We start from the raw sequence: 72089 nt of genomic DNA, 5'->3' as shown, positions 1-72089 counted from the left end.
ATTTATATGTTTCGTAGCACAGAAGGCATTCTGTCTACGAAAAAAGGTCTGTTACATCTGGCGCCCCATAATGTTGTGGTAATTGGTCAGTGACACACACTCTTGCACCCAAAGAACGGTAAAGGGAGATTTGCAACTGTATTAGCCGCTAGGCTTAGTAAGCAGGCAAACCAGCTGCTAGGACTTATAATAACTTCCAACTCACTGAACTACTAAGCGCATGTGCGCAAGGCAATCTACTACAGTCCTTGGCCTTTCTAACAAGTTGACTTCTCCAAGACGCGACAGGAGCTACATCCCACTGTCCATCAACGGTGCCCCAGTGGAGAGTGTGAGCAGTAGAGGTGTGAATTTTCACTGGTCTCACGATTCGATTCAATTACGATTCAAAGGGTAGCGATTCGATTACAAAAAGATTCTCGATGCATCTTGTCCTCCATGTTTTTTTTTTTATTAATACAAGAATACAAGCCCTCAGATTTGAACTGTTTTTAGTTTTCAACTTTTTAACAGCTGTTTTCAAAAATCATATCAAGTCATACAACATAAAAATCTTTTTCAAGTAAAATTACCACAAGGTATATGTAAAAAGTAAACGAAACATTTTTGTTTTTAGTGCATTGTAAATTAGCGGTTATGGTTATTTGTTTTTCAGTTGAATTATATTTAAAGTTCAAGAAAATCCTGTTTAAAAGACAAGTTTTTTTTTCAACCTTTTCACACGTATGTTCACACCGGTGTGGTTTGCCGTTTCGCGCGTATGCTAAACCGGTGCAATTAGAACACTAGATTGGAAAAATTCTAGCTAATTTTAGCTTTGAGGAAACAGCGATTTAACATTAAAAAATAGCAAATGCTAACTGAAAACTATGAGAAGCTTAATAACGCTAAAAATCAGCAAGAGTTTCCTCTAGTCATTACAATATTAATAATTCATTGATTACATTTTTCCTAAACATGAAATATAGTTAAATGTGCAGGGCAAACATGGTGAAAAAGGTTTAAGCCCTATAACAATATAACGATCAGGAATTATTTGTTTAAGACAGGTATAGCAGAGAACGGGAGAGTTTGCTCTGTAGGTAAGTTTTAATCCTCAGTTTTGTGATAGAAATAAAGACCCGCCCCCTGATTTACTGAGGTATTTGCAAACCAGGTAGATTTAAAAATATTTTTTATGTGTGCGCCTAAGTTAAAACATGCTTTCACTGGGTGTTATACTGTGATTAAATAAGCTGTTTTTCCTTTAAATCGGGCGCAAGGAGCTAATATAATAATTAGAATAAACCCATCCTTCATTTTTGCGCTCTCTGGCTGACACTCCTTGAAATACACATTCATCAGTTCTACGGCTCAAGTTGATCCCGGGGAAATTCACGCATATAAGTAATAAATATATATTTTTATATATTTTTATAGTTCTTAGAACCGCACTGGTTTTAGCATACGCGCTACACGGCTAATCACACCGGTGTGACTGTACGCGCGAAAGGGTTAATTACAATTTTTAAGATTCAATTATTTTCTTTTTATGCATTGATGCAGAATCTTTCACTTTCGCATCGCGTTGCATTGTAAAAATTATTATTTTCCCCAGCTCTAGTGAGCAGCTTCCGATACCTCGCCGTACTCATCATCGAGGACCTGACATGGACCGCTCACACTACCACCCTGGTGAAAAAGGTATGACAGCGCCTCTATCACCTCAGACTGTTAAAGAAATTCAGAATGCCAAAATAGATTTTAAAAACCTTCTACTCTGGTGCCATTGAGAGCATTCTGGCAGGATGCATCACTGCCTGTGTAATGGGTGGTCTCTTGCGTTGTGTTTTAATGTGATGTTACGTGGGTCGGCGAGCGAGCGAGTTTCGAACTGAGGTTCTTACTGCTCGCTGCCAACCCCTTAAAGCCAGCGTCGTTGCCAGTTGAGCTAAAGGCAAATTGCCGTTAGCCTGTCGGCGACAACGCTACTTAACCAGGTCTCAGGGGGAGTGACATAGCCGCTGCAACCACTCGGCTACCTGCTACCCGCTACCTAAGGCTTTACGCAGGACTCACACGAGCTAACCACTTCAGCTCTGCTACACCTGCTATGGGAACTGCTCTTCACAGGACCGTAAGGCCCTGCAGAGGGTGGTGTGACTAGCTGAGCGCACCACAGGGACTGTTCTAACTCCCCTCCAGGACTTGTATACCAGGTGGTGGAAGCACCAGAGCAGGTAGGATTATGAAGGACCCCCATGACCCAAACCAAGGACTCTTTCAGTGGCTGTGGTAAGGCAGACGCCTCCGCAACCTCAACGCCAATACTGAGAGGCTCCATAGGAGCTTCTTCCCCCGGCCATCACCATCCTGCAGTGTGGTATACTTCTGACCTAGCTGTCTATGTAGCTTTTACTCCTATCTAGCTTTTTTCTTCTCTTTACAGTATATCTTCCTTAGTTATGTTCTTTAAATTATTATTTTTTCTCTATTGTGAGTTTTGCACAGTCTGCCCTGCTGTGGACCATCATTTCACTGCTTAGTGTACATTGTACCTTGGCTTGTGACAAATAAAACTTTGAACTTTGAGCTTTGGCCTATAGATGTCAGTTCTCAAGTAAATGTAACAGGTAATGTAAACTTTAATAGGTCATCATATGATATGCAAGAATGTTTGCCATTAGAAGAACCCAAATGATTTTTGCCATCTCAGGTCAGTGAAAGTTGACCTGAGTCTAGGTGTCAGGGTCAATGAATGATGAGTACACAATGAATGTTGTGTAATTTTCATACAGGTTGCTAATTGACAAATCCAAAACAATCCTGCAAAGTTTCATGATGATAGGTCATAGTTAAGTCAGTTTAAGTGCTGCTGAAATTTGATTGGTTGATGGGTGCCATGTTGTTTGAGCTATCAACTTGTCCTTATAGAATTTAGTAGGACTTTTGACCAAGACACAGAATGCAAAATCTGAACGTGATCTGGCAAATGCTTTAGGAGTTATGACCATTTGTTTGCTATAGTGCCACCTATGGACAGATTTACACCAAATTAGGTAGGCTTGACTCTAGTAGCCTGTCGATGAGGGATCCCAAGTTTGGTGATGATTGGACATTCAGGAGTTATATCTCATTATATCAATAGAGGCCACGCACACCAAATTCATTGGCTTACTGTGGCCACACCTTTTAACATAGCAACTTTCTTTATATAATATTTAAAGATATTGGCCTGAAGAAGCTGTGTACCAAATTTTGTGCACATTGGACAAACCGTCTAGGAGGAGATAGATTTTAAAGGTTTTACAAAAAAAATCAAAATAGCAGAAAATCCAATATGGCGCATCAGTTTGGTCCAAGAGGCTTTTTTGTTCATCTGGAACCAGGGAATCAGGGGAAAATTTTGATTCTATCCCAAACGGTTCAAGAGTTATAGCCCAAAACATGTTTCTATAGTGCCACCATCTGGCCAATCAGGGTAATTTTTTACCTGAGTAGTGGGTGACCATAGGAACCTATCTACCAACTTTGATAGTTCTATCATCAGAGGTTTCCCAAACGTCTCCTGGCATACCCCTTGTCCTGCATGTTTTAGATCTCTCTGCTCCAACACAGCTGATTTAAATGATCAGTTTGTTATTAAGCAGCTTCAGGAGTTCATAACGAGTTGATCATTTGAATCAGCTGTGCTGGAGCAGGGAGGGATCTAAAACATGCAGGATAAGGGGTATGCCAGGAGAGGTTTGGGAAACATTGTAATAGGGTTCCAGCACTACGTACTTGGACCCCTAAAAAGAAGAATCAAACTATCGGATAACAATCGCATCACAATCCCACTCAAAAGAAGAATAAAACTATCAGATAACAATAGTGTGCTTGTGATACGAAGCACATACTAAAAAGACGAAGAATAAAACTATCGGATAACAATAGTGTGTTTGCTTCACAATCACACTAATTACTATAACAGTTACAGACTTTTATCCCTTTGTCTTAAGATTTTACGTTCATAGATTAGGAATCTACAAACCACCACTTCAATTTATCATTTCAGTCTTAGTTTTTCAGTCTTTTTTCTATTTAAACCAGTTTTCCTTGAAACTAAAGGGACTGTCATTTCCCAGCACATTTTATACTCAAAATGCACTTAAATGATCAAAAGGAGTGAAAGTGGAAAGATATGTATAAAACTGAAAACCCATGACTTACCTGCAGTTTAATACCATTAGACAGCTACTTGTCTCAATTAAATGCCAACTGTGTAATGAGATGGGCTGCAACTGACAATGCAATCAGAATATAGCACTTTGGAGAACACCAACAAAATTATCCAGCTCATTTGTCTCTGTCAAACACACATACACATGCACACACACAAGCACGCACACACACACAAGCACGCACACACACACACACACAGCTACCTCCTGAGGCATTCTCACCAGGTTCTAGAGGTTTCAGCTGGGCACAATCCCCATGGGGAACCAGTCACTGCCACACATTCAAAGTCAATGACAAATGACTAATTAACACAATTTACATTTGGGGAATGCATATTAGCCAGATTGGCAGGCTATGGGAATATGGGTGATCAATGCAGGAGGACAAACTGCTTTGTACTTATATACATTCCTTCAGAAATGGCTCACTCATAAACAATAGAGAGGAAAGACTTTCTGTCCTCTCCAGTGCAGTGTCATCTCTGAATTAATACACAATATTAGAGTAACATGCCCTCTGGGACAGCCTCTCTGTTTATTCTCTGCTTTCACTGTGATTGACTGCAAACATTTACTACTTCCTCTTTGTCTATAATTACAATGCTATATTCTTCTGAAAGGAGGACGGGCTGGGCAGAATTAAGTCCCGTTGGCAATCTTCTACTATTAAAGTGCTATGATGCCCAGATAATTTCGGATGTATGTTTGTTTAACCACTTTACATGGATTCCATTGTATTTTTTGGCAGAGATAAATGACACCAATTGAAACACAAAAAAATCCTGCAGGGACTGAAAGTGTAAATGATTGGATGGGCCTTCCTTTCTTTCTTGATTGTTTTCTCAATTCACTACACCATCTAAACTGTCAATGAGTTGTAAGTGAGGAGGTGGAAGGAGGCACAATTGTGGTGGCTGAGAAAAGCGGTGCTCTTAAAGAACACTGCAGGCCTCAAAAAAAGGGAAAGAAAATGAAAGTTGGATTGAAATGAGATTGAAAAATTTTTGTTTGTGAGACCATGTACTACACAACAGCAAAACAAACACTAATGGTTAATAGTTACAGAGACCTCTCTCACCATTATACACCCATGCAATTTCACTGGGCTTTCTGGGAGGTAATTCGTATGTCATATTGAACAGTATGGGATGGATCATAGACTGGTTGTTTTCCACCAGAGCATAACAAACATATGTTCCTTGATTATAGCATCCCCACAGATTATGTAATGGTTTTTAAATTAGCATAATTGGCATCTCTGAACGTTGCATAACTTGATTAGCTGGACAACTGGTTTTCATAGGATGTCATATCTGATGTATTATGAAGTTATTTTTGTGTCTTTTTAACGCAAGCATAAAAGACAGTTTTGAGAGCAAATTTCTCACACTGCAATCAAAAATCAAGTTTGTCTTTTTTGAGTCACAAAAAGTTTTGATTGCAAATCAGTCCTCTTTGGCTGCAAGTCAAAAAGTTTTGCTTGCGAGTCAAAAAGTTTTGCTTGCAGGTCAAAAAGTTTTGCGAGTCAAACAGTTTTACGAGTCTAAAAATTTTGCTTGCAAGTTGAACTGGACGCAATGGGCGGGATCTACACTGATGGATGAGAGAAGTGTTGGTGGGTTTGACTTGGATTGACAGCATGGCTACACTCATAGATATAGAAACACAGTTACCTCATTGGCAGCTGCTGTATCTCGCCGCTGTGCGTCTGCATGGTCACCATATTGGAGCAGTCAAGATCCACTAGTAAACAAATATAATGTGTATTGAGAGATGCAGATTTCTCTACAAAATCAACTGTAACTCCCTTAATTCTGAACATATTTTCATGAAATTTGGTTTGTTATAAACGTGAGATATTGAACACAATACTGGTTACTTATTGGAATTAAATTCAGTTATTGGGGGCGGATCTAATCAGCTCTATGCCAAAACATTAACCTTCTGAATAGCCACAACTTCCTCTGGGACATGCAGGCTCCAATCAATGAATAGGGAGCATCAAGTGTAAATTATGTAGAATTTCAGTGTAACCCCTTTTCCATGGGTGCTTGTCACCCAGCCCAATAAAATTAGGCACTACCTATGACTGAGGCTACCTTAATGGCTACCAGTTACTGAGAGTTACAATATATAATATAGCTGCAAGCAGCAATGAGGGGGCCAAACAGCTCAGCAGGCCAGAGTTGCCATGGCAATGTGATGTTATTACGTCACACATAGCTATAAGCATTCACAAGCAGTTTCATGTGAAATATAAATCCCAACTTATAAACAGTTATCAGCTAAAATACTTTTTTGATAATTACAGCGCCCCCTATAGGCAAAATACCAACAAATTTCTTGTGCATCCCCCCAATGAGGTCCCAAGTCCATGTACCAAGTTTGTTTTTGATACATGAAAACATTGCAGACATATAAGCTCACTTCCTGTTTGGCGGCTTCGCTGCTGATTTCGATTGGCTGTGTTGGGTGAAAAATCCATTCAATAACTTTTGTGAGGATTGGTCTGAAGCAGTGGCAGCTGGTGAGCTGGAAACAGGGGAGGCTGAAACATTACCTTTAAATCTATCATTACTTTCAACCTGTTCCCCTTTATCTTCCTTGATTAACAGTAAAACAAATAATTCACAGAATAATTGACACCAATCGCGTAAATGGAGTAAATGCTTATGCTCGCAAAACAGCGCAGATTGTCCGTAGTTTGTGTGCTTGCGAAATGCTACAACGTGAGATTGTTTAATTAACAAGGATGGCATTTATCGATTTAAATTACGTTAATTGCTCATGGCACATCACAGCTTTTGTGAGGTCTGTGTTCTAAACATTATTGTTCATTGCACTCAACCTAACCTAAAAGTTTATTCTCAGTAATTTAAATCGATCTAAAAAAAATCGAACTAAATTTAGCTCCATTTTGTAATTTGAATTTTGTAACACAAAAAAGCTATAATGTGTTTCATTTAAGAGAAAGCTTTGGGATTACTTGCCACTTAATTGTTCAAATTGCCATCCACTGACGAACTCCAAGAAGAACGTCCGGTACTTCAACGCTACCTTGCAAAGCGGCCGGGAGGAATACCGTCAGGTGGTCGCATTTTCGGTCGACAAGTGGCCGGCGTTCATGCAGGCTTCTCTTACAAAGTGCACTGTGAAGCTGACCAACGTGAGAAAAACTGTCAGTAAGTACACTCGCTGACGAAGAGCTTGTTGTGAAATGGATGTTTATTATTATTTTATTTAGAAGTGGCGAGTGGTGACTCAGAAAATAACACTTTGCTTGTGTTTCTACCCAGGTATCTGCGACCCAGCCGGCTTCGACGTCATGTTTTCAAACACCAGCGGCTTGGAGGTTATGGAGAACCTGCCGTTCTTCTGGAGAGAGCCCAGCAACATTGCTCGCATCTGGATCGCAGACGTTTTGGCCCTTGGCCCAAAACAACAAGTGAGTTGATGGGGTGTGACAATGTGCAGAGCCTACATTACCTAACGTAAATGGGCGCCTGACAAGAGATCCGACGACTCCCGCGAGACGACGACGGTCGGCGGATGTGTCAGCAGCGTTTAGAGCATCCAGAAACAGCGTTGCCAGGAGATGTCACGCGAACCAGGACAACTTTTCGAAGTGCTCCTTGACCCACCGATGCGAGGGCTGCAAAATGCTGCAGAGGCCGTCCTCCTTCATCCTCTCCAACAGCGGCATGCTGCTGCTGAGCAGCGAAGGAGAGGAGCACTCTGTGAGCTTCACCAACTCTGCCGTTTACGCGTACCTGGCGGACCACCTGGGCGGCTCCGCCAGTGACACGGAGGCCATCGAGGATCACCTCATCAGCGCCGGTGAAATCGAAGTGTGAGTTTTCTCTCTGTTGTGCATTTGGCAGACGAAGTTGGTGTTAAAGGTGAGGACGCAGAGGGTGTGGTAGAAGCGTCAGCAGTGCTTTCAGCCATGCCCGGTGGGCAAGAGATGCTCCACAGGGCCCTGCTGGACAAACTGCTGCGGCCGAGAATCCTCAGGGGCTCCCTGAGCACAATCTATCAGCTGACGATCAGCTGGGACTGGAACTTTTGTTCACTGAGAACGCCTAAATGCCAACTGGACCTTCTGTTATTGTGTGTGTGGTTTTTTTTTCTATTTTGATTTTTAATGTTAGGCTACTTTACACTTGATCTCTGTCAACTTCTGGTATACTTGGCCATGGCAGCTGATGGTAAGACACGGGCAAACTTGATGCCCATCTTCCACCATCAGCTGGCATCAGTGTTTGAAATTGTCTTTGTTAATTCAGGGTTTCAGTTCGGTGTGATCGATTGGTAGGCTGTGTCTTTGCATAGGTTTGTCACCTGGCCTGTGAAGATCAGGGTTGTTTACTGAAACTGTTTTGGTATAACATGTTTTGCTTTTGGCAATTTGGCCTTGTAATATTGTTCTTTCGCACTTGCTGTTAGTGATTAAGTATTTAAAGTGTTTCTTGTTTTCGAGTTCTTGTCAAAGTCCACACTCTGTGTTGAGGTAATGTTGCCTTACATTCGATGTTACACTTGATCTCTGCTAACCTCTGGGATGTTTAGCCATGGCAGCTGACGGTGGGACACAGGCAAACTTGATGCGCATCTTCCACCGTCTGCTGCCATCAGTATTTGACATTTCGCCTTTGTTAAGTTCAGCTGCGCCACCCTGAGCCTGAGTTTACTGTGTTTGTTTGCGTAGTTTGTCACCTGGCCTGTGAAGATCAGTATTTTGTTGAAATTGTTTTGATGTAACGGGGTTTGCCTTTAGCAAATTGTCATGGTAATTTTGTTCTGACACACTTGCTGTTAGTGTCTACATATTTAAAGTGTGGTTGTTTTTTTGCATTTTTATGTTCTTTTTCTGTGCGTGCATTCTCGAATACAGTCCAGGCTTTGAGTTAATCTTGTATCCCTGGTGTCGTTCTGTCTTGGTATTATGGGGGGGGGGGCGGCGGGGGACTGGTAAGCGGTCATTAGTTTGGGTTTTCACAGATAGATTCCCACGGCTTTATTGGTATGATTGCACTTCTCAGTGAAGGTTCATTCATATGTTGTCTTTAAAGTAGACCTGGGCTGGTGCTATCGTTGCTATCTTGATCATTTCGCATCGGAAGAATAAACTTGGAAGGGAAGCAGAGCTGTACAAAACGCTTTCATGTAGGCTATAGGCCTGTGGCCATGCAACACTTTGCCAGACTGAAACGCAGGCAAGATGAAGATGAAGTGGGCACAAATGAATAAATAGGGCCTAAATAAATACATAGATAGATAGATAGATAACCAACGTGACCATGACTATGGGCTTAAATTCACGGAGTTTTAGAGGGCTTGGTTTTGAAAGGGTAAATAGAAGTAAAAAGACCAAACAAATTGTGTTGTCTTTTATTTACGCTTTTGTTTTATGGAGGCTAGTAGGCTTGTTCTCTAGCCTAATGTAGTTTTGAAGGAGGAAGAAATGAAATGCCCAGTAGGCTACTTAGATTAGTACTTAGATTGCCCAGTAGGTGGCGATACAGATTTGAGTTGTGGTTCGACTGGCATGTTTGTTTGAACCCTAGGCTGCAGAGAGTCCTATAGACTGTCATGATTTGCCAGAATTTTGTCTTACATGTCAATATTGTTTGTGAATGATATCAATGATAATGATGAATGATAAAATTTAAATAAAAGTGATAGAGCAAAGAAGAGTGTTAGTTAAGGCTAGGGCTGGCTGCATGCACACTGTCTTTGCTATTGTAACCTATAATTTAGGTAGATCTACCCTGACAAAAATAACTGCAGTTATTGGACAAAACACAGTAGTTATAGCCTACTGCAGTACAATGCAGTACAATATTTTTGTGTCCAAAATATTGCATTTCCTATGAATTGCATATAATCCCTCCAAAACTATAGCATTGATACATTGATAAATTGTGGGTTTACACTACTGCAGTAGCCCAGATATTTTTGTAAGGGTATTATCAGACTGTTGGATGATGCCAATGTAATTGCATTGGTAAACCATAGCCTATGGCTTAGGCTACAGGTGTACCACACAGGATTGTCAGTGTTATAATATATTAAGTTTATGTAGCTCTCTATAACTGATAGTGTAATCAAAAGATTTATGTATTAAGACAGGATCTTACTTTTGTACATTATTTATAATGCATTACAGATGTAAAGTTCAATACAGGGAAGAAAAATTGCCAAAGGTTTATTGTAGCAGGCTTTGAGGTGTAGGCCTTATATCAATACAAATTGCCGTCACTTATTTTTTGCCTCTTGGGTGTAAGTGGATGTAAGTGGATTTAACGTGTGAAAGTGTTTGGAAATATTTTCCTAGAAGGGAAATGACGTAAACAGAGATGAAGTCCTGGACTGTAAGGACATTATTATGACGAGTTTCTTTATTGCCGACTGGTCTCCAAGACATCACCTTCCTTCCGTCTTCCTTTTTACCTGATTGCCACTTTGAGGTAAGACGTGTTTCCTTGCAGGTCTCGAGAAAATGAATTGATATGTCTGGCCTGGTTAATGAACTCATCGTAAAGTTGAAATGTCACGTTATGAAGTAGGCCTAACCTAAACTCAAAGGACACAGTGAAGGAAGTAGGGGTCTGGATTAAAGGTAAATTCGTAATTCATATTATTAGCAGATTGGAGCAGGTAGTGTAAGATGGTAACTGTTTGTCAGGTGAAGTTGTAGACTACTAATACGATACAATATTTCATGTCATGGAAATGTCTGTAGCCTACCTCTCGGTTGACTGTAAACAATTACACAGCAACTGAACAGACGTCTGTATCTCATATATAACAGTCTCTTGAATAATACCATAAATTACAGTAATGGTTAGGTTTGGGATATTGTTTGATTTTCATCACCGTTATGAAAGCGAGCTCATGTTGGCTTGCTTTTATCAATGGAAATGACGGCACGTTTGATTTAACAAGTTGTTGAGATGTCTCATGGGGATGCATTTCATTCCATTCACTAGTGGTTGAATACAAGGTCGATTGTGGTGTTGTGTGCATTCTGGTTTCTGTGTGAACTGATTTCCTTGCGCGTGCATGTGCTGTGTTCACCACAGCAGCAGCAAGCAGACATTCACAAACATATTAGGCTATTGTCAATGTGTGGTTCAATATCCAGTCTTTTCAGATGAACTCAAAATAAAGTTTGGTTGCTGGCGTAATTGGGACCATACTGGGAAAATAAATGGTGAGAGCGCACGAGCCTGAGATGTCTGTGTTTTGCTATTCAAGGATTGAATGATGTGAGTTTGCAAAACTGACTATTTTTATGTCTTTGTGAACATTACAAGCAATTTCTTACTTTCTGAATTTTGAAAGCCTGTGGAAGGGAGCATTAAACTTTAGAAAATCATAGGCCTATTAGTAGTAGTACTAGTAGTAGGACAAGGTGCAGAGTTGTAAGATCAATGCAACCATTTGTGTTAGAAACCCTAAGACAAAATGTTGCCTGGGTGAGATGACAGGTCTGTTTTATTATTGCAGGATCAAATCCTGTTGAATGATATGCAAAATATATTTTTACATGTCTTTTGTCCAAGTGGCTGTAGTGTGAAGTGCTCATGATGTAGATATGAAATGCAACTCAAAGTCCCCCTATATGTTTGTGAATGTCTGAAAACTGGTGCTGCTGTGGTGAGCACAACGTGCACACAGAGGAAAACCAGTTGGCGTAGAGAACTGGAAGGCACACAGCAACGGCATTCATTGAGTTAACGTTATCAGTCTTGCTTGATGCCACTTCATTAAAGTTACTGTTTCTTGTCTTGATAACATTAGCAAAGAAATGATTAGCAGACATAATCAATGTTGTGAATCCTTTTTGGCTTTCAAAACCCAAATGGTATGCTCATATGACCACTTAACTTTTTACACTATACCATATTCACTAATTTGATCCTAGTTTTGGATCAAACTGTCAAGACACGTTTGTGGTAGCGAAGCAGTGAACTTGCGTCAGCACAGTTTTGCTTCAGTCTTTTTTTTTCCGAATGCCACTGCGATGCTCTCTTTCCGTGCTATGTTGCTTTTCAAAATGGGTCTGTCATACCTAATGAAGTTAGCAGTGCTCTACCATTTGATATAGACTACAACAGCAACGACCATCCACGTGTTTGCAATAACACAGTCAGAGAAATGAGATTGTAGATCTAACAATTACTGTAAGTGTGGTCATGTGTGATCATGATGAATTCAGAGCTATCAGAATAGTTTTGAGAGGAGGGTCAGTCAATCAGGACAATACTTCAAAATTTCAATATTGTGTCATTAATGTTAAGGAGGCTACTGACTGTTCAAATAATTCAAGGTGAAATTAAAAGCTAGCCATAGGGGAGAATGAGTTAGGCTCACTGATAAGGTCTCAATTGGTGGCACACATCCTAAACTTGCATTTTGTGCATTAGTTTTATTCCAGTCTCATGCCTTTTGCAGTAGGTCGGCAAACTAAATGGAATGTAGCAGTATATGCATACAACGGAGTTTCCATTTCAACAGGCCTAGTAGTACATGTTACATGTAACAGTCCTCCTTTTAATGGTATTTTTTACCATTCTTGTAAGTGTATGCCAATGTCAGGTAAATGTAAGAATACAGTGGAACATGAGTTGTAGATTAATTATGGCTATAAAGATAGAAGAAGAAAGAACATTTAAGAACATATGATGACGAGAACAGGCCATTCGGCCCAACTAAGCTCGCCATTTCTTAATTAAAGAGTATCCAAAACTGCATCAAGTCTAGACTTGAACACAGCAAGGGTCTCTGCCTCAACTACATGACCTGGCAACCTATTCCATGTATTGATAACTCTTTGTGTAAAATAATATTTCCTTACATCAGTGCGGAACTTACTCTTAACTAGTTTCCATTTATGTCCTCTTGTTTTACAGACTGAACTCACCCTAAAGAATCTATTATAGTTAACCTTATTGATTCCTTTTATAAATTTAAATACCTCAATTAAATCACCCCTAAGCCTCCTCTCGCTTAATCTAAATAGGTTAAGTAACTTGAGTCTTTCCTCATAGCATTTATATTTCATGCCAGGAACTTTATTTAGTTGCCCTTCTTTGAACCTTTTCTAACTTCTTTTCGATCTCCTTTTCTATCTTTTTTATAGTGCGGTGCCCAGAACTGCACACAGTATTCCAGGTGCGGTCTGACTAAGGCATTGTATAATTTCAATATAACCTCTTTAGATTTATACTCAATACTTTTGGCTATATATCCCAGCATCCTGTTGGCCTTTTTTACTGCTACAGCACACTGCCTAGATCCTGTTAAGCTTGGGTCAACCATTACTCCCAAGTCCTTTTCAAATTGAGCACATTCTAGTTTTTTTCCACCCATGAAGAAGTCCTGTTTAAGGTTCTTATTTCCTACATGCAAGATTTTACATTTATCTAAATTGAAAGTCATCTGCCAGGTATCTGCCCACTTTTGGATGCTGTTTAGGTCTTCCTGTATTACTTTAGTTGATTCTATACTGTTGGCTAGACCCCCTAGTTTTGTGTCATCTGCAAATTTTACTATTTTACTTCTAACCTCTGCATCAAGATCATTTATGTATATAAGCAATAGCAAAGGCCCCAACACCGATCCCTGCGGGACTCCACTTCATACAGGACCCTGCTCCGATACAATTCCTCCCACAGTTACAGTCTGCTTTCTATTAGACAGCCAACTTCAAACCCACTCGGTGATGGCTCCTGTAATTCCCGCAGATGTCATTTTCAATATGAGTCTCTCATGTGGAACTTTGTCAAATGCCTTTTGAAAGTCCAAATAGATAATATCATAAGCCTGGTTTGAGTCCAGACATGCTGTAGCTTCCTCAAAGAAGTCCAGGAGGTTTCAATTCAATTCAATTCAATTCATTTTTATTTGTATAGCGCTTTTTACAACACAAGTTGTCACAAAGCAGCTTTACATTGTTCCCAGGCCTGAGACCCCCTGAGAGCAAGCCAACAAGGCAACAGTGGCAAGGAAAAACTCCCTATCAGGAAGAAACCTTGAGCAGAACCGGGCTCATGGGGGGGCCCATCTGCTTCTGGCCGGCACTGGGCAGATAGAGTTAGACACAAAATTATGCAATGTATATTTGTTATTGACAAACAATAGCAGTTAACAGTAGAGTGATTATAAGAATGTCTCCTAGGATGTCCGGGTCTTGGAATGCAGTTGGCTTTGATGGGCAGGGCAGCGAGGTAGCAGGACTGGAAAACGAGATGAGACGCTTGGGCTACAGCTCCGGACAGGAGCCCGGAGCAGGGAATAGGAAGCAAACAGAAAACAGTGGTTAGTGGATGATAAGAATGGCAGGGATGTAGAACAGAGAGGCAGGAGAGGAGGGGCAGAGAAAAAGGTGTGCAACAAGGAAAGACCCCGGCAGGCTAACATTATAGCAGCATACCTAGGGGACGGGAGGCAAGGGACCGGCATAGTCATGAGGGCGACCCTAAGACAGTCAACACCAGATCACGGCGCAGGGTCCATGAGAGCAATGACCACTTAGTCCACCAGAGACTCTATGATCCACGCCAGCACCAGGCCATGTCCCTCAGCTGAAGGATTTACTATATAGATATGTTTTGAGCCTAGACTTAAAGGTGGAGAGAGAGTCTGTTCCCCGAATCTCAGAGGGTAAACTGTTCCACAGGAGAGGGGCTTGATAGGAAAAGGCTCTACCGCCTACAGTAGTTTTGCCCACTCTTGGAATGGTGAGAAGCCCGGCATTTTGGGAGCGAAGGGCTCTCTGCGGAAGATATGGATGAAGAAGGTCCTTAAGATAGGGGGGGGCAAGCCCATTTAAAGCCTTAAATGTGAGTAAGAGTATTTTAAAAATGATCCGGTATTTAATAGGTAGCCAATGGAGAGAGGCCAGAACTGGGGTGATGTGCTCAAAGCATTTAGTTTTAGTTAAGATTCGAGCAGCTGCATTTTGCACCAGCTGAAGGGGTTTTAATGAGACGTTTGCACATCCTGACAAGAGGGCATTACAGTAGTCTAATCTGGATGTTACAAAGGCATGGATTAGTTTTTCAGCGTCGTTAATTGATACGATTTTCCTGATTTTAGCAATATTTCTCAGATGGAAGAAGGCAGTCCTAGAGGTGTTAGTTATGTGAGTTTCAAAGGAGAGCTCGGGATCAATAACAACACCAAGGTCTTTGATGGCTGCACTCGGGGCAAGGGAGACACCATCAAGGTCCAATGTAAAATGAGTGAGTTTGCTCCTGATTGAATTTTGGCCTATGACCAATATTTCGGTTTTGTCCGGGTTGAGGAGGAGAAAGTTTTGGGCCATCCAGTTCTTTACATCTGTTAGGCAGGCCTCCATGTTTGAAATATTCAGAGGGACATCGGGTTTGACTGATATGTATAACTGAGTGTCATCCGCGTAACAGTGGAAATTAATGTCATGTTTACGGATGATATTGCCAAGAGGCAACATGTATAACGAGAAGAGCAGAGGTCCAAGCACAGATCCTGTGCTTGGACCTTGGACCACAGATATATGTAGGGCGGCAGTGTAGCATAGTGGTTAAGGAGCAAGACTCGTAACCGAAAGGTTGCCGGTTCAATCCCCGCTGGGATGCTGCTGCTGTACCCTTGGGCAAGGTACTTAACCCACAATTGCCTCAGTAAATATCCAGCTGTATAAATGGATAGCATTGTAAAGAACTGTAACCTATGTAAGTCGCTTTGGATAAAAGCGTCTGCTAAATAAATAAATGTAAATGTATACCATATTTTACTCTGGAACGAGCGGAGGATTCGTTGTTGATGGAGACAAACTGATATCGTTCTGATAGATAAGATCTAAACCAAGATAGGGCATGTCCACTTATGCCAACCAGGTTTTCGAGGCGGTCAAGGAGGATACAATGATCGATGGTATCAAAGGCTGCACTTAGGTCTAGTAGCACAAGAAGAGAGAGAAGAGTAGAAGGTCGTTGAGCACTTTCAGGAGAGCGGTTTCCGTACTGTGGTGAGGTCTAAATCCGGACTGGAAAACTTCCAAAATGTTGTTAGAGTGTAAAAAGGCACAGAGTTGCTTTGATACCGCTTTTTCCAGAATTTTTGAGAGGAATGGAAGGTTCGAGATGGGCCTATGGTTTGACAGGTCATTGGGATCAAGATTAGGCTTTTTCAGAATAGGCTTGATAACTGCTACTTTGAAGGGCTGAGGTACGTGTCCAGACATAAGAGAGGCATTGATAAGATTTAATAGTGGTGTGCTAATTGCAGGCAATAGCTGTTTTAGGAAGCCAGTTGGTATGGGGTCAAGTTGGCTGGTAGAGTTATTAGGTGAATTGAGAAGAGAAGAAAAGTCGCCAAATTCAATGGGTATAAAAGAGTCAAAGCGCGAGGCGGGCCTAATAGACATGTCTACATAATCTGGAACGGGACTGGCCAGGCAGGAACCAGAAGTTGATGAGAATTTTTGTATTGTGTCTCTTATCTTTAAGATTTTACTGTCAAAGAAGTTCATGAAGTCACTGCTACTATAAATTGCTGGTATGGTAGGGTTAACTGATGCAGGACTCTTGGTTAATCTGGCGATAGTGCTAAACAGGTACCTAGGATTGTCCTTGTTTCTCTCAATAAGAGTAGAGAAATATTTGGATCTGGTAGCTGTGAGGGCATGCTTGTAATTTAGGAGACTTTCCTTCCACGCCAGGAGAAAAACCTGTAGTTTGGTGGAGCGCCATTTTCTTTCGAGTTTTCGTGTGGCTTGTTTGAGGGCACGAGTATGGTCGTTATACCAAGGTGCTAGCTTCTTGTCTGTGATTTTCTCCCTTTTGAGGGGAGCAATGGCATCTAGAGTTTTACGCAAAGTAGAGTCGATTCTGTCCGCGAGTAGATTAATTTCAGTTGAGCTGGGGGGATTCAGTTGAGAGGAGATTTCGTTGTGCAGGTAGTATGATGTAGGGAGCTCGTCGATAAAGGCATTTGCTGTAAGAGAGCAAAACGTGCGCCTGGAAGAAAATCTAGGCTCCGAGTATGTGAAGCACGTTAGTGGTAAATTGAAAGAGATGAGATAGTGGTCGGATAACACAGGATTGTGTGGCATGATTTCCACCTGGTTAATGTCTGCTCCATATGTGAGGACCAAATCGAGAGTATGGTTGCGGTAATGTGTGGGTTTGTCCATAGCTTGATAGAGTCCAATGGATTCGATGATGGACAAAAATGCTGTTCTGAACGGGTCATGTTCATTATCCATATGGACATTTAAGTCGCCTACTATTACAGCTTTTTCTATATTGACAACCAGGTCAGATAGAAAATTGGCAAATTCCGATAAGAAAACACTGTAAGGGCCAGGTGGCCTGTAAACTATAACAAGGGTAAATAGCTGAAATGCAGTCTTGTCAGGATGTGCAAAGCTAAGTACTAATAGTTCAAATGAATGGAAGTTATAGCCAGGTTTAAGGGTGGCACAGAGTTTGGAGCTGTGTACAGCAGCAACGCCGCCACCTCTACCAGTAGGTCGAGGGACCTGGTGATTACAATAACTGGGAGGAGTTGATTCGTTGAGAGCAACAAAGTCATTAGGTTTAAGCCATGTTTCAGTCAGGCATAAGATATCAAGTTGGTGATCAGTAATCAATTCGTTTATTAATAAAGCTTTAGGTTGTAGCGATCTGATATTTATTAACCCAATCTTAAGGACCATTTGTCTACAGGTAGTACTTTCAGGTTTGGCAGACTTAATTTTTATCAAATTATCAGCACAAATGCCCCTACTGGATGTTTTTAAGAAGTTTGGGACGGAGGGTCGTGGAACAGACACTGTCTCTATGGGATTTTTAAGTGGTGGTTCCAGGGAAATTTTTTTCTTTCCATCCTTATTTTTTATACCTCTTATTTCATCCTTAACTATCCTTTTTTGACCATAATATTGAAAAAAAACGTTTAGAGTTGCTCTTTGCATCTAGTGCAATTTGTCTTTCATAACACCTTTTGGCTTCCCTTATTTTTTTCTTAACTTGAGCTCGCATATTACTGTATTCAATCTTATTACTATCTGAGCTCTCCAACTTATATTTTCTAAATAATTTCCTTTTTTGTTTCAAACTGTTCCGCAGTGACTTATTCATCCACTGTGGATGCTTCTTTTTCAGTTTTCCTTTCCTCACTTGCGGAATGAATTTACGCTGTACATCCAGAATAATCGTTTTAAATATGCACCACATTTCTTTGACAGTTTTACCACCTAGAAGAGGTACCCAGTTTATATTGCTTGTATAATCACGCATCTTAATAAAGTCAGCTTGCCTAAAGTTGAATACTCTAGCATTGGAGAATGCAGACTTAACTTGCCAAAAAACTTCAAATGTAATTGAACTATGGTCACTTGTACTGAGTGGTCCCCCTACCTCAATACTGCCGATTCTATCAGGATTATTACACAGAACCAGATCTAGGATTGTGTTCTCTCTCGTGGGTTGAGTAACAGACTGTATCAAAAAACAGTCATTTACAACATCCAAAAACTCTTCCTCACATTTACCTTGACCTGACACAGCTTCCCAATTAATTGAAGGGTAATTGAAGTCCCCCATTACTATTGTCTCACCCTCCTGACATGCAAGTTTAATGTTATCAAAGAGAGTACTACTGAGGCTGGTGGCATATAGCATACTCCAACATTCAGGCCTTTTTCATTTTCCCCCAATATCTTAATCCATAAGTCTTCACAAACACCAAGGGGCTCCATTCCTGGTATTTCCTGAGTATTAAGATTATCCTTTACATAGAGAGCTACGCCTCCTCCTCTTCTATTGATTCTATCTTTTCTTAGCAGCTTGTATCCCTCTACGTTGTACTCATCCCCATCCCCTGGACCAAGCCACGTCTCTGTAATCCCAACAACATCAAAGTTACTATTACTCATAACGGTTTCCAGATCGAGAATTTTATTTTTTATGCTTCTAGCATTTAAACAAAGAAAGTTCAGGGTACCATGTGTGCCTCTCCTGCCCTCTACCCCCGCCCCCAACTGCCCAGAACCACCTCTATTACAGTGCTGTTCTGACTGATTTACAAGCATCGTTTCCTCTCTACGATAATAAGATATTTAGCCATGGTGTGTTCTATTCCGGCAGTCTGTCTATCCCTACCCATCTGACTGTATAAACTCCCTGCCCCCCCAGACCCTAGTTTAAATAACCCTCTGCTACCCTAAGCATACGTTGGCCCAGTGCAGCCGTACCCCTCCGGTTCAGGTGCAACCCGTCCCGCTTGTACAGGTCACCCCTGTTCCAAAAGGAGTCCCAGTGCCCCATAAACCTGTACCCCTCTTTCCTACACCAGGTTTGTAACCACGTGTTAAACCTCCATATAAAGGCTTGCCACTCTTTGCTTGCACGTGGTACTGGTAGAATTCCAGAGAAGACTACCGTGGAGGTTCTGCTCCTAATCTTCCCCGCTAGCTCAATAAATTTTTCTTGCAGAACCCCGAACCTACCCTTTCCTATGTCATTGGTTCCAACATGGACCATGACCACCGGATCCTCCCCCGCTCTGGCCAGGAGCTTGTCCGCGCTCTCCAGGAGGTCTCCAACCTGGGCACCAGGCAGGCAACAGACCATGCGAGACTCCTTGTCGCGCGAACACACTATGCTATCTACCCCTCTAATGACTGAATCCCCCACTATCACCAACTCCCTTTTCTTGGAGGATGAGGCCACCTGGGTGCCCTGGGGCTCTTCAGTCCTCCCACTCTCAGGATCCTGGGTCAACTCATCCTGCAGTGGCGCGAAACGGTTGGTAACCGCAATCTCTGGAGATACTGCCCCTCTTGGAATTTTGTGCCCCTTTCTACGTTTACGCCCTACTGTAACCCAGCTCTCTCGCCCTATCTGGTCTGTATCTTCCCCCCTACCCGGCTTGGGTGAGCACACTATCTCTCTATAGGGCGTACTAATCAGTTCCTGGAACTCTAACAATTCAGGATTACTGTGGAGTCCAGCTAGTTGGGCCTCGAGATCAAGAATCTTGTTCTCCAAGTGCTCAACAAGTCGGCAACGGTCGCAGATGAACTCATTCTGGAGGTCTCCCTCCAGAAATCCGATCATCCGGCAACTCTCGCACAGTTTTGGCCACATTTTTTCCCCTAACTGTAAACGCTTTCCCTAAATAAGGATTTACTGCCGAGACAGAATTACCAAAAAAAAGTGCTAAAAGCACCGAGGTGGCTCAGAACAGTCAGAAGGCAGAAATCAAGCGCAAGAAATGCCACTTAGCCTAATACAATAAAACTACGTTTACAGTTCAGCAAACGCGCAGACGCGCTAACACTACCAGAATCAGAATATCCTAAAATCTGACGCTGAAAAATAGTAGAAAAAGTTAAAAAAGTGAACCAGCTAGTTAGCTAAACTACCCGAATAGCTAGCTAAAGTGTGCTGCTTAATTATTTAGAGATTTGCTCCTGAGAGGGTGAAAAACCACAAAAAACCTCTCGTCGGCTAGAGCCGAATTAGCTGCGACGGAGGAAAAAAAGTGGAAAATTCCCTCTCTGTCCCCTAATGGCACCAAAAGATTCAACTTTAAGAGCAGATCAGACCTACCTTATGTAATAGCTAGGTAAATAGCACCAATTTTCATTTTTATCCGATTGAATGTAATAGCACAGAAACCACTCCACAAACACAACACCAACAAACACAGCACAACACAGCAGGAACTCGTCCAAGCTAGAGCAGTCGAGCAAGAGCAAGAGATACATATCACCTCTTCTGGCTTGACCTTGTCTTAAAAGATTTCATTCTTTTCCAGATATTGCAGTTGTGAACAGTCCTTGGAAAGGTAAGCATGGACGTTATTGATGAAGGTGGTGTGACCTACCCTTGCATATGAAAGTAAATAAGCAAGGTTGAGAGGTGTGGAAGCAAGAGTTGTTGCTGTAGATATACAGAAACCAATTTTCAGCAATGTTGGCTGTTTGGCATTGTGGTCAAGGTTTCAGACCTGTGTTCAAAGCTATGTGGGGTGATGGCTCTCTGCACTTGTCACATATGGTGCCAGAGTAATTGGTCACTAATAATAACTTTATTTGTCCACAATTACTATGATTAAGTGTAATTTTGGGGGGAAACGTGCAGTGTTCAACACATTTTAGATGTTGGTCTTGATTCTCATTCAGTCAGAGGATTGCAGTATTTTTTTACAGTACACTTATAAATATTATGCATCTTAAATTTGTTAATTTATTTGATTTAAATGAAAGCATGTCTAAGTTAAGAAGTTACTAAAATGTTTATGATCTAAATATGTGCATCATCAAAATATGTATATTTAGAACCGTGGAAGTGATTTGTGTAGCTGCACTGGAATTAAGGATTTTCTGATTTGACTTTATTAAGGATTAATTAAGGATTTTCTGATGTGTTTTCTGTGTCTTGCAGATGCTGCGCCTCAGTAAGAGGTCCCTGGCACCAAGAGAAGACTGGCTGACTTGGGATTCACTTTAAAGGACCAGGGCTCCTCTGAGGTTGGGTGTCCTTTAAATGTTGCTCCCAAGATTGTATTACTTTTCCCAGCATGCTTATATATGGTGTACAGCTTAAAGAAACTTTATGGTGTAAATATGTGCAGTGCTATCTTCAGAATATGTATGTATATGAGAGCAGATGAACTGATCACAGTGTAACTGTATGAGAATTAAAGAAATGTGGCTTGTTAGACTTGACAGTTTCTGATGTATGTTCTGTGTGTATTCCAGACACCACGTCCCAGTAAGAGGTCCCTGGTGGCTGAGAAGAGACAGGCTAGCCTGGGGTCCTCTGATGAGGTTGAGCATCCTCACTTTATTTATTCAGAAGTATTAGTATTGTGATTTCATTGGAAAACATTTAATGTTGAACACATTTTAAATGTTGGTCTCAATTGTTATTCAGTCAGAGGATTACAGTATTTTTACAGTATGGTTATGAATGTTCTGCAGTTTAAATCTGATTTAAATAAAATGGAATGAAAAGAGCATGTTCATGTTAAATTGTTCTTAAAGAATGTTTATGATCTAAACCTTTGCATTGCCATCTTAAAAATATGCCTGTATATTATAACTAATTAAATGATTAGTTTAACTGTATGAAAATTCTGTGTTGCAGATGCCACCTCCCAATAAAAGGTCTGTGGTGGCTGAGGAGAAACAAGTCGACCAGGAGTCCACTGCAGAAAACCAGGATTCTTCTGACAAGATTGGGTGTCCTGATGAAGAAAAAACTCAACCACATTCTGAAAACAAACAAAACTTGCCAACAAACTTGCCAACAAACCTACCAACATACCTGCCAACAAACCTGCCTACAAACCTGCCTACAAACTTTCCAACAAACCTGCCAACAAACTTGCCTACAAACTTGCCAACACGCGTTTACAGATGTGTTTAATAACTTGGATCAACCAACAACCAAACAACCACACTCTCTACTCTCTCCTTCTGAACTAAACTGTCATGACTCTCCTGGAAACCTTATGTCATACTGTGTGAGTGAGCAAACTGTTATTAATGATTGTTCCTCTTTGACTCAACCTGTTCACTTTCCAGAGAGATCTGTGCTGATGGGATCTTTTGATCAAAGTCATTCACAGTTTGGAAATGTGCGCAACAAGCAGTGTGGTGCCATCAGTCTGACTGCTGTTTTGAAGTGCAAGACTAAGAGTGTGTTAAGTTGGGATCCTCAAGATCTCGATGATATTTTAATTAAAGGGACTTGCCTGTATAGGTCATTGAGAAACCAGGGTAAAATAAAAGACCATGTCCAAGGCAGGGGTTACATTGCTGTGTCTGAATTGCCAAGGCAACACAGAGTGTGTGACTTCTCAATAAACTTTGCTGATTCCTTCACTGGTTTTATTTGTCTCGATGATTATGATCATGGCTTACGTGATGTTGCCATGCCATTTGATATAGCATTACAACATAGTTTGCTGAGTAATGATGCCTGCCTGTTAACCATTTGTGCAAATACATGTGCCATTGTGAAGGACGGGTCATGGTTTGCGGTGATTGATTCACATGGTAATAGAAATGTTAACCAGAAATGACAGCAGACAAGTTTTGTTGCTTATTTTAACTCTGTTGAATCTCTGTACAGCTACGCTTTTGACTTAGCACAATCGTTTGGGGTAAGAACACCACGGTTTGAGATAACTGGAGTTAATGCAGTCATAACTGATTCTCACGCTGACTTGTGTGGAATGCTGAATGAAACCAGTAGGCCTACATCCTCCGCCTGTGTGGTAAACGCAACAACCTCTACCAGCAGTCGCCTTCTTTACAGCGATGTTGTGGTAAGCCAAAGGTGTATGATCTGCAAACAGTTGTAAGTACGCCTAGCAAACAAAGCACAGTCACAAGTCATGCTGGCGACGGTACAAAAGTTAATCATGCAGACGTCTTGTTCTAACATAACCTGCAGACCATTCTATAGTGACATTCTAAAATGTGAACCCAAAGTGAATGAGGATATATTAAGAAATGGCAAACAGCTTGACAGTCCCTGAACTACTCCGATCCTAAATCGAAACCTCACCGCAGCAAATTGCATTATGAAGTCATAGCCAAGACGACAGACCTGACAATAAGTGACAAACAACCGAAATGCATAACAGGTGTCAGGAGTGACACTATGCCCAAATAGTTCGCCCTCCTAGGGATCCGCCCGCCACAAGAATGCCAGGACAAGGTGAGTAGGATAGCAACTCTTTATTCTTTTTTTAAAAAAAAAAAAAAAACAAATTTAAACAACACAATTCATAAAATCTGAGACGCCGCTATCCCTCTCCCAGCGAAGCCCTTCCCCCTATCCTTCTATCCACCCCTGTCTGCCCTCCCCGGCTACAAACAGGCAGGAACGCTACCCAACCGCACACACCAAAAAAAAAAAAAGGGAGAAAAAAAAAAGGATTCCCCACACACACACACACTTAGCCTCACTGCAAACACCCGTGATCTGGCGTCCCCGCCCACCTGGACGCCGGGAGAGAGAGGACTACTCAATTTCACCACCGAGGGGGAAGTGCTGCCGCTGCGGGGGAGGCTCCTCACACGCACGCACGCACACCACACAAGACGCACATACGAAAACGAAAGTATAAGGGGGACGTAGCTCAGCCCACGCCACACTGCCGGGCTTCGCCTACATCCCAAAAAAACAAAAAAAGAAATTAAATAAACTCCAGACAAGGCCCCCGCGTCACTCCTGCGGGGGCTGGCGGCTCCGGCGGCGACCCACGTCTTCTCCCCGGTAGTAACTCCACCGGCTCCGCGGGATCGCACTGAGGGAGACACAGAACAGCAGCCGGTCAGCCCTCCCTCTCCACCCCGTGCTGGTGACCCACGCACTCTCTCGAGGTTCCGCGGTGCCACCTTCCTTCCAGCTAGGGGATCCACCTCCCCAGCACGCACTTCCACGGGGTGGGGGTTCTCTTCGACCCCGGCTGCGTCCGGAACCAAGCGATGTTTTCCCCGCTCCCTCAGGGATTCACCGCTGGAGCCCCTTCGGTCGCCGCTCTTCTGAACTGCCTAAGACGCACAAACACACTCGCACATCCAGCACACCAAAGCAAAAAACCGAAAGAAATTAAACAAAGCAAACTCAAAACCCGCTCTGGGTCGCGACTCCCAGAGCTCAAAGAAAAAAAACAGCAAACCAAAATAACAAACCCTAAACTCAGCCGTGCCGGCACGTTCAAAAAGAAAAAAAAAAAGAAATCACAAAAACCTAGCTTCACGCTAAAACCCCGTGTGGCAACCTCCGTCAGCGTCTCTGGCGTGCTACTCCCACTCACCTGCCTAAATAGTCCCGGCGAAATCGCTTACAGACAGGCAACAGGTGCGGAGCACACACCAGGCAGCGAACACCGTCAATTGCCAATTATTCAATCCCGAGCCCCCTCGCTCTCCCAGGGAGTGCAGCGCGATCATGTCAGGAGGAACTCCTGACACAGACACTAGTCAGATAACTCATACACAGAGTGAGGCAACAGACGATGTCATTATTAGTGATGTAACAGTTGAGCAACAACATTTTAAACCTTTAACAAGTCAGAAACAGGAGGCTTTGTGTGCATGTCTTCAACTTTGTAATGAAAGCCTTAGGCCTACTGCTACCAGAGCAACACACGTTTATGGCATGGGGTGTCCCTGTAAGATAAAGAATATAAAGCCAGATGGGAACTGTTTCTATCGCAGTCTTTCCTTTAGCATATGTCAAAATGAAGAGAATCATTTGAAAATTAGGCTGTTGTGAAACACCTTCAAAAGAACAGCTCAAAGTTTGAAATGTATTTGAGAGATGAGTACACATCTGTTCAGGACTACGTGACCAAATCAAGAATATATTACTGTGGTTCATGGGCCACTGAGATAGACATCTTTGCTGCTGCTGACTTCTTGCAATTAGATATTATGACATATGATCAAGGAAGATGGAATGCATACAGGCGTACAGATTCACTGTCATGCACATACAGTTGCATCTATTTGAACCACACAGGCAATCATTATGATGCCGTATTATGCGTTAAACAGAGAGATGGCAGGATTTGAGCTGGAACATATCTTAACAAGAGTGTTGACCACTTGAGGTCACAACGGAAAAGGAAGTTGAATGATGAATCACAGAATGTGAAAGCTAAGAAAGCACGTGAACAGTATCACAATGACACTGATTACAGACAGAGAAAACTTGAGAATCTCAAAGATAAATCTCGTGATTATTTTCTAAAGAAATACAGAACAAATCCGGACTTTTGGAAATACGTGCTTCAGTGTTTTCAGAGGAAATACAAACTTGATCCAAAATTACATCTTACACCCGGCACATGGCGGCTGACGTGGCGGCGCAGTTGTCTTTGTTAGCTTACAGGCAGCGCATTATCAGTTTTCGCGTCATGCACTCACGCCGTCAAAACAGCAGGTGAACATGCGCGGCCTTAGGCGTGGTAATTAAAAAAGAGGTGTGGTTAAGCGCATGGTCTATGAGACACTATTTTGACAGCACTGAAAATGCGCCGCTGACCAAGTGCTGTTGACCAAGAAAAACCTGGTCGGAAGTCAGTGGTGCATTGTTTAATGTTATTTTAAGGGCGCAGTATCAACTTACTCATGTCAGGCGATCATACACCCTGCTTCTGTCATACAACAACAAGCAATAGCACACATCCATGCAAAATATAACAAATTAGATTACAATGGGACACATCGTTTTGGGATAAATGAAGATATGAAGAAATGTATGTCACAACGAGTAGATAATAATCAGGTATTCACAGATATGGGAGATCAGAAAACTTAGGTAGGTAGACCTATTTAAAAAAGAATTTAAAAATTCTTTCACCAATAGCAGCAAAACCATGGGTATTTAAGGACACGTGTCACAATGGAGCTGTCAGTCAATAACCAGGAAACTAAATCCGACAGATCATCACTGACGGCTACTTTAGTCTACACCAACACAAGACCATGTAAGTTTATTAAAACACCTTGAACTCTTCAGTTAAATATCTTTGCATTTGCTCATATGTTGTCGATTCGCGCAGTCGAATGGAGTATCTGATGGCACAGAGAATTTTAAGACGGCAAAGGCAGAGGGTTCACCGGCTGAGGCATTCCTATCTGTCTCTCAGTGAGGAGGAATGTAGGCGTAAGCTGTGCCTATCTCGCCAGGCTGTGACAGACATCTGTCATCTCCTGGCAGATGATCTGGGAACTAATGCATCCTGTCCCTATGCCCTTCCCGTTGCTGTTAAAGTAACTGCTGCACTGCAATTCTATGCTAGTGGGTCATTCCAACATCCCCTGAGTTCAATTGGAAGCATATCACAATCTGCCATAAGTTCGGCCATACATGCAGTTACCTCAGGTCTAGTCCGACATGCTAGTGAATACATTCAATTTCCCATGACACCTGACAGCCAGGAGCGGGTTAAACAGGAGTTCTGGGGGATGAGTGGGTTCCCTGCCGTCCTCGGTGCTATAGACTGCACTCATGTGCAACTACGTGCACCATCTGAAAACGCACCGATTTACTGTATGTCAACCGCAAGGGGACCCACTCAATTAACAAACAGGTGATCTGCGATGCTGCATGTCGAGTCACCCATGTGTTGGCAAATTACCCTGGCTCAAGTCATGACTCCTTCATACTGGGCAATTCTGTCATTCCTACAGTCTTCCAGAGGAATCTTCCCCTGGAGGGGTGGCTGTTAGAGGACAATGGCTACCCATTAAAGACAAGGCTGATTACACCATACATCATGCCAAAAACAGTGCGTGAATTGTCCTTTAATCGCAAACATGCAAAAGCACGCACTGTCATAGAAAGAACATTTGGGTTGCTGAAAATGCGCTTCAGATGTTTGGATAAGTCAGGTGGCACATTACAGTACAGCCCTCAGAAAGTCAGAGCATTCTTTGTGGCATGTTGTTACAGGACTTTCAAAGACGTGAGGCTGAATTGCATGCGCCGATGCCAATGGACCCAAATGTGTCAGGGCTCAGGCACGGACTCAGACGTGGACCATGAGTGCTCAGATTCCAGGTGTTTATTTACAGGATAGTCAAACAAGCAGGCAGTCGAAATCAGGCAGGGTCAAATTACCAGGCAGGCAGTCCAAGGGCAGAACAAGGATCAAAACCAGAACAGGCAGGGTCAAACCGAGAAGGCAGGCAGATCAGGCAATCAGGCAACTTAGCACACGCTAGACATAGAAAGAAAAGAATTGAAATGTGTGCAATGTGTTGCATAAATATATAGTGTAAGTAAATTTACTTGAAAACAATACACACAATACATAAAATGTTAGTATTCATTGTTTTTGCATACTAATGGAACTGGTAGTAAGCAGTATTGTACAGTATTGTACATCAACCTGACATCATTGTAGCATTTTCGGCATTGCAGAGGTGTTCTGGTGAGGCCAGAGGATGAGGAGACACTCGCCGCAATGTCTTCCCTCAAGGAGTTTAGTGGGATTTCTTCTATCCCCATATATGATCTGCTCGCGCGCTTTTATTTCGCGCACGAGCAGATTGGTCTCTTCGGAAGAAAATCGGTTTGGTCTCCCTGGTAATTGCACCATTGAAATAGCAGTCCACCATTGATCAAGCACCGCGCTTTTAAAGGGAATGACAGATGACGATCTGATTGGTTCTTTGTATGTCACACCCAAAACACACCTCTGATTAATTAGGTAGAGTAGTCCAGCCCTTTTGGAGCAATGCGCCAGCACTTAGCGCGTTTTTTCCGCCGTCAAAATAGCAAAACGCGCCAGACCACACCAACAACGACAGTGCACTTCACGCCACTGACGATGCACCTTAGATCGTTAAAATCGGGGGCCAAGACTTGTCTATCTTCAAAAGAGATATAAGGAAAATACTGATTTTCAGTGGAGCATTTTGGGGAGATCAGCCTGCAACTGAAGGTGCTCTTCATCTTCACAAGCCCGTCATGGAGAGGATGGGAGGTGTTGTTTAGGATGCTCACCAGCTTGTTAAGCATCCTTCTCTCCGCCAGCGCCCCTAGTAAGTCCAGCTCAATTCTACCACCTATGACAGAGCTGGCTTTCCTGATGAGCTTGTTCAGTCTGTTAGCGTCCCCAGCTTTCAGACCATACCCCCAGCACACCACCGCGTAGAAGATGGCACTGGAAACCACAGACTGGTAGAACATCTACAGCATCTTGTTGCAGACGTTGAAGGATCGTAGTCTCCGCAGGAAGTAAAGCCGACTCTGGCCCTTCTTGTAAAGGGCCTCTGTGTTCGTAGTCCACTCCAGCCTGTCATCTAAGTGCACTCCAAGGTACTTGTAGGAGTGGACTACTTCAACTTCTACACCATGGATTGCGACAGGGGTCCGAGCAGGTTCATACTTGCGGAAGTCCACAACCAGCTCCTTCGTCTTGCTGACGTTTAGCTGCAGATGGTTCAGGCTGCACCACTCCACGAAGCTGTCTATCAGTCCCCTGTATTCTGCCTCCTGTTGCCCCTTGATACACCCCGCGATAACAGAGTCATCAGAGAACTTCTGAAGGTGGCATAACTCTGAGTTGTACCTGAAGTCAGAGGTGTACAAGGTGAACAGGAAGGGAGAGAGGACGGTCCCCTGGGGTGCCCCTGTGCTGCTCAGAACTGTCTCTGACACACTGCTCCCAAGTCTCACATACTGTGGTCTGTTGGTCAGGTAGTCAGTAATCCAGGTCACAAGCATGCATCTGAGCTTGTCTCCCAGCAATAAAGGCTGTACGGTGTTGAAGGCACTGGAGAAGTCAAAAAACATGATTCTCACAGTGCTTCCAGCCTCGTCAAGATGGGAGTAGGCCCAGTGCAGCAGGTATATGATGGCGTCCTCCACTCCGATGCATTCCTGGTAAGCAAACTGCAGGGGGTCCAATGCTGGTCTAACCAGGGGTCTGAGGTAGGAGAGGACAAGCCTCTCCAGGGTCTTCATCACATGTGATGTTAACGCCACTGGCCTGTAGTCATTTAAGACCTTGGGGTGCCCCTTCTTAGGCACAGTCCCCACGCCCCTTAAGCACCTCAGTCCCCACGCCGTCGGGGCCTGCAGCTTGCCTGAGTGGAGTCTTTCCAGTTGCCTCTTCACCTGGTCATTTGTGATGGTTGGGGAGAGTGGCAAGGGGGGAAGGGCAGTCCCCGGTACAGGGGCCTGAGAGGGTCTGGAGGGGGGCTGTATGGTGATATGGGAGGTGTGAATAGTTGAGGGGCTGAGGGGAGGGTGGACCAGGGCTTCAGTATCAAACCTATTGAAAAACAGGTTCAACTCATTGGCCCTGGCCACGCAGTCCTCTCTCACACAGCTGCTGGTCTGGTTGTAGCTGGTGATTCTTCTCATGCCGTTCCACACCTCCCTTGTGTTGTTCTGTTGAAGCCTGCACTCCATCTTCCTCCTATAGGTGTCCTTGCCCTCCTTGATCTTGATGTTAAGTGTCTTCTGGACCCTCTTAATCTCCTCCCTGTCCCCGGCTCTGAAGGCCCTCTTTTTATTATTAAGGAGAGCCTTAATGTTACTGGTAATCCAGGGTTTGTTATTTGGAAAACATTGTACTGTGCGGATGGGGATGACGTTGTCCACACAGAAGTTGATGTAGCCTGTGATGCATTGAGTAAGCTCTTCTACATCCTCTCCGTGAGGCTCAGTCAGAGCCTCCCAGTCAGTAGCCTCAAAACAACCCCTGAGAGCCTCAACTGCATCACACGACCACCTCCTGAATGTCTTGGTGGTTGCAGGTTGCCGCTGGACAAGAGGCTGATACTGGGGTGAGAGGTGGACCAGGTTGTGATCTGATCTGCCAAGTGGGGGCAGGGCTGTGGAGCTGTATGCGTCTTTAGCGTTGGCATACAGTAAGTCCAGGGTTTTACTGTCTCTGGTTGGACAGTCAACAAACTGGGTGAAGTTTGTCATAGTGGAAGACAGAGTCATGTGGTTGAAGTCTCCAGATATTGCGATGAAAGCGCTGGGGTGCTGTGACTGGAGATCCGCCGTCACAGAGTGGATGACGTTACACGCTGTGTTCGCGTCGGCCGATGGCGGAACATAAACAGCGATCATTATCGCATGTGAGAATTCCCTCAGCAAATAATACGGATGTAGACCAACCGCTAAGAGTTCAATGTCCGGGCTGCAAACTCTCTCCTTGACAGTAATATGCCCTGGGTTGCACCATCTGTTGTTAATGAGAACGGCAAGCCCCCCTCCTTTTTTCCTCCCCCCGCTCTTCCTTCGGTCTCTGTCTGCCTGTATTGTCTCAAAGCTGGTGACGGTGGTGTTGTAGTGCGGGATATCTTCATGCAGCCATGTCTCCGTAAAACACATGATACTGCACTCCGAAATTCCCTCTGGCTCCTCACCAGTGCCGTCAGTTCGTCCGTCTTATTCGCCAGCGATCTCACATTTCCCATAATGATGGAAGGGAGATACGGCTTGTATCTCCTCTTCTTCATTCGCCGTTTAATCGCAGCTAAGACTCAATTCTAAGACTAGAAGGAAAAGAAACACAGTTTGATGATCTTGACTGGTCTGACAATGTGGAGTCATACGCCGAAACCCTGTTACAGCAGCAAGAATTTTTGACCACCTATGGCATTGCTTTCTTCTTGACGTAATCATGTCGCTAGCTGAACCCATAGGGAAAATAAAGGACTACTTTTATCGTGTTGAATTTCAACAGCATGGTTCTCCTCATGTTCACTGTCTTTTTTGGGTTGAAAATGCTCCTAAGATTGATAGAGAAAGTGATGCTGAAGTAGCACATTTCATAGACAGGTACATCACATTCTAAGACTTGCTGCAAGGAAAACACAGTCTGCAGGTTCAATTTCCCGCGACCACCATCAAGCCGTATACTTTCATCACAAGAGGCGGGAACTCGGAGGACTTAAATGGCAATGACGAAAATGCAAGTGCAAGTGAAATTATAAAGAAAGTGAAAACTGCATTGACCAGGCCTGACGTGAATTTGGATTCAACAGAAGCATTTTTTGAGTCTCTTGAGATAAATCAAGGCTTGTTTGAAAGGGCATACAACAAATGCTCCAAAAAGTAAAGCATCATTGGAAATCCTGCAGATATTTGGGTGAACCAGTACAACAAAGACTTACTGCGTGCTTGGCAAGGCAATATGGAAATCCAGTATGTCACAGATGCCTTTTCAGTTGTGGTATATATACTGTCATATATCACAAAAGCAGAAGAAATGGGATTGCTCTTACAACGTGCACAAAATGAGGCAATGAATGGGAATCTTGATGCAAAAGCAGCATTCAAACAGCTTGGAAGCATATACCCACACAACAGAGAAATTTCAGCCGAAGAGGCAGTGTATCCATTAACACACATGCACTTGAAAGAATGCTCTCGTGATGTACAGTATATTCCCATTGGTGAGAATCCTGTTAGAATTAGTGCATGTACTCCAAACTAAAGCACAGCAGGAACAGTGTAATGGAGAAAGCAGTATTTGGATGACCAATGTCATTGAGAGATATAAGAACAGACCCCAGACAGCAGAATTTTAAGGTCTATGCCTTGTCAGTTTTTGTTCTGAATACACAATTCTTTCAAAGTCACAAGTTTCCACAGAAAGAGACTCGCATGACATAATACAGCTCAACAACAACTGTGGTTTTTTGAAACGAAGGAGTCGAACAGAACCTGCTGTTTTGAGGTATCTCAGATTTTCTCCGACAAAAAACCCAGAAAAGTACGTTCACTCATTGCTGCAACTGTTTTTGCCATACTATGAAGACTGTCACCTCAAACCTCCCCAGTTTGATACCTATGAGCATTTCTATAAGAACGGTGCAGTGAAATGTGGCAGTGATGTCCAAAGAGTGCAGCTGATTGTGGATTTCAACAAAGCTTTATTTGAAAAAGAAAGTGATGAAATTGACAGAGCCAAACAGTTGCTGGAAGACAACATTGATTTAGAAGATGCCTGGGCTCAAATATGTCCTGAAACAGAAAGAGAACGTCTATGCTTGGATCTGATGAAAGATAAAGTCATGGATGACGAAGGTGATGATGACGAACTCATTCCTGACCTGACAGCAAACCCACAGACTGCATGCACTTTGGAAACAAATCATCAGACAATGCCCAGAAAGGATGCACTGCATTTATTACGTTCATTAAATGAAGAGCAGTCTGCAATATTCTACACTGTTCGCCAGTGGTGTTTGCAGAAACTGTTTGGACCAAATCCTGAACTGTTGCGATTGTTTATTACCGGTGGAGCAGGAACAGGGAAAAGCCATTTAGTCAAAGCAATACATTATGAATCTACCAGACTGTTGTCACAGATTGCCGAAAACCCAGAGGATCTCACTGTGCTTCTAACTGCATCTACCGGTGTGGCTGCATATAACATCGGCGCTGCAACCATTCACAATACCTTCTCTATTGGTGCCAATGTCAGACTGCCATATCAACCTCTCAGTGATGAGAAAGTGAATTCTTTACGAACCAAAATGGGCAGCTTGCAAATTCTGATCATTGATGAAATGTCCATGGTTGACCACTGCCTTCTGGCCTACATTCATAGGAGACTGTGTCAAATCAAGCAGACTGGTGATTATTCCTTATTTGGTAAGGCCTCAATAATTTGTGTGGGGGACTTTTATCAGTGGCAGCCTGTGAAAGGCACACCTCTTTTTGCTGATAACAAAGGAGCCAACCTGTGGGAGAACAACTTTGAAGTTGCTGAGCTAACTAAAGTCATTACACAACAAAATGCAGAGTTTGCAGAAATGCTTAATCGACTGAGAATCCGTAAACAGAGTGAACCTCTAAATGGCCATAATGTTCTCACATTGAAGCAGTGTGAAACTGGTGAGGAATGCTTAGACATTCACATATAAGCTACAAATGCAGAAGTTGATGAATATAACATTCAGAGACTGCAAGAGACCTGCCCAGATGCAATCAGCATACATGCTTAAGATTTTGTCAGAAATCCGAAAACGGGAAGAATGGAACGGAAAGTTGGCTTTCACACAAAAGTTTTCAATTCATGCTTGTCAAACTGTGTTTCTGTCAGGGCTCTGCCCCCCTAGCTGTGGTGTTTTTGTTTTTTCCCTGTCCATGTGCTTTTTGTTTTTCCTTGTGTTCCAGCCCCACCCTGCTCCCCGCCTGGTCTCCGCCCACCTGATTGCCCCATTACCTTCACCTGCCTGCCTGCTCACCTGCATCCCATCTCCTCATCAGCCCAGCCCTATTTCTACCCTGCTTGTTCCTGTCTTGTTTGCCAGTTCGTCTCAGCGTTGTCATACCTGTTTCGTTCCCGCAGTTTTTTGGATGTCTGATTTCTCCGTGTTTAACTCTGCCTGCCCTTCGTCTTCATTTTCTGCCTGCCGTTTTATCACGTTGCCTGATCATTTGCCTGCCCGGTTCCTGACCCTGCCTGCTTCTGTTACCGACCCTGCTTTTGTCCACGGACTGCCTTCCGGTTTTCGACCCTGCCTGCTTTTGTTTCGCAACTTTCCTGCCGTCATAAATAAACCCGCCTGGAACCTGAAGCTCTCTTGGTCTGCGACTGAGTCCTTGCCTGAGCCCTTACAGTTTCTTTGGGTGTTGGAGCAAGGGTGATGTTGAAGAAAAATATAGATGTGTCTGATGGTCTTGTCAATGGGTATGTGCATGTGGTACCGTTGTGGATATCACTAAAGGACAAGATGATGATTTCCCTGCAGCTATTCATGTGGAGTTTGATGACCCTAATGTTGGCAAGATTCAGAGATCGAAAACAAATAAGAGGTTTTCGGAACGTTCAACGATAGTTGAAGTACAAGAGGACCAAGTGACAAATGCTGGCGGCGTACGAAGGCAATATCCACTCCGCCTCGCATGGGCCATAACAATTCATAAAATTCAAGGACTGACTTGAAAAGGCTGTTGTACTCAAGAAGATTTTCACTGAAGGGCAACATATGTTGCGCTGAATCATGTGAAAACTCTCAGTGGACTGATAATTGAGGACTTTAAAGAGTCAGCCATATTTTGCAATGGAAAAAATAGACCTGGCCATGAAAAGCTTACCTCAGTTTAACTTTAAAAGGTCTCCATTAACTGACGTTAATCCTGTGTGCACACTAGCACTTCACAATGTACAGAGCTTGAATGCTCACATTGAGGATATTCAAACCCATAAAGCCTTCATCAAAGCTGATTGCATTTGCTTAACAGAGACCTGGCTCAATGTAGGCACTGAAGAAGGGCCACAACTTCCGGGATATGTCTTTAAGCATAATCCAAGAGGAAACTGTTATGATGATTCAGAGCCAGTCTTTGCAGCACTAAAAAAACAACAAAGAGGTGGAGTTGGTGTGTATTTTTCAGAAAAAAAATGACACGCAGGTCTCAATTCCAGGAATATGCAATTTGGAATGCTTGTATTTTGAAATACCTCAAGTAAATTTGACTGCTGCTGTGTTGTACAGGCCTAGCTCTTACAAGATTGACATGTTTCAACAACAGTTATTACAGGTCATCTTTGAACTTGAAAAGCATCCAGGGAGGAAACTCATCATGGGAGTCTTCAGTGAGGATATCTTTGTATCATCTACAATTCTAAAGTTACTGGAACGGCATGGATACACTCAACACGTCCAAACAGCTACAACTGAAAAAGGTACATTAATAGATCATGTCTACATTAAAGGCACAGAGGATGTTATTGTTGAAGTTGTGCAGACATATTACAGTTTTCATGAAGCAATACTTATCTCACTACTGTAATATTTTTTGCAATGAAACATGTTGACCATTAAATAGAGAGGTATACATATTCTGGCTATGTTATACAGCACACCATTATCAGTTAGCTCCATATTCTGTCCGCTAACTGGGGTCTGGGTGGGTGGGTGGTGGCAAGGTGAGAGCATAACACTGGACGGCTCCTTGCAGTGGGTGGGAGGGATATTTTGGCCATTTTCCAAAAGATATAGCAAAGACATGCTGATCAATATTTTTATCTAGTTGACTATATTTTTAAGTCAATGAAGCATTTCTTAATTGTCTCAACAATGTCATACATTTAATGTTAATGTTCTTGTAGTGCACAATTTGGTGGCATTACATTATATGTTCAATTAAGACTCTAATGAATTCACAGAAATAGTAGTAAAGCTATTAATATATAAGTATTATCCTTATTATTTTGTGGAACCCTACCATTACCTATATTATCTTACCATATCACTGTCAATAACAGTAAAGACATCTACTCAATTTTAGGATATAAACTAGCATTGATAATAGACAAAATTAACCATATTATGTTTATGCAATGTCAACAGTGCCTATGCTCTGTGTCACACAGATGTAGCCACAGCTACCTTCAAACCATACTTATAATACCATGTTGTACCATAATGGAAGACAGTCGAAGAGAGGGGTTGCTATTGCAATGCTGTATGAAAGACAACTTAATTTCAACAAAATCTACACATAGCACCCATAAGCTGACAAACTGATACAAGAAAGTCTACAGACTGTGAAGCAATTGTGAAAACAAAAAGGGAAAGTGGCCCGTATAGCAGACCCTGTTTATTTTTTTCCTTATTATTATTAATGATAGAAATGTCTTATGGGATTGGATCACAAGTGGACCATTGGAGTTGAGCCTCCTCACATAGTTTTCAACATGTACAGTCGTTTGAAAAAAGACTGTGTTCCTGGCCCACCATCTTCACTATCTTATTTGTTGTCATACTGAGATATGCTTTGGTACACTAAACTGATGGAGAATACCATACGCATAAGATCAGGTGATGGACTGCTCCATAATTACTGACAACTTCTTGCATTTATTGTGAGGTCAGTTTTGTTGTCTTTGTTAGGGTGACACAGAGAGTCTGAAGCATCAGGAACCCAACAGTCCACACAGATCGTTCTTTACAAAACCTGTGTCCTCAGCACACTGCTATATTGGAGTCCTGGATCATATACTCAGTGCTTTATACAGGCCAATATCCAGTAGCAGGATCATGTAACCCATGACAAGGTTTTCAAATGAGGTGAGATGCCTAATCTACATCCTGCTGCAGTACTACTACTCTGGTGTCTTGGTGATGTTCACTGCTTGGCCAAGGGCAGAATCCCCAAGGACATTCTGTATGGTGGACTTACCACAGCATGAAATCTGTGGATACCATTGTAGTCCACTGAGAGAAATGTGTCAGTAACTATGCATGCTGAGATCCATAAATGGGTCAAGATGAGACAGGTCACCTTGAACCAAGCAGCAGCAGAGGAGAATTTTGACAGAGAGCAACAGCATGCAATAGAAACTGCAAGTGCAGCCAGTGCCAGAGAGACAGCCATTCCTCCGTGGGACTATACAGCTACATTAAGCACTGATTTGATTCTTCAGTACTCCCTGAAGTGAACTGGTGTGCAGATTTCATGGTCTCCTGAGACTAACATATGGCATCTTATCACTGTCTATATCTTTTTTACTAAAAGTCTCCTCCTTTTGAGGGATACATCATGATGAATTAGACTTTACATCACAAAAAGATATGTTGTGAAATGCATCCCTAAACACCGTAACAAGCTGTTTGATTGTTATAAATAGAATGCATGTTAGCAGTCATTTACACTTGTACTTAGTGCTGTCCACTTGTGAGCCAACTGCAATCAAATTTTATAAGTCTGTAAACAGGGTCTAATAGATGGGGAACATGACTAAATTACATAATTGGAAAGAATAAACATAGAATATTAGTTGATATTTTTCCTTATAAATGTGTTACAACATATTGACAAACTCTAGATAATTTAGTTTCATTAAGAATAGCATGTTTTGACATGATAAATTGAAGTGATTATACAAAAGAAAGACTAAGTTTTGATTCTAGTCTAAGCTTTTATTTTGATTTGGAATATTATATTAGGTTTAGGATCACCTAGTGGACTACTTAATTCCATGTAAGGCAAATATTAGCCATTGCTCTTTTACAACTGCTTGAAATGACAAATGTAGAAGTATTTAATTGCTTTATGCTTTTTGTCTTTCTACTTGTATGTTGTGTTTGTTTTGCAATTGGTAGGCATTGATTTTTGTTAGGTCATTCTTTTGTGTGGGACTGATTTCTTTTGCTGCCATTTCACTCCAATTCTTCTGTTACATAAGTGCTTAATTTGTATGGTGCGCAATATGTCTCATCATGCATGAACTAGAGATTTGTTTACTTGCTGGTTACCATGTGTATGGTCCTATACCCACATGTGGGTGTGTCAGTGCAAGACTCAGCCATGTCTATGCAGATGAGTATGTTCTTTGTCAGTGAATTCCTTCAAAGCAAACTTACTAAAACCCACAGTAATTTAAAATGAAACTGTGCTGTGTTCCTCAAGATACTTGATTGTGCTATGTGACATTTCAGGAAATTAGCAAAGATTGGTATTGCTGCAGGGGACAGAGAGGGAATTTTCCACTTTTTTCCTCCGTAGAAGCGTTATCCAATGAGTTAGCTCGTTGGCAAACGCAGCTAATTCGGCTCTTGCCGACAAGAGGTTTTTTTGTGGTTTTTCGCTCTCTCAGGAGCAAATCTTTAAATAATTAAGCAAACACTTTAGCTAGCTAGTCTGGAGGGAGACCTCCAGGATGAGTTCATCTGCGACCGTTGCCGACTTGTTGAGCACTTGGAGAACAAGATTCTCGATCTCGAGGCCCAACTAGCTGGACTCCACAGTAATCCTGAATTGTTAGAGTTCCAGGAACTGATTAGTACACCCTATAGAGATGGTGTGCTCACCCAAGGGGGTAAGTATTTTATTAGTATTGAGGGAACCATGATTGCAAATCAATCAGTGCAGCACTGTAATAGAGGTGGTTTTCAGCAGCTGGGAGTGGAAAGGAAAGACAGGAAATATACACACAGTACCTGAAATTCCTCTGTTTAAATGCTAGAAGCATACAAAATAAAATTTTGTAGCTCTCTATATAAAGAATAATCTTAATATTGAGGAAATTCCAGGAATGGAGCCCCTTGGTGTTAGTGAAGACATATGGATTAAAATATTGGGGGAAAATGTAAAGGGTCTGAATGTCAGAGTATGTTATAGACCAACAGCCTCAGACGGCAGTGTTAACAGTATACTCTTTGATAATATTAAGCTAGCATGTCAGGAGGATGAGACAATGGCAATGGGGGACTTCAATTACTCTTCAATTAATTGGGAAGCTGTGTCAGGTCAAGGTAAATGTGACGAAGAGCTTTTAGATGTTGTAAATGACTGCTTTTTGATACAGTTTGTTACTCAAACTACAAGAGAAAACACAATTCTAGATCTGGTTCTGTGTAATAATCCTGATAGAAGGAGCCACTTGGAACAAGTGACGACAGTGCAGTTACATTTGAAGTTTTTTGGCAAGTTAAGTCTGCATTCTCCAATGGTAGAGTTTTCAACTTTTAGATGAGCTAACTTTATTAAGATGCGTGATCATATAAGAAATATAAACTGGGTATCTCTTCTAGATGGCAAAACAGTGAAAGAAATGTGGTGCATATTTAAAATGATTATTTTGGATGTACAGCGTAAATTAATTCCGCAAGTGAGAAAAGGGAAGCTGAAAAACAAATCCACAGTGGATGAATAAGTCACTGCGGAACAGTTTAAAACAAAAAAGGAAATTATTTAGAAAATACAAGTTGGACAGCTCAGAGAGTAAGACTGAATACGTGAGCTCAAGTTAAGAAAGAAATAAGGGAAGTTAAAAGGCGTTTTGAAGGACAGATTGCACTAGATGCAAAGAGCAATTCTAAATGCTTTTTTCAATACTACAGTCATAAAAGGATAGTTAAGGATGAGATAAGAGGAATAAAAAATAAGAATGGAGTTATGATTTATGATAACAAAGCTATTGCTGATACCCTAAATAGTTACTTTGTGGAGAGTTTCACCAGTGAAGTGTTTCACACATGCCTTCATGTTCATTCAATACTCAGAGTCTTATGGAGGAAATTGATTTAAATGATGCAGAAGTACTAGATAAACTCCAAAAACTTAAAACAAATAAGGCAGCAGGCCCAGATGGAATATATCCAAGAGTTCTCAGGGAACTAGCGGAAGTGGTTTAAAAGCCTCTGACAGTTATTTTTAAACAATCTCTCAAAACTGGAGAAATACCAGGTGACTGGAAACATGGCAGTGTAGTACCCATCTACAAGAAAGGTGACCGGACTGATCCAGGAAATTATAGGCCCGTCAGTTTAACATATAAATGACTGGAATCCATCATTAGGAGCAATTTGGAATTATTCCTTGAACAAAATGGTATCTTAAATGATAGCCAGCATGGTTTTTGCAGAGGGAGGTCATGCTTAACAAACCTCCTGGACTTTTTTGAGGAAGCTGCAGTGTGTTTAGACTCAAACCAAACCTCACTTGGAATATTGTGTGCAGGTCTGGGCACCGCACTATAAAAAAGATTTTGAGCCTCTTGAAAAAGTTCAAAGAAGGGCAACTAAATTAGTTTCTGGTATGAAATATAAAATCTACGCGGAAAGACTCAAGTTACTTAACCTATTTAGACTTAGTGAGAGGAGACTTAGGGGTGTTCTAATAGAGGTTTATAAGTACATAAAAAAACTCAATAAGGTTAAGTATAATAGATTTTTTAGGGTGAGTTCAGTGTGTAGAACAAGGGGACATAAATGGAAACTAGTGAAGAGTAAGTTTCGCACTGATATAAGAAAGCACTATTTTACACAAAGAGTTATCAATACATGGAATAGGTTGCCAGGTCATGTAGTTGAGGCAGAGACCCTTGCTGTGTTCAAGTCCAGACTTGTTTTGGTCCAGTTTTGGATTTTCTTTAATTGTAATGGCGAGCTTAGTTGGGCCGAATGGCCTGTTCTCATCATAATGTTATTATGTTCTTTTGTTCTTATGTGCAATGTAATGCGTCAAGTGTTTGAGACCATTGTTCAGATATACAGTGCAGTCATATGTAAACATAAAATAATTGGGCTCTAGAGCAACTAGGGAAGAGTCAAAGTTGTTCCCTGTCTTGGACAAATTCAATTCCTCTCCATCTCACACTTTTCAGCAACATGTGAACACCTTTTCTTGTATGGATTAATATGCTTGAAACAGTATAGTTTTACAGAGATATATGTAGCAGAGCTGAAGTGAATAGCTGGTGTGATCCCTGCATAAAGCCTGTAGGGTAGAGGGTAGCAGGTAGCTGGGCAGTTGCAGAGGTTACGCCACTCCCTGAGACCTGGTTAACTAGCATTGTTGCCGACAGGCTAGGGGCAATTTGACTTTAGCTCAACTGGCAATGACGCTGGCTGTAAGGGGTTGGCAGCGAGAAGAGAGAACCCCAGTGTTGACCCATGTAACATCTAATCGAACACAACGCAAGATCCCACCCGTTACATATAGAAACCTACATTTTTGGAGGAACTCCCAAAAGCTTAAATTCTAAGTAATTTACACTTGATGTTGTCTATTCATAGATCAGAACCTGCATGTTCCAGAGGAAGTTGTGGCTATTCAGAAGGTTAATGCTTTGGCAAAGAGCTGATTAGATCCACCCCCAGTAACTGAATTTAATTCCAATAAGTAACCAGTATCGTGTTCAATTTCTCATGTTTATAACAAACCAAATTTCATGAAAATATGTTCAGAATTAAGGGAGTTACAGTCAATTTTGTAGAGAAATCTGCATCTCTCAATACATATTGTATCTTGGATCTTGACTGCTCCAATATGGCGACCATGCAGACGCACAGAGGCGACATACAGCAGCAGCCAATGAGGTATCTACGTTTCTATGTCTATGAGTGTAGCCATGCTGTCGATCCAAGTCAAACCCACCAATAGAAACTCTTCTCTCATCCATCAGCGTAGATCCCACCCATTGCATTCAGTTCAACTTGCAAGCAAAACGTTTTGACTCGTAAAACTGACTCGTAAAACTTTTTGACTCACAAAACTTTTTGACTTGCAACCAAAGAGGCCTGATTCGCAAATCAAAACTTTTTGTGACGCAAAAAAGACAAACTTGATTTTTGATTGCATTACGAGAAATTTGCTCTCAAAACTGTCTCTTATGCTTGCGTTAAAAAGACACAAAAATAACTTCATAATGTACCGTCTCATTGATTGCAGTTTGGTTGAGCAATTGAGTAACCAGTTGAAGACCATGCCAAGGCTGGGATATCTTTTGAAACAAACACACTGACATTCAGTGTGTCCTCATGATGCTGGGAATGAGCTGATATCCTTATATTCAAACTGAATAAGTTAACTGCCACTAGCTGATACATCAGCTGATAAGTTATGAGTCAAATGATAGTTATAAATCAAATCAAATGAGACAAACTATTATGTTCTAGCTGTTGACCTACATGCCAGGCACATAAGGTGCAGTTATCATTTCAATTTCCATGTGGTGTTTTATTCGGACCAGTTAAATGCTAATGAAGGGAGACACAATCATATGTGTACAGTATATTGTGCATTTAAAACTATGTATCAGAGGTACAAATGGATACGATTACTTCATGATGATAATTACATTTAACTATAGGTAACACTTCAGCAACAAGTACAAATGAGATTGCAGTTGAACTTCTTTTAATTCCATAATGGCATTTTTCTTGTAGTAAAAATTACCATAAAAATAATGCATGGTTCATTATGAATGAGGGGTGCCCCTCCCACCAGAAAGAACCTATCAGGTAGATCATAATTATTTAACAGTGACCTGAAATTGGGAGTGAGATCAAAAAAAGAGAAACAGATCCATGCCTCTGTCACCTCCTCCTGCCAAACAATGTACCCTGCTGGCTTATTCTCAACATTAGTATGACTCGAGTTGATGGAAGGAGTGAATTTCCAGTAGATTTTCTCTAAGGAGACAAATTAAAGCCTTTACTTAGGGCTGACCTTTTCCCATAAGTCCAGTCACTGTAGGACAGTACTCCGAACATTTTTCAACAAACTTACCGATGGAATACTTGGCGTCCACGCTGATATCTCAACAGAATTTAGTCTGTCACTGATGCAAGTGTGTGACTGGAGAGTTGAAGAGAGGCAAACCCTGTCCATATCTGCTGGTTTCCAGCAAATACTCTTGCCTGCCATCCGAAGCAGGCCAGCTCAGTGCTGATGTCAGAAGTCCTGACAGGGTCAATTGGCCAGGCTGGATTCCCTGGAGGTAAGTGGGTGAGGCGCCGGTAGCACGCATTCCAGGGCAAATTGAATGATTGTTTGATTGGCCTTTGGGCGGCGGCTTTGGCTGGAGTGCGGGCTCGCAGCTGCTTCTGGTTCCTGATTAGGGCGCCGGGCAGGTATTTAGGAGGGATGCGGGGCTTAGTTGCGAGGGACGCCAGGGAGGAAGGCTCTGTGTACGGGGAGTTTTAGATGGGTTTTTTTTTTTGGATTTAGATTTGTTTTTGTTGAGAAGCCGGCTACTTTCGGAATTAGTTTTGGAGTTTTTTTGTTTAGTTTTGTCCCTGGGAGTCTTCCTGTGAACTTCATTTTTCTTTTGTTAGTTTATCAATTATTTCTTCTTTTTCTCTTTTCTTTTCTTTTTTTGGGGTTTTGGCTGTGTGGTTGTGTTGTCTCGTGGTGTTTGTTGGGGCGGAGTGGACCACGAGCCTTCCTGATGGCGGTTCCCGAGACGGAGCGACACAGGCCAGGACTGTGGGGCCAAGCTACATCCCATCGTTATTTTTTTTGTTGTGTGCCTGTGTGTCAGTGCATGCATGAGGACTTGCCCCGGTGGTGCAACCCCCCTTCCCTGTCGAGTTGGCCAAGTGGGACCCCCCCCTAAAGCCCGATTGTCCACTGGAAGGGCCAGAGTGGGGACACCAGGAGTGGTTAATAGCACGCGTGGGTGTGGGCAAAGACCCGAGTGGTGTGTTTGTGTGTGTGTGTGTGGTATGCTGTCTGGGGGTTGCCCAGTACTGCAGGTTGTCTCTGGGCTGAGGTGGAGGAGTCCCGGGGGTGAGAGCAGGTTGGGGAGGGGAGCGAACCAGACCGGGAGGAGAAATAGTGAGTCTTGGTGTCCCTGCTTGTATGTATTTAAAATTTTGCTGGTCTCGCTTACCTTTTACGTACTCTGTCCTGGCGTCCTATGTGGTGGGTGGATCCCAAAGGGTAAAGAACCAGTTGGGGTTCAGGGGCGAGCGAACGTCGTTCCTGACACTGACTCCACAGATATGGCAGTCGGTAGCCAGTAGCCATTTCATCAGCCCGCTTGGTGGGTCCTGGGATGGTTATGAAACATGATTCACCCCTGTCACAGGGGTGAAACTTCCTGTGGCGTTCACACCAACCAGAAGAAAGAAATGCTTGCTTCATCAACACCGTTCGCTGATCTGTCGGTGCAGGTGTACAGCACAATGAGGACCTGCTGGGAGAAGAGCTGGGAGAGAACAAACATGCCAGACTTCATCAGGTCGTCCAGCACAGCAACCTGTGGCCCCACTGGTGCCATAAAAGCTTAGCTGATATTTTAGTCCTCAGCCAACCTATCTAGGTTTATTTCAGTGGACATTGACTTTAGGTCATTATTTTAATCTGGATCATTCTTGATTGCTGCATCGGTTTGTCATTTCATTCATATAAGTTATTGGATTATCATTTGATTATTGGAGTATGCATTGTTTCACTTAGAGTGGTTAGAAGTGAGAGTAGCACTTTGGAGACAAGCAATTCTAATCTTGAAAACATGGGCTGTACAAATAAGGATTTACAGTAAAAGCATGAACTCTTAGAAGGTAATAAATCTTTGGAGGCTAACAGAAGTAGTTCTAATGCCTTAAACAGGGGTGGCCAACCCTCTTCTGGAGAGCCACATGTCCTGCATCTTTTAGATCTCTCCCTGCTCCAACACAGCTGATTCAAATTATCAACTCGTTATGAACTCCTGAAGCTGCTGAATAACAAACTGATCATTTGAATCAGCTGTTATCAATGTTGCAATGTTGCAATGCATGCAATGTTGCAATGCATGCAGTGTTGCAATGCATTCCGCATAACATCTCCATAAAATCTTATGTCAGTTCACATAAACTGTCTCCAGCAGTTTGGCAGACCTGAATGGTAGGTTCCTTTTTGCTGGTTCTTTCCTGTGTTTTACACATGGGTGTGATGCAAAGCTGTAAAACTTTAGCCCAGCCTTACTGGCAGGCTTTCTGGCTGCTATGGCATTAGCTTTGAAAAGGAAAAATAGGCAGTGAAACCCCTCCAGTGCCTGATTGCATGTTTTTACAATAAAACATAAAAGGACAGTGTTACTGTCAGAATTCACCAACTGGCCATTTGTGGTCTTCAGCAAGTGGAAAGGCCTGATACATATAGTGTGTTAAATGTTAAATACCACTGCATGAATAGTTTTATATTTTATTGCTCATTGGCTTTGTGGCTGTAGCAGAGCATGAAGCACAAAGCAATTGCTTCCTACACAAACACACTACTCTCAGGTGATGTTAGCTGAGAGTTTTCACTGGTGTGTTCAAGTATGTAGGCATACAGTGTGTTATAATGGTAAGAAACACTGCTTATACGCCCAGAGTTGCTGGTTCAGTTCCCTGAGAGGGCACTCCTGTTATACATTTGGGTTGGGTTCTTAATGAAAACTGTCTCCTATGACTCTGCATAAATGAATAATTTGTAAAATTGTTGGTGTGGATAAGAGAATCTGTCAAGCCACTGTAATATTCCTTACATACTCAGTTTCAGTGGATGAGCTTCCAACATCCACATCCAACTGTCACATAGATCTTATTGTCACCTGTATTGAAACTGGGGAATTGTTATAAATTTTATCATTTTCCCTCAACTTAAGGGTTGGTAAAACAACAGCAGCTTAGGTGTCTGGAATTTTAGAGCATTTATTTCCTTATAGTACACACTGTAAGGCTGTGGGTAGCACTGGCAGGCCTGTAAAGAACCAGAAGTGGACCCATAAAAAGAGGGAGTTGGACTGCCTTTAAAAATAACACTCTGAAGCACCTTGCATTGAGAGCTGAATTCTCTCAGAGGCTGTGATAGAATATACGGCTCTGCACCCAAGTGCCATTGAACTGGCTCTTTGTGCCCAACACATACAATAGTCCTATAGCGACAATGTGAGTGGCTGAATGAGGATCTATAAGAGCCTGAATTGCATAACGATCAAGATGTGTGGACCCTGGGGCCAGCACACCAGAGAAAGCTTTGGGTTTGTTTTTTGTTTGTTTGTTTGTTTTATGTGACGGAGTACATGTATTTATGGAGCAAATATATACAGTAATGATATAATAATCATAAGGAATAATCATTTCTTTGTTGAAAACAAAACAAAAACACATACACACATACAAATATTACACATATGATGTAAGGCATTAAAGGATTGGACTTGTTAATCACACAATCAAGCATGATGACATCAACAACAAAAAACACACAAAAAAGAAAAAATAAATAAAAAGAGCCCATGATGGTAATGCTACTTAAAAGCATTCGTAGTTCTGCTATTGACACTAATTAATATGGATCAGTAAGAGGAGAGCAAAGACAGCAGATCAGAATGTGTTAACACTGGCTGCCATGTAAGTGAACTTCTTGGACTGATCCTCTGATTGTAAATCAAATTTTTCCCAGTTTAAAGAAAGACATCATGTCCTCTATTAAGAATGAGGCTGAGGGGGCCAAGGAGATGTCTAAGGCAATAAAAACTGTCTGTGGACCAAAAGTGTGTGGTCTTTTAGAACTGTGTGGGAAGAACCTCCAACCTGCTTGTCATCCCAATGAGGCCCATACACAAACACAAGAGTGTAATGAACTTATTCATTCTCTGGAGGGTTGAATATTTGAAAAGCCACATTAAATGTCCCCAAGAAAGGTAATTTAGAAAAGAAAAATATCTAATGTTTTTTAGGGTCATCAAAAGCCTTGGCATCCTAGTCTGACCTTCGACCTTTGCACTCTTATAAAAAGAAAATCAATTAAACACATTCCCATGATTCCAATAGATAACTTAGAGTGCAGACAGAAACTTACATAAAAACACATAACATATGGTAGGCTAAAACGCTAAAAACTACAGAGCATTAGTACTTATGAGACTCTGCTCAACCAATACGTTTAAAACAGGTAAAACAGAGACAACATACACATCATTCAGAGTCGGGGAAAATACTGATGACATCATACAGATAGGACAATAAGTAGTATTGGTAATCAGTAAAAAGTACCTCAGGCTCAAGGCTCCTTTTACATGCTGTATAACATTATTACGTAAACATTATTGGCATTTTGCAGACCCTCTTATTCAGAACAACTTACATAGTTTACAGTTTTTTGTTTTATATGTTACACATTTATCTAGCTGGATATTTACTGAGGTGCTTCTGGGTTAAGTACCTTGCCCAAGGATGCAACAGCAGTGCCCCAGCGGGGAATCAAACCACCAACCTCTTGTTTACAATTCCTGCTCCTTACCACTATGCTACTCTGTTGCCCTGGTATAACTGGTCAAGATTTATTTATTCTGTACGAAGTAATTCAGTAGAATGATATACAATTTGCTCCAGTCCTTGTTTTAATGATTAATGATGAACAGATTGTGGAGAAAGCTAAAGCAGATTCCAAATGTTGTTTTTTTCAGTGTTGAAAAATAATGACTGTTAGGAGTCACCACTGTTAGGAGTATTATGAGAGTGAATTGGTCAACCTGTCTTTTCTTGAATTTTATATTAATTAGTATTTATTAATATTATATTATTTTTTAAAATTTTAATTATTTTTTAATAACTAGTCATATGTCATCTTCACTCCTCACACCCTACACTTCTCATTATTCATCCAGCCACAAAACCAGGCTAAACAACAGCGCTGCTGTGCTTTGATAAGGGACAGGTCAAAAAGGTACGGATGGAAAATAAAAAATGAAACCTCAGAGCCATACTAGACAGGCACCTGGTGGAGTGCAGTGAGTTCGCTGACATGGCTGTCATAACAATCCTAAAATGGAATCGTTCCTCATACAAGTTTCTGTCATTTCACTTTTTTTTTTTCAAACCTCAGTTCTTTGTTAATCTCTTTCCTACATCACCCTCTCCCAAGCTAGCATAACCTGACAGCTGACAGCTAGTGGCTTCCAGACTAAAATCTAAAAATGTGACATGTTGATAGATTTTTTTTTGCCACAGGTACTACTACAGCTGGCTTCTTCAACTTTGACATGTCGTGTGGCTCCCTTGATTAATCTTCTATTCTCCTGTGACAATGGCTATATCTCTCTTCTTGTGCTGCTAGACCTAAGTGCAGCCTTTGATACCATTGATCATTGTATCCTCCTTGACCGCCTCGAAAACCTGGTTGGCATAAGTGGACAGGCCCTATCTTGGTTTAGGTCTTATCTATCAGAACGATATCAGTTTGTCTCCATTAACAACGAATCCTCCGCTCGTTCCAGAGTAAAATATGGTATACCTCAAGGATCTGTGCTTGGACCTCTGCTCTTCTCATTATACATGTTGCTTCTTGGCGATATCATCTGTAAACATGACATTAACTTCCACTGTTATGCGGATGAGACTCAGTTACACATATCAGTCAAACCTGATGTTCCTCTGAATATCTCAAACATGGAGGACTGCCTAACAGATATAAAGAATTGGACGGCCCAAAATTTTCTCCTCCTTAACTCAGACAAACGGGTCATTGGTCATTGACCAAAATTCAATCAGGAGCAAATTCACTCACTTTACTCTTTCTCCACCTTTAAGTCTAGGCTCAAATCATATCTATACAGTATATCTTTTAGCTGAGGGACATGGCCTGGTGCTGGCATGGATCATAGAGTCTCTGGTGGACTAAGTGGTCATTGCTGTCATGACATGGACTCTGTGCTGTGAACTGGTGTTGACTGCCTTAGGGTCACCCTCATGACTGTGCCAGTTCCTTGCCTCCTGTCCCCTAGTTATGCTGCCATAATGTTAGACTGCTGGGGTTGCACACTGACACCTTTTTCCCTGTCCCTCCTCTCCTGCCTCTCTGCTGTACATTCATGTCATTCTTACCATCCACTAATCATTGTTCTCTATTTGTTTCCTATCCCTGCTCCAGGCTCCTGCCTGGAGCTGTAGTCCAAGCATCAGCTCCAGGCAGGATCTCCAGTCCTGCTACCTCGCTGGCCTGCCTATCAAGCCAACTGCGTGCCAAGAACCGGACATTCTCTAGGATACATTTTATAATTACTCTATTATTTACTGCCTATCAAAACTCAAATGTCTTAAAGTACATTGTACAATTTTAAGTATTCTATGTAATTCTATCTGAATCCAGAAGCAGATGGGCTCTCAGGGGGTCTCAGGCCTGGGAAAAATGTAAAGCTGCTTTGTGACAACTTGTGTTGTAAAAAGCGTTATACAAATATGTAACCGGCAGCTACCCTTTTGCCTCTCAGCCACCGTAGCTCCTTCCCTTCTTGGCCACGGCCCCCATAGTAGCACTCGGGTGGCTAACCAGTAATTAGCGAGGGTGCCTTTTTGTATACATATGGCCGCTTCGTTAGGCACGGCAGTTCGAGTCCCTTGGTTCACTGCTTTCCGGTCTGTACTGCTATCCATGCTGAAAGGTATGTGCTCACTGTTTGGTTTTCAATCACCGTTAGATCATTGCTGTGCTCACGTGTGTGTCTAAAATTGAATTGTTTGGTAACAGGTATTCGTGGGTCTACAAACGCGTCCCGCTGGCGTGTGTGTGCTCCACTGAAGGTATTCGCGTTTTATTCAATCTGTTGCACCCGGAGCTTCGTTAAAATCCATGTTACAAACAAGTGATCCTGTATTTTAAATATGCGTGTGTGTAACGGCGATGTTTTAATTTAGGTCTGTGCTGGAGACGCCGAGTAGGCACCAGTCTCGCTCGCGCTAACCGGAAGGCACGTAGAGGTAAAATTTAAAATAGAGTTGCCTCTTCCCGTGTGTAGCTCGCGGCAATCGGGGGTTACGTGTGTTGTGTACTCGGTACTGATGTGTGAATGAACGACCATGATGAATATTGTTCTTTTTTTTTTTTTTTTTTAAATCTCTTTAGGAAGATTTGCCACTGTTGCTTTGCCTCCCGTAATTTTAGTTTAGCTTTTGCCTTGCGAGGTTTTTATGTAAGTGGGCTGAGTTGGTGCGTTTTGCCACCTGTTGTGCGTGATTTTTATCGGTAGATAACTATTTTGCTCAATATTTCAATATTTTTATATTAATTTTGTATTTAGTTCTTAACCAACTGGTTGGGGCTCTAATCTTCCCCCCCCTACATAGTTATCAGGGAGTGTAGCTGCTGGTCTGAAGGGTGGGTCGCTGGACCTGGGTCCCCTCCTTCATGCACTGCATGCAATGTCATAGTGGTAAAGTGCACTTCACTATTTACTGTGGTCACTATTTGCTGTGCGTGTGTATATGTGCATGTGTGTGTTAGTAGGCACCAGGAACAAGGGCACAAGGTGTGTCGGTCTCTCCCCTTCCCAGCAAAGGTAACCTCCTCGGCGATCAGCCTACTCATCCCCTATCATTTTTCAACAGTTGTTTATCTCTGGTGGCAGCCATTACCCCTTCCTCTGGCAGCATTGCTTGCCCTTATTACATTCCCACCTGTTTTTAAGAGTTTGTAGCAATAAAGTGCAGACTTACATTTTTAACTTAATTTATTTGTTAAATAAACCTTTGTATTCAAACTGAAATACTACGTCTCTGTTGTCTCTGCTAGCTTACTTGCATATGAGAACCCTCTTGTCTCCGTACAATATCTTAGGAATATAAGTCGTAAATATTTCTTGGGGTGAAAGTCCCCAGGTGGCGTAGTCGAATACCCTAGAGCCAAGACCTTTGACAGTTAATTCCACCAGGTCACAGATAAAATTGAATTGAGTTAATCAAAGCAACCACAGGCTTCCGTCTCATATAAAACCCATAACCCCTGTCCCCAAGTCATTTTTATTTTCCTTTTCCAGTAACAGTTTACCTGTTCTTATTTCCTGTTTAATATCTCTTTGGACTTCCTATTCCTTGCCACTCTGCCACCAAAATAAAAAGTTTTTTTTTTTGTGGGTCAGGGCAGCTTGTAAAGATTTATCCCGTAAACATTTGTCCTTACCGTGACTTTAGCTGAAAACGAGCTACTTCTTTTCCTCTGCCCACAGTTTGGTGGGTTCCGTGATCACCAAAATGAATGAGAGGAAAAAAGTACATACTGTATATCCATTGAAAAATGGAAAGTTTGCATTTATTTGTGAGTCAAAGTTCTGGATGAATGTTGATTGAGTCCAGGGGTTAGTCACCCACAGCTTTGATAAAATGCATTTTCTAAGGCATTAGAACACACATTCACAGAAATGTAACAGCTGACAATGTCTGTACTCTTATCTACATCTGTGACACATTTCCCAATCAGTGCACTTGGGACATTCCTGCAGACCTTGAATGGAACTGTTCACCCTGGACCAACTTTTAAGTAGTCTGATTTATGAACTAATATTTTCTATTGCCATTAAACTAATCAATACAATGTTTCATTACCTTTCATAATGATTTTGCTGCATATTTAAATTGTTCAGACTGCAATGAATCCAATGTATTTTTAACATATATATTTAGTCATGTGTAAAAGTGTTTCCATTATTAACAGCATGATTATTTCAGAAATAGTCTGCGTGAAATGATATGGCCATTCGTATTAAATATATAAGGACTTTGGCTACATTTTAGAGACCGTTCTTACTCCTCTTATGATTACAGAGATTATGCTGGCCAGCGCACAGGAAACATCAGGATCTCAGGAAGTTTAATTAGTCTCTTCTTCACTCTCCATCCAAGGCCCTCAAATGAGCTGTCCATTAGAAAAAGGGTTTTGTACAAGTTATTTGTTTATTTAGACAGAGTTCTCTTATCTAGTGGATTTTATTTTACTCAGCATAACCTGTTGGTCATTCACTCACACTGCCCCTTGATCTGTGGTGGATCCTTTTAGCTATAGGTAAAATAACTGTAGCCTTTTTATGTTTGTAGCGGTTTTTAACAGAAACTCAGGCACCTTCAGCTTCCCTGTGTTCCCCTGCTGATGAGAGTAGAGCCCAGCCGAGTTAAGAGAAACTTTAGAATTGGTGCAGGCGAACCATTTAAAAAAAAGCACTTCTGTGGCACGAATTGGGTTCTGAAATGTAGTGGCTTATGTTCTGAACTGTGCAGGGTGTGTGTGAAAGTCATTCAAAGCCTGAGTGGATTATTATCCAAATGAAGCACCGTTTCATGGTTTGGTTCAGGCAAGTACAAAAATTCTATTTTCATATTCTATTTTCAGCTTCTACATTTTTCCATCCTCCATCATTGCTAAATGACATACTGTCATTACTGTCAAATTACTCTTTGCGCTAACGTCGACCAGTCTGATAATATTTCCTTTAGACACACACACAGAAATGACCATATCCCACAAACATATTAATTGCATATACATTACAGAAGAACATTACATAACTGATGCATGAAGCACAAATCCACTTATGTAGAAATGAACAAACAAAGGACATTCAAAACAGAGCATCCATTAAAATCATTCAACAGACAAGTATTACAGGACTGTTGAATGATTTTATTTTGGTCTTATTTGATTTGAGCCAATTAATTGTTGCCATGAACAATGCTGATAACAGCACAAAAATATTAAAAGCAGAGGTTAAAATAGCTAATAATAGTTAATAGCTGTTTTCAGTCAGTACAACAGATGTTATTGGTGACAAAAGCATAATAATGAATGCCAGACCTCCTAAAAGATATTTACAAGTCAGATGCTTGGCCACATATATAAAGTAATGATCCTGATCCTTAAAATATACAGTAATTTTTCTTATTGAATATAGTATTATAAACAATAATATTAAAATGTAAAAACAATAATATTATGAAGACTTTTTAGGTGTTGTTTGGTCCAGACATCCAGAGAGAAAAATGGTGAAATTGGCAAATATTCAGGAGAGATTTTCTTACTTTGTTGCTTTGTCCTTCTCAGTCTTTGTGATGTAAAATGCTGTCGCATAACTATCATCATGTTATTTGATCCAAAATGGCCTTTTATATTTGTTATACCAAATTGCATTTGATTGCTGATTTGTCAAAAAGGTTTTTCCACACTAGACGTACATGCTGTACCTCTCTGAACTTATTATTAGCCACAATTATTTATCAGTCAACAAAGCAGTAACAGAATAATTGCCCATAGCGGTTTCATTGTGGCTAAGTGATAATACGGCAGGGGAGAGGTACAGCTTCTGAAATGACGAAAAGGCCATGAAATGTCAATTGTAATTTCTAACTGTAATTATAATTCTAATTCATTACTTTTTGGCTGTGAGCATCCTTCAATGGGAGCTTGCAGACAGGATTTCAGCATTTTTTTTTATTAGTTTTGACTCACCACCTCTCAGAGATCCAAAAACTTTGATTTTATCTCTAGCTCACCAGTATTAAAATCTTCACACCATTTGTGGAATCGAAAACTGCAACTTCCTAGCTGCGACTGCAATCACATTGTCCACTGACGGTATCCAAGTCACTTGTAGGCACCTCATGATAGAGGATACTAAAGTGGTAAAACGAGGGTACCCTGGCAAGCCAGCCCAACCTTGGCTCATTGAGCCATGGACTCCAGGTCAAAAGAGCAAATTATTGCAAATGAATCAGCTCAGACTCAAACTCAAAGGTCTGCACTGTAGGCCAGAGTGTCCAGTCAAAACAAATTCATTTTCTGACCAACTCACTTGGGAGACCCATTAGATGATTGTTTATGCATGATTGACAAACCAGGCTAGTGCACATTATATATTTTGCATTCAGGGGTTAGCAGTACTTCTGTGCCAATGCTAATAAATGAGGCCCCTGGCAAAGGTTGTTCCCTTGTTACTTCCCTCTTTTGACAGGGGTACCCCAAGGCTCTGTTCTGGGTCTGCTTTTGATTCCCCTGCATTACCCTGTTCCCTGAGTTCTCTCATTGTTTCCCACAGGTTCTAGTAGTACAGAGTGGCTATTAAGCCCCAGTCTATTTCTGTGAAAACAACTTTACTTCAATATAAAAATGTAGTATTTGTTTCATATGTCCAAGAATGAACTGAACAAACTATTGTTGCTCATTTGTTTGTCCTCAGTAATGTTCCACATGGGCTCCTTCTGTATCAAAACATAAACATGCGAGTTACTGCACTCCCAATCAACAAGTCTGAGAAAGTTAAATCTGGTGATCCTGGAGAATTTAACCATAAGACTTTCCCTGTAGATGCAAAGTCACCACCTCAATTTACTTCTTAACACTTACATGTTAGAACTGAGGACTTTTAGACTTTTAGTAGTCCAATAAAATATGTGTGTGTGTGTGTGTATATATATATATATATATATATATATATATATTACACACACACTATATGGACAAAAGTATTCAGACACCTGACCATTACACCAACAGGGACTGTATTGACATTGTATTGCATTTTGGAGTGTTTCTGTGGGAATTTGTGCCCATTCATTCTGTAGAGCATTTATGAGGTCAGGCACTGATGTTGGACGAGAAGGCCTGGTTGGCAATCTCCGTTCCAGTTCATCCCAAAGGTGCTTGATGGGGTTGAGGTCAGGGCTCTGTGCAGGCCAGTCAAGTTCTTCCACACCGAACTCATCAAACCACGTCTTTATAGTCCTTGCTTTGTGCACTGGGGCACAGTCATGTTGGAATAGAAAAGGGCCTTCCCCAAACTGTTGCCACAAAATTGGAAGCATAGCATTGTCCAAAATGTCTTGGTATGCTGAAGCATTAAGATTGCCCTTCACTGGAGATAAGGGGCCTAGCCCAAACCCTGAAAAACAGCCCCATACCATTATGCCTCCTCCACCAAACTTCACAGTTGGCCCAATGCAGTCAGGCAGGTAACGTTCCCCCAGCATCCGCCAAACCCAGACACCACTCCATCCGACGCTTGGCATTGGACTTGGTGATGTGAGGCTTGCATGCAGCTGCTCGGCCATGGAAACCCATTCCATGAAGCTCCCGCCACACAGTTTTTGTGCTTACATTAATGCCAGTGGAAGTTCGGAACTCTTCAGCTATGGAATAGCCAGACAGAGAGCAGGGTCAAAAAGACAGGCAAACAGATCAAAAAACAGGAACTGGGTAAAGTACAAACACCAATGAACTAGCTCAGTATAGCAAGTGTAATACCTCACAAAGAAGTGCCTGAAACTGTAAATCCCCCAGTGGCGATTAGGTGAATTTGCTGCAGGTGTGGTTAAAACTCAGGTGACTCAGAGCGTGGGTGTGGCTGATAAGGGAGTTGGCTGGAGGCAGGTCTGACAGCTAAAAGGTTCTTGCAGTGTTTATGTCAGGAGGTAAACTGACAGTTGCCACCGCGTTGAGCGCTGCGATCGGGAATTAATTGGGAACCGCAGGTGCGTGTTTGAGCCTGGGTTGCTGAGTGGCTGCCGCTGCCGAACTGGTGGGGTCCGTGGCTGTTCTGGATTGGTCTTGATTAGCAGGAGTACAGGTTAAAAGCATGACAATTCAGGCAGTCGGGAGGGACGGACGGCTCGGGAAAGAAAGGCTTCGTGCCACAGGTTTTCCGGGGAAGTTTTGTTTTTGTTTAGTTCGGGTTTGTTGCGTTTGGTTATTTTCGGTTTTGATTTCGGTTATCGTTTTTGGCCGGGTTTTTCTTTTGTTTTGGGAATATTTTGGTTAAGTTTTGGTTTTCTTTTCTTTTGTGTATCAGGGAAAGATCCCGGGAGGGGATCTCTTTTAATATGTGGGAGTGAGGAGTGAGTGACGGCGGAGCGCTGCAGATCCAGACCGCTTCCAGGAGTGATGCCCAGGGCAGGCAAAGCAGCGGAAGCCGGCAGGAGAAGAGAAGCGAGGCTGGAGCGGCGGCACCCCAGGCTGGGCAGGAGGCGAATCAGGACGGTACCCCTGTGCAGTAAGGAACGTGACTGGCGGTGTTGCCATTTGTGTCTGTGCATTCCTTATTGCAGTCGGCCCAGCCTTGCAGAGCGGGTGATTCGTGCCGCTGTGTTCTTTTCCCCCAGCGCGGCCATAGCGCCTGCTCCGGAGCTGCGCAAGAAGGACGAGTGGCGAAAATCAGCGTCGAGAGGGAGCGGTCTGGACCAAGGGCATCAGCAGCACTCCGTCCCTGTTTTTTTTTGTTTTTTGTTTTTTTTAGTCCCACCCTTTGTTTTTGTTTGCGCGTGTGTGTGTTGGCGTGTGTGTGTGAGGACCCACTCCTCCCTGGAGACGAGAGAAGGGCCGCCATAGAGAAGGGGGCGGGAGGAAGGTTAGGAGGGGTGGGATCAGTGGAGTGTGAGCCATCCCTGCATGAATTGTGTTTTTTTTTTTTTTTTATCATTTACTTGTAATAAAGCTTTTGTACCTGTACTCCTGTGTCCTGGTCGTCTGTGGCGGGCAGATCTATTTGGGGAACCTGAGTTGGGTGCCGGGGGCCAACGTTGGCATTTGTGACTCTCGACCCCCTCTAAAAACACCATAAAAGTGCCCCATATGGTTTCAAAAGCAGAATATTTATTTTTTTACCACAAATGTAAGTTTTTTCAAGAGCAAGCGAGTGTGATAGCTCGTCAAGCCAACACTGAATACTTGTTTTAGTGACAAATTTCCAAAACTGAGCAATTGTATATTTGCTTGTAATATACAAAACATAATCATTATCTTTTGCAGCTATTTAGGTTACAGTCAGCATGAAAGAGTCCAAAACTACATGGTCTCAGACATGTGGGTAATTTTACACTCATGACATGACAAAGAATATTCAAAACTTCTGTTCAGAATCTTTGGATAACAGGACATTCCCAAATACAATGATAGAGTGAGCCTCTCTGAGTTCTACATTTAATACACAGATTGGGGACCGTAGCTTTAAATCTATTCAATAATGCTGGTGTGATATATGATCTCATGTGAGCTGGTTACAATCATTTGATAAAATCAGTTGGTCTGCCCACGCTCATATTGAAAACTATAAGCAATCTTTTCTATCGAGGTAAGATTGGGTGGAAGTAGAGTGTTCTGTGTCTTTCATATGAAGTTTCTAATCTGAAGATATTTAAAAAAGTGTTGGGTGGATTTAGGATTTTCAGGTTTTCAACTTAATTTTTCAAAAGACATGAGTGCACATTGTCATGTAGGTCTGCAATTTTACAAATTCTTTTCTTTATTAAATTTTAAAATCCATGTCTTTTGTGCCAGGTATAAAGCTACAGTTACCCCAAATAGGTGAGAATTGGGACAAGCAAGGATTTTCGTCTAGATGTTTCTGTACTTCATGCCAGATTCTTAATGTATTTTTGACAAATGGATTGAATGTAGATTTTTAAAGTTCTTTAAGTTTGGTGGAGTATACATATAAATTAAGCGGTAAAAGTTGTATATTGATCAATTTTTACCCATGGTATTGAGGGCTCTTCTGAAAACCTAAAGAAGGCTGCTGAGAGTTGAGTGGCCCAGTAATACCACTGCAGGTTTGGGAGTCTTAACCCCCCTCTTTCATAGGGTAGATACAGCAGGGATAAGCAAAGCCTAGAACTCCTTCTATTCCAAATAAAATTACAAAACAGCTGTTTCATCTTTGTAAAGAAATGTACAGGAGGTCCAAGTGGTATGGATTGAAAGAGATAGAGGAACTTTGGGCGTGCTTTCATTTTAAGTATATTGATACAGCCAATCAAAGAGACTGTCAATGCTGTCCACCTATTAATGGATTCAGACACCAAAGCTATCATAGGATTGTAGTTTGCAGGGACTAGTCCCTCAATGTTCAGAGTGATTTTTATTCCAAGATATGTAAAGCTCTTTACAACATTCTTGAATGGTGTTTGTAATGGCAGAGTCACCCTTTCAGAGCTTTTGAGAAAAAGGATAGTAAATTTTGACTCATTGAGTTTGTAGCCAGAAAAAGCTCCATAACTCCATAAAGTTCTAGCAAATTTGGTATAAAATGCCTGTCTGACATAAAGAGTATGATATCATCAGCAAATAAACGAATTTTCTTTTCAAAATCATTTACCTTAATACCCATATTTTGATTATTTCTAATAGCGATGGCCAGAGGCTCTATTGCTAGTACAAAAACCAGTGGTGACAAGGGGCAACCTTGCCGTGTGCCCCTGGCAAGACTGAAAGGCTTGGATACAATAATATTCATCATTACTGAAACTGCTGGGTTGTTATATAGTATTTTAATCCAATTATAGAAATAGCTTCCGAATCCAAAGTGGGAAAGCACATGCAGAAGATATCAATGTTCCATCCTATCGAAGGCCTTCTCAGCATCCAGTGATAATATTGCTGTGTCTGTTATCTCATTATTTGCATATATAATATTTAACACTTTTCTTATGTTATGGAAAGCCTGAAGTCCCCTGATAAAGCCATTCTGGTCAGGCATAGAAAGTGAGGGCAGATATTTCTCAAGTCTTTGTGCAAAGACCTTTGCTGTGATTTTGGCATCAATGAGATTGGACAAAAGGATTCACACTTTGTGGGTGATTTTTCAGGTTTTAATATCAATGTTATAAGGGCGTTTCGCAGTTTGGGTGGAAGTTGGCCTGTATCAATACACTCTTCAAACATATGTAATGATTAAATGTCTATGGGTAGACCATCTGGGTCATCTTTCTCACCTTTCATATTGACAATGGCATCAGACAGTTCTGAAATTTGGATTGGGGAATCAAGATCAGTTTTGGCTTCTTTTCCTAGAGAAGGAATCTCTAGGTGGTCTAGAAAATAATGAAGACTTTCAGTAGCTGTTGGGCAATCTGATACGTATAGCTGAGAAAAATACTTCAGACAAGTTATTGATTTCCTGTGGATTTGTTATTTTGTCTCCATTTTCAATTTCAATTGGTTTCAATTTCATTGATTGATCTTTCATTTTGATCTTTCTCTTTGTTTGCCTTAGTCTCATTATCCCAGCAAGAGCTTTATCAGCTTTATCACTCATGATATTTTGCTCTAAACATGGCTAGTTTCTGTTTCGTCTCCCTTGTATTGTGTACATAAATTTCCCTTTCAAGTCCCCTTATACCTCCTTAAAGCTCCATCATTTGCAAGCAATGTTTATTTGACCTGTTCGTGGTATAGCTCATCATTTGACCTCTAATATAAACTTAAAATGCCTCCCATCTAATTGATGCAGAAGTTTCAGATGTATTCAATTGAAAGTAGTTATCAATATGCAGGTGTAGTACATTTTTCGAGTATCTGTACTTTACTTGAGTATTAATTTTTTTTGGAAACCTTTCAAAAGCAGTTACTCCACTACATTTGAAAGACAAATATTGTACTTTTGACTCCACTACATTTTTATGAAGGTTACTCGTTACTTTGAAGCATGGCTTTGAAGTGAGCGGATGAATTTTCTTTTCTTTTCTAAAATGTAATAACCAATCACAGTCAACTGCTCCTACGCTGTCAGTCAAATTCAGAGTGCTTGCTGCATTTTTTGAACAGTTAAATTTTAACTTGGCAGTGGTAATGATGGATACAGCAGATAAAGATGATGATTCCTCACCAGAGCACCCATCGCCATAAAATTGACAGACTAAAATTCAATGTTAATTTTGTCGACAAAAAATTTGTCAAAAATATGCCCTGATTATATTATTCAATGGTGTATTCTCCCACTCAATTTTTTTTGTAGGAGAATCATTACTGGTGGGTGTTACGGCCAGACTCCTACCAAAGGTGACTACAGGCAGTCACAGGGCAGTTGGCAGGACAAATACTCCGCACATAATAATATAACACTCCCGGCTACTCACTCTTCCGAGTTTGGTCCAGCCGGGCAGAAGACGCAGTGGCGAGGGCTTCGCAGTTGAACGGGTTGAACAGTATTTATACAGATTGGAGAACAGATAGTTGGAGAGATAGCAGTGCACTGGAGTTTTAGAAAGAGTGGTTTTAGAGAGAGGGAAGAAAGTAATGTGGAGTAAAGAAAAGTATGGAGATCTGGAGATCGGTGCGCAAAAGAATGAAATAAAACGGTGGGGACCGGCCAGTCTGCAATAGACCGTCGGACCGGCTCCACCGTCCTACCCAAAACAACCAAAACAAAACTAGAAAATAAACTCGACAAAAAATGCACCACCGTCTTACGAACTTTACACAAAAAGCGGCTCTTAAACACAAAGCGAGACAACACTAAATTCGCACAATATAGTACGCTGGTACTCACTCAAATTCCGTCCGACTGTGCTTGCCGCCATAGACATTTAAATTACCCAAGGTGCACAAGTTCGTGCACCCGTGACCCTGACGTCATGTGACCCCTAAACCTTACTTCCGTGCACCCTTTTCCTGACGTCATGTGGCATACCCGTAACAGTGGGATACATCATTAATGCTAGCTAGCTGTGGAAGAAATAGCTTGATCACTGTCTAGTTGCCAAACTTTTCTAGCTGAGCTGTCCAGCTACAACGAAACATTTCGACCCTACAATGTTTAGCAAAATTCGGCAGATTTACTACTTAGCTAGCTAGCTATGCACCAAACAAATCAGACGTGCCACAGAACCACTGTGCATGTGAGCTAGCGTGCTATTTGCATCATCCGGTCATCGTTTTCAGATGGTTTATAGCCTGTTAATTTATATTACAGCTTAATTTTCTATTTACAGGTCATTAATTTCTATAATTTTTGTTTTTGTTTCTATTGGGGAAAAGTGTATTACACTACATTTCCCGTATCCCGCCATAGCTATATGTACAATCCCGGTATTTCATACAGGCAAACCATATAGGTTGACATCTACGCGTTAGTTAGCCAGTTGGGTTTTATGACTGGCTTGACATTAACACCCTAGCTATCTATGTGTATAAAAAATAAAATTAAAAAATTAAAAATATAAACGACAATGGATTCAATCGTGTTTCTATAGGCATTTATATAGACTTTGTAGCATATTCTACAAGCTTTTTATTCTACAGGCTCTACAAACAAGTCAGTGCATTCAGTAGGTTGTTTCAGAGTTATTAGGTTCTGTAAATGCATTGTGGCAACAATACAACAATGCGTTGAAATTAAAAAGAAAATGTACTTGAGTACTTGAGCATTTTTAAAAGTACTCCAGTACTTTAACTCAAGTGAAAATTTGACTTAACAACTTTCACTGGTATTGGAGTAATATTTGACCAGGAGTATCTATACTTTGACTCAAGTAAAGGAGTTGTGTACTTTGTCCACTTCTGTCAATATGTGTTCCAAAAAAACCTAGGAAGTTTGGATCATGCAGCCACTGTGGTCTCAAAAGTCATAGTATGTGCCCTTTCATAGCTGCTATAATTGAGCAGGTCATTCCAATTAGGACATGATCTGAGATGACAATGCTGTTGTATACACAATCAGTTACACTGGAGATAAGAGATCTAGGAATTAGAAAGTAGTCAATTTGAGAGTATGTCTGATGGGTAAGAGAATGGCATGAGTATTCTCTTTTTGTAGGGTTTGCAATCCTCCATATGTCACATCGGTTCAGATCTAACATAAACTGTTGAATAGTTCTCCTGCACTGAACATGAGAAGTGTCAGTACCAGAAGAGCGAGGATTCAGAGTAAGTTAAAGTTAAAAGTTAAAATCCATCAGTATGTTACCATGTATTGAAGAAAGTGTTAAAAATAAATTATTGTAGAAATTTGCATCATCATTGTTGGGACCATTTACTAGAGTTAAGTTCTGACTTAGCAAGGAACCACGGATAATAATGAATCCATCACCAGGGTCTAAAGTGGTTTTATGTATGCAAAATGGTAAAGATTTGTGTATAAGCAGTGCACCTTCCCTTGCATGTAAAGAGAAAGAGGCTGAGAGCACCTAACCAGGCCATCTCCTCCTTAAGAGTATAATCTCACAAGAGAGCAGATGAGTCTCGTCAGTAAATACCAGATTTGGCTAAAATTTAAATTGAAATTGAAAGTCTGGTCATACATACTAGTCTACTTGCTTTAATTTAACTAACTTCCTAAGACCGCTAACATTTCAAGAGATCACTTTAAATTCAGAAATCCCAGTCAGATTGTAGAGAAACGTATCTTGTCAACCTTGACGATGCAGCATGTGCCTTGCCATTTGTGTGAGTATGTACATAATAAACAAAACATTAACAAAATGCCCAACAAGTCTCTGCACTTAAGACCATTACAAAAACCCTGAACACTTTGAATAGACCTTTCACCGTCCCCCTCCCACTCAAAGTCCACGACATCGGTTAAACTGGCTGATCCTTATAGAAAGGATCAGAAAACGTGTCTGAAAGTTTAATAGGATTAAGCGACAATGAAAAAGCACCATGGGACTGTCGTCCAACAAATCTTGAAACATAAAATCACTAACACGTCAGCTGTAATACTTTAATGGTAGTTTGGTGATTAAATTTTACATGGCCTCACATACGTAATTAGGATACAAAAAAGGTAACTGTATTCCGTTACAGTTACAGAAAAAAAGACGTAATGGTAACACTTTACTTGAACTATGCGCCATAAAGCCTGCATAACAATGTCACGAACTTGTCATAACGCATGCCATCGCTTTTTGGTATAATTCAAGTTATGTGACTCACCTCTTTACATTCTCATTAAGTATTTGGGACTATTCTAGTAAAGCTATCTCCATGTGACCCATAATCACATCTTCTTTAGTGGTTCTTATACTTACATTGTGTGTGTGTGTGTGGGGGGGGGGGGGGACAAAAAGGGAAAACAGCTTTTGAAAGATAAGTATTTATTAGATAAAATGAATAAGGGACACATAAAATACTATAAATGAAAGGACTTCTGGAGTGGACAACAAAAAAGAATGCGTAGGTGTGTGTGTGTGTGGATATGTGTGAGAGTGTATGTGTGAATGTGTTTGCACATGCTGTCCCCCCATAAAAAACCAAGAATGATTTTTTGGGCGTGAGTATGTGTATGAATGCATGTGTGTGTGTATTTTGATGTGAGTGTGTGTTTGAGGTACAGTGCATGCTTGTGTATAACTGTAAACTCCACACCTTCTAAGACCATTTGAAGAGTAACTGCAACATTACAGTTTGACTTGTATTTTAACTTCCAGGAAAAATAAAAAAGAGGAAATATCCTACAAAAACATGTAATGTCTCTGAATGAGAAACAAATGAAACTCTATGTCTAATTAACACACCCAATTGGAGGCTACTAAAAACTAAAAAAAAATGTGGTGCTGCTAAATACAACTCAGCAATTTGTGCTGTTCTGGAAATGGTGTTTCGATCGATACCAGCTTTCTCAAAGGCTCTTCTCATGGAGTTTCCTTCCCTGTAGTATTTCAATGCTGCCTTGTAACGCTGAATGACAGCACTTACATGTTTCACTGCAATAAGAAAACAATCCACATCAGTCCAAATGTACAGAAAATTAGAATTTACAGAAAAACCTATCAAAGCAAAGTTTTAAAATGTCATTAACATACCAGTTAGTTCTCCATATGCCTTTGACATATTCACTGCAGCTAAAGTAGATGGTAAAATATTGAAATTTTCTGCAACTCAGTCTGCTTAATTCAAACATTATATAATAATGGAGCATGCACTAATTGTGCAACACATCTAAAACATACTAAGATTAGTGTCACACCTGCTCCCCATCAGCCAGCTCAGCCACACCCAGCTCAACCTGCTCAGTCAGACCAGCCACGCCCATTTCAGCCTGGCTCAACCACTCCCACTCAAGCACACCTGTAACCCAATCATCATCAAGCCCTGGCTATTTAAGGACTCAGTTCAGTTTGCCTCCTTGTGAGGTATTGTTCTTGTGTGACTTTACTGAGCCTGCTCTCTGTCAGTTGTTCGTACGATTCCCGTGTTTTGACCTCTTGCCTGTTCTCTGGACCTTGCTTGTGGTTTTTGGATTCTGGATTGGTGTGCTTCTGATTCCTGTTGCTGACCTGTTTTGTCCCCGACCACGTTCTTGGATTCTGTCATTAAAACCCCGTAACCGCATCTGGATCCCAGTCTGTTTCATTACAATTAGCTTAACTGTAATCATTTGTTATTTAAGTTTAAGAACTTATTAAAAAGCTTCTGAGTGGTGAGGAATGCACTGCTACTTCCTTCAGACGGGGTTCAATCTTCCTGGTTTATAGATTGGTCTTACGTATTGTTCTTAACTATTGTCAAAGAATTACAGTTCAAATAATCAGGTTCCACCCTGTCAATTCTGGGAATCAAATAGATAGCACTGAGCTTTAGTCTCATCTTACCTTTTGTGCGATTATTGGCCGTGGTCACCTTCCTTCCCTTCTTTTTCTTGGATGATTTCCTTTTTTTTTACCATCTTGTCCTCCTCAGAACTGGACTCAGATCTTGATGATGAGGATGGTGACAGAGATGTGGACATTGATTCCACTTCTGAATTTGCAGTTATTTCTGTCTCCGTCCCTGTAAATAAAGCAACTCATTCTGTATTAGAACATCCTTGTGCAGCTCTGCACTGCTCCAAAATGTTAATTAAACAATAAGGTATGAGAGGCCGTGCTATATTGTGAACACATGGCTCCAAGGCGTTGTTAAGCATGACATGCAGCATTGTGCCTGCGACCCCTCAGCCGTGACTATATTCACAATATAGCATGGCCTCCAGTGCCCTATTGCTTTTATAAAACAATTACTACACATTTAAAATATTAAGAACACAAATTTTCATAAAATTTTATGTTATGGAGCAAAGTCATTAACTGCCATCCTTCTGCTTGAATATATAGTACCTGACATTTAAACAATAATTGTATGTTGCTCTGCAACAAAAATAAGGATCAGCTGATGTTAACCGGTTAAGATGGCTACTAACTAACATATCAGCTGCTGGAGTTATAGCCAGCAAGTGAGATTGATTACTTACCTAGGGAGATTAACTATCCATTTTATAATTTGCCTTTGTGACATCTACATGGTAAACTGAGTGAGATGAGGCTCGTTGCCAGCTTTGCTAGATAATTTGATAGCTACTTGGAGGTGCCTAAAAAGGCAAACCCAGCTGCGTAGCCAGCTAATCAATTAGCTAGTAAGCAAATTTTATTTGTCAAATTGCTAACTAGAAGATTCATATTGCATATAAACATCCATTTTTTTTTGGCTTGCAAGTCCAAAAGCAGAAAAACACTGGCTAATTTAGCTGGCCTACTGTGTTGTGCATTTATAGGTAGTTAGTAAAAACATTTAAAATCCACCAAATCTGCATATAAATTAAGATGCTCTTAGGCCATACATCCACAAACTTTCACCTAGTAATCCAGAGGTAGTGAACAGTGAGTTTAGGGGCCTAAGCCACTTACCTACAATATTACACACAGACTGCCAATAAATCATTCATGCAGTCAATGAGTAACAACAATACTATTAGCAGTACTGTGGGTTCATGAGAGACTGAAATTCCACTAACTGTTCGGCAAAGAATTGCACAGAACAGAATACTGTTTCCCAAAGTAAACTGAACCTGAAGCCTACCTACAAGAAATTAAATATAATTTTTTTGTAAATTAAGAAATTACATTTAGAGATTTCCACATCCTTTACCTTCACAGGTTGTTTGAAAGTAATTATTTTTTCCCCCAGTCATACTACAAAATAATGCTAATATTATCCCAAACCATAACCCTTGCACAAAATACAAACCTTGATCTATGTCTTTTTTCCACATTCATTTTACTACATGCATACCTTGATGGCCCAAGTGCTGTTTTAAAAATTCCTTGTCCTCTTGCAAGTTCTTCATCGTAGTTTCCAGCATTAGATTCTTGTTCCTTTCAATTTCAAGCTGAGCTCGGAGTTCTTCCAGTTTCATATGTGCAGTTGGTGACAGAGTAATCTCTATTTAAGTTAAATGCATGAAAATGTACATAAATATGTGGATTTTAATTTTGTTGCAGCATTTCTCCTCTCGAGTTTCATTCATCTCTGTATGCTGAACTGCCTCTTCAACATTGACTGTCTGAAACAATGTGATACTTTATTAGCTACATGAAAAATGACAGTTTTAATATGAGAAAATGAGAATTTATGCATATGTTTCAGAAAATATACCATTATGTGATAACTTTTTCCTTGACCAATTTTATTTGGAAAAAAAAAATATTTTCCCTATTCAATGTCTGAACATAGAATATAGCTCTGTGCAGTTAATTTTGTATAGCCGTTTGTGTTCATCTTCATCAAAGTGCCATTAATTCTGAAGTCCACTGTACTGCTGGCTAGGGTTGCCAACTTCAGCAAAATGAAATACGGGACATCTAAATTCAAACGGGCCCGGGACAGGGCTCTAATGTTACAATTACGACAGTGGAGAGGAGGTCCCGCTAAAGGGTTTTTGCTGTTGGACCAATGATTGTCTAACTTCACTTTATTGGCCAGCTCACAGTCTGGCTAGCTTTCTCACGAGGGAAAGCTGGTAATGAATGCTAAACATAAATAACTACTTTGCCTAACCAAAGCGGCCTGCTTGGGCTTGCTAATCAATACCCAGTCTTGTACTGGCTAACTAACGTTAGCTGGTGCAACTACCAAACGTTTGCTAAATACATAGGTTAGCTAACTAGCTAGTTAGCTACCTTATTCCAGTTGCACAAGTAGCCGCATTCAACGTTCACATTTTAAAACGTATAGTATTATACTCTAGCTAGATAATCAGTAATTTTAGGATATGCCCTTCACAAAAGAGATTTTTTTATAAAGTTACCAATCTGCCTAGCTCCATATAGACTACTACTTTTGAGAAGCAACACATATAAGTTAATTAGGTAGCTAGCTACCTAAAAGCTAACGGTATCCCGCAAATTGTCTGACCAATTGAAACGTTAAAACATAGAACAAAATGCTTCAGGGCACTGCCGATTTTAATAGAATATCTCGAAACCATACTTCTAATTAATTTCTCCTGATTTCATCGATAATTTCTGCTTACTTTGCTCGAAGTACCCGCTTTGCCTCTCCTCCTGCTACACGTGTACATGGTTTGCTGAGGAGACACAAAGACAATTTTGAAAAACAGTACAATATAAACAAAATGACTATGAACGTATTTTTCTGAGTTGGAAATATAGACCAATATTACAATGTTGTGTAAATTTAGAGTGAACAAAAAACTTTAGCTAACTAGCTACTTACCAAACTTACCATCCCTCTCGTTCTCTTCTGAAAATGCGACGTTGTAGCTGTGTTTTCGTTGGCCATTAGCTAGTTGAATGTTGTGCGTAACCACTCTTTTGGTTGCTGCCACCTATAGTACAGAATTGGAACTTTCAAATAGAAATGAATGAAAAAAAAATGAATGAATGCATGTAGTGGGAGATCACATAACTTGGTGCCAAAATTGTTATCCAGCCCTTTAAAGTTGCACAGTAGCCTGCCGTATCGATTTATAGCATACACTTGAAAATGAGCATTATGAAAGAGCTGATCCAGCATGCAAATGCACAGACCACCTTATACAACAAACGCAAAATGGTGTGCTGGATGAAAAAACAAGGTATCCTAAAAAGAGATGTGTGATGCAGAAAATGCAAGTTACCGATGAAATTGCAGAAAGCACCTATCTGTGATGGATTTAGATGGTGAGTTTGACACTGTCATCAAATTAAAATATCTTAATATTTTATACTTTTACTATGCACTATCACTGCTACAGCTGATAATACTACAAGGCTACTATTATTATTATTACTACTAATCATTTCGAGGTATAATTGTATATATTTTGACAGGATGTTTTAAATGATTGTATATTGTAGGCTCTGCCAAAGAAGAACCCACAGTGTGATGACCACTTCCATTTCCACTGCATCAATTTTCCACAACTCGCACAGACCTCTTAGAACCTGCGCTCAGTATATTTACAGGTCAGAACAGTTCTCAGTTTTTTTTTAATTAAATAACTGTTTATGCAAGTATACTGCATGTAGCTTTTTATTTAATGTAATGCTTTATGCCAGCCCTACAATACTATAATGTATCTAAACCCACAAAAGAAGGGAAGCCACTGGCAGGAGTGTTAGTGTGGACTATCATAAATAAGTACAATATATTTCACAAAGAGTGTTGGTAAACTACAGATGTGACTCCTTCCAATAGGAGTGGGTAGTACAGACTCCAACTGTATTATCAAAAAATGTGGAGTTCTGCTACAGCACACAGTTATCAAAAAGGCTAAAACTATGTTGTCACACACCACACCAAAAGTCATTTAAGAGAGCTAATAGCTCTGTTTAAGAGCTTTTCAACAAGGCCAAAATTTGGCCATAGACCAAATTTTTTGTAAACACTTACTCGTCCACAGGGGTTATGCTAATGGTGCAATGAGCTCTACCTGAAATTGGCTGCAAGGCCCACTACAGTTTCATTAGCTTATCATGCATCACAATGCGTCCTCCTCCTCCTCGACTAACAAATTTGATATGGCTGCATGTTGTAATTTTGCAAGGTTGCCATTTACAATTTTGCCATTCGCTCATTTTCCCTCCCTCTCTCTCGCTCCCCCCCTCCCAAATTGTTTTTGTACTATCACCAGTCTATAAAAACTGAGATTATAGTTAGATATGTATCCTATATGTCAGACAATATGTAACACATCTATGCTCTTACTACGTTTGGAATCAGCATTATATGTATACATGTGTTTTAAATTACATAATAGTATTAATTATTATACCCATTTTAAGGTTTTCACAGGGCCTGCGTTTAAGGAATGTGGACCTAATTGACGATGGGCTTGCAGCCAGCTCCCGCACCCTGGCCAAAATGGCCAAAAAAATAACAGAGGTATTTTCTGATTTTTAGGGAAAAAATGTGCTTTTCATAATATACCCACTTTGTTTGGTTATCAGTTGACTTTGTCATCATTTTAAATGTTGGCTGTCAAGGTCTATCAAGACTAAAAAGAAGAGGTGCCATGCGGGTTGGCGGCAGACACCATTTTGTTGTTTTGAATGAGAGTCAGTTCTGTCACAGAAGAAAGGTAAGAAATGTGTTGTGGTTGTATTTAAATTTGTTTATATGTTTTCTTTATTTTAAATTTATTTTTGCTCTGGTATTCTGAAAGATTTGCACAACAACAAAACACATTTCTAAAACTGTAATGTTAGTTTTTAAGACCCTTCTTGTGCTTTGCAGTTGTGCTGACTAAGTCATCATTCTGAGGGAATCATTTGTAGGTAAAAAGAAAATATAAGCTACTACAAGTCAATCAGTTTTAGACTTGAAAATTAATTTGCAAATATTCCAGTTCAGCAGTCTTTGGCCAATCATCAGTTTTGGAAAGTATTTTTGTGGAAACGTGTAAGGCTGTTCCTTAAGTTGTAACTTTGACATTGATCCAAGTATTAATTGATACTGATTAAATTATTTATATTCTATGTAGCATTATGTTTATATTCAGCATTTATAGCAGTTTAAGTTTGAGCAGAAAAACATTTGTGATAAACATTATATCATATGTTATCTGTACCCAAAACAAAATTTTATGATAGACACAATGCTATGCACTATGATAGGTAAATGCCATCTTTACAGTAAGAGGATGTAAATACATTTTGGCTTTTATAGTAAATCTGCAACAAACAGATCTTGAACTAATGGTTTATGGTAACCATAATTAATCTTTTGCATGATTCTTATTTATGAACAGTCATTTAAAACTTGGAAAATTGTGGCCATATGTGCTTGGCCCACAGGATCATTGCTTGCAGCTAATTTTTTTCAATTAATGTTATTGAACTTGATATCTTCAACCTGTATTTTATCTGAACATTATTCTCCTGCATTTCACAAGATGGTATTTCTTTGGTGGTATACCCACATAAATCACTGGTTCACAGTGTTGAATTTTTAAAGACTTTCTATTTTTTATATTTAAAATTTTTTAATTATAAATGCTGATGAAATAATTTCATTGTAAGTTGCTCTTGCAAGCCTTGTCAGGTTTGTTGCCTGACCAGAGAATGGATTTCTTCGGTAGCAAACATTTTGTACATTAACTATGTTTATAATACTGGCAGACTATGTTGTCAGCGTACCACCCATTGTATAGTTTAAAAACTGTGTGCTTATGGTTTTATAATGGACTTATCACCAAAGCAAACCTCTAGCTGAGAAACAATAAAAAGAAACACTTGCGCCTCATTGAATGGCATTACGGATTAGGTAAACGACACAGAGAAGGTGTCCTTGGTAGATTAATTCATGATATCAAGAGAGCAGTTTTTTCCACAATATTACTGTATGGTCTCTCATACCCAAATTCCCATGCAATTCACTGAATTTGCAGTACAGTGCCATGACTTCATGACTGAGACAATCATGGAGGACATAAAAGGCAAGAAATGCTGATCAGAACTCCTCCCAATTGTTTTCAAGAACGCTTAGACAAGTTCTTCTGAATTATGTGTTTCTGGCTGAAATTGAAATTTTAGAGCTGAATAGGCCTCTGTTGAATTGGGTGTGTTAATTAGACATAGAGTTTCATTTGTTTCTCATTCAGAGACATTACATGTTTTTATATTTTAGTTTAGTTCATATAGTTTTTTTATTTTTCCTGGAAGTTAAAATACAAGTCAAACTGTAATGTTGCAGTTACTCTTCAAATGGTCTTAGAAGGTGTGGAGTTTACCTCTTAAAGCAGTCATACACAAGCATGCACTGTACCTCAAACACACACTCACATCAAAATACACACACATGCATTCATACACATACTCACGCCCAAAAAAGCATTCTTGGTTTTTTATGGGGGGACAGCATGTGCAAACACATTCACACATACACTCTCACACATATCCACACACACACACCTACGCATTCTTTTTTATTGTCCACTCCAGAAGTCCTTTCATTTATAGTATTTTATGTGTCCCTTATTCATTTTATCTAATAAATACTTATCTTTCAAAAGCTGTTTTCCCGTTTTGTCCCCCCCCCACCCACACACACACACAAACACAAACACACACACAATGTAAGTATAAGAACCACTAAAAAAGATGTGATTATGGGTCACATGGAGATAGCTTTACTAGAATAGTCCCAAATACTTAATGAGAATGTAAAGGGGTGAGTCACATAACTTGACTTAAACCAAAAAGCAATAAGCGATCATGCAAGTCTTACAATTGATGATTTTGGTATTGGTAGCTTAAGTCACTGTCTTAAGGACTTTATGAAAGTATAATGACAGGAAAAATTAAGTCGCTTTACTTGAACTACACTGAAAAGCTACATGAAGCTATAATGCGTGTGTTACAATGGGTGACGTTTGTATTGGCAACTAAAGTCACTGTCATAAAGAGCTTATGAAAGTATAACATTATGGTTACTTTAGCATTTACTTTAAGTCTTCATGGAGGTGCAGCAGTAAGAGTAAGGTAGGATTGTTTTAAATCTGTTTCAAAACCAGAAAATCTTCCCTTGTCATAGGTACCTTAGTAATCCTGTCCACTTGGGACAAAGTGTGGTTTGGATTACTGAAAGTTGTGTCAGCATACAATTACAGAATTTTACGTTTACATTTATTCACTTAGCAGACACTTTTATTCAAAGCGACTTACAAACCGTAAAATTCTTCAATGATCTACATTCATAAAGCTGGATTGTTACTGAAGTAATTCAGGTTAAGTTCTTAACCCAAGGATGCAACAGCAGTGTCCCACCCAGAATTTGAACCAGCAAGTTTTGGATTATAGTCCTGTTCCTTAACCACTACACCACACTGCTGCCCAGTGTAGAATTCAATTTTAATCCTATATTGAGTGAAATTACATACATTTTCGTTTCTTTAATTTTAAATGATTCTCTTGTAGCTACCAACAATAAACCTTCAGCAGAAGTTCCTGTCCTGGCTTGATACAGGACTAGGCATTTTTTCCAAAGAATGGAAACATCAAACCTAGATGGGATGAATGACCTGTTCTTACACCATATGACATTACATGCAATGACAGCACCATTAAAACTATTTTAATATGACATCTATATTGTAACTTTAATGTCATTAGCTGCTATGTCTGTGTTTCATAAGTATTAACGTCGTGTCATGTGTGTGTCATGACAGCATTACGTGACATACTGAAGGATGACTTAAACTGTTATGACATGTTGCTATAACAAAGTTATGTAGACTTATGACAAACGGTAATATTCTCTATGATATGTAGCGTTATGACACTTGCCATAGGCATTCTGTCTTAAGAGGTGACATAAAAGATTCTGTCACCTTTAGCATTGCTAGCATAATTTAGCATATGACATAAGCAGTTATGTCAGTGTA

The 72089-nt window shown here is 40.9% G+C and overlaps 1 protein-coding gene and 1 long non-coding RNA gene across 2 annotated transcripts; one reads left to right on the top strand and one right to left on the bottom strand.

Moving 5' to 3' along the window:
- The first annotated feature begins 49224 nt into the window (after nucleotides 1–49224).
- Nucleotides 49225–56139, top strand: LOC118795317. The gene is made up of 4 exons (XR_005005810.1): nucleotides 49225–49361; nucleotides 49448–49500; nucleotides 49615–49677; nucleotides 55527–56139. It is a non-coding gene; the product is annotated as an uncharacterized LOC118795317 (long non-coding RNA).
- A 14-nt stretch (nucleotides 56140–56153) lies between these two features.
- LOC118796024 (coiled-coil domain-containing protein 106-like) lies at nucleotides 56154–65621 on the bottom strand. Its single transcript, XM_036554857.1, has 3 exons — nucleotides 65498–65621; nucleotides 63005–63153; nucleotides 56154–56279 (listed from the first exon to the last, which is right to left on the bottom strand). The coding sequence occupies exons 1-3, from the start codon at nucleotides 65619–65621 to the stop codon at nucleotides 56154–56156; spliced, it is 399 nt and encodes a 132-aa protein (XP_036410750.1).
- Nucleotides 65622–72089: the final 6468 nt, after the last annotated feature.

This window comes from Megalops cyprinoides, chromosome 20 (genome assembly GCF_013368585.1).
Source record: "Megalops cyprinoides isolate fMegCyp1 chromosome 20, fMegCyp1.pri, whole genome shotgun sequence".
NCBI classification, from domain to species: Eukaryota; Metazoa; Chordata; class Actinopteri; order Elopiformes; family Megalopidae; genus Megalops; species Megalops cyprinoides.
This window is presented reverse-complemented; position numbering and strand designations above follow the sequence as displayed.

Coding starts and splice junctions, on each gene's coding strand:
- LOC118796024 (XM_036554857.1), bottom strand. CDS start 65,621: ATGAAACTGGAAGAACTCCGAGCTCAGCTTGAAATTGAAAGGAACAAG. Junction 63,154..65,497: donor ACAGCACTTGGGCCATCAAG/GTATGCATGTAG, acceptor TTCTTATTGCAG/TGAAACATGTAAGTGCTGTC. Junction 56,280..63,004: donor TTGCTGAGTTGTATTTAGCA/GCACCACATTTT, acceptor TGGTGTTTTTAG/AGGGGGTCGAGAGTCACAAA.